Below are 72,089 nucleotides of genomic sequence, written 5' to 3' on the forward strand. Positions count from 1 at the left end.
CACTGCCCTCAACAACAAGTATACCTCTTTGGATACTGCTTGGGGTGGGGGAAATGACCCATCAGGGCACAGCAACAACCAGTCCAGCTACTGGCTCTGAGTCTCAACACGGAAGAGTAAAGTCAAGCAGTGTAGTAGTGACAGGGGACTCGATAGTTAGAGGAGACTCTGTGGCTACAGAAGAGACACCAGGATGGTGTGTGCCTCCTGGGTGCAAGGGTCCAGGATGTAGCGAAGTGGCTGCAGGGCTGCAGGATTTTCTCAAGGGGGAGGGTGAGCAGCCAGAGGTCGTGGTGCATATTGGTGTCAATGCCAGAGGTATAAAAGGGGAAGAAGGCCTAAATGGTGAGTATATAGATTTAGAAGGAGGCTGAAGAGAAGGACCTCCGAGGTTGCAATCTCCAGATTACTCCTGGTGCCACAGGTTAGAGCAGGTAGGAATGGGATGATAGCACAGATGAATGAATAGCTGAGGAGATGGTGCAGGGGGCTGGGTTTTATGTTATTGGATCACTGGAACTTTCTCTGGGAGGGACAACCTGTACAAGTGGGACAGGTTGTACCTGAACTGCAGGGGAACCTACACCCTGGCTGGGAAATTTGCTAATGCTACTCGGAAGGGTTGAAACTAGTTTTGCATGGGACTGGAAGCCATAGCACCAGGTCAGTAAGTGAAGGATTGGACAGGAAGGTAGATGTCAGGGAAAGTATTGAAAGGCAAAATCAAAATAACAGGTATGATGGGTTGGATAGTTTGAAGTGTGCGTATTTTACTGCTAGGAGATCTCTGGGCAAAGGTGATGAGCTTAGAGCATGGATCAGTACATGGAACTATGATGCTGTGGTCATTACTGAGACTTGGTTGAAAGAGGTGCAGGAATGGGAGATTAATTGACCAGGTTTTCAAAGTTTTCGCAAAGATAGAGGAGGAGGAAAAAGGTGGAGGGAGTTGCACTACGGATCAGGGACAATATCACAGCGGCACTCAGGGGAGACATAATGGAGGGTTCAGGCACTGAGTCTGAATAGGAAGGCTATGATCACACTGATGGGATTGTACTATAGATCTCCTAAAAGCCACTGAGACATTAAGGAACAGATGTAATAGATTTAGGAAATGGCAGCTTTCAACTTCCCTAATATAAACTGAGACCTTCTTAGTGCAAGGGGTTTAGATGGGGCAGAATTTGTTGTGTATCCAGGAGGGTTTCTTAAATCAATATGTGAATGGTCGGGTGAGAGGAGGGGCATACTGACCTGGTGTTGCATAATGAGCCGAGCCTGGCCAGGAGACTGACCTTCAGTGGATGAACAGTTAGAGGCCAGAGACTACAACTCCTTAACTTTCAGCATAGCTGTAGATAAGGATAGGTATGGTCCTTGTGTGAGAATCTTATATTGGAGTAAGGCAAATTATGAAGGCACTAGGTAGGAACTAAAGAGGTAATTGGGAACTCCTTTTTTTCTGGCAAGTTCACAGCAGACATGTGGAGGTTGTTTAAAGATCACTTGCACTGAGAACAGGCAAGGTATGTTCCTGTAGAAGAAAGGACAAGGAAGGAAAGATTAGGGAACCTTGAATGTCCAGAGAGGTGATGAAAAGAAGAAAAAGGAAAAGGCAAAGCTTCAGAAGTTAGGATCAAACAAAGCACATGAGGATTATTAAGAAGCCAGAAAAGAACTCAAGAAGGGAATTAGGTAAACTAGAATGGGCCATGAGAAGTCCTTGGCAAGTTGAATTAAGGTGAATACCAAGGCATTCCATACATACATTAAGAGCAAGAAGATATCTAGAGAAAGGATAGGACCACTCAGGAATAAAGAGGGTAACATTTGCTTGGATGTGGAGAATGTGAGTGAGTTACTTAATGATCACTTTACTTCAGTATTTACCAAGGAAAATGACAGGGAGGACCAGGAGATCAGTGCTGTGTGAATAAATACGTCAGGGCATTTAGAGGTCAAAGAGAAGGAAGTATTGGACCTCATTCTGTGTATTAAGGTGGATGTCCCCAGGACCTGATGGGATTTACCTTAGGTTATTGAGGGAGGCAAGAGACAAGAATCTTTGTGTCCTCTGGAGGCACAGGTGAGGTCCAGGAGGACAGGCAAGTGGCTAATATTGTTCCTCTATTTAAGAAGGGAACAAGGGAAAATCTTGGGGTCTATAGACTAGTGAGTCTCATGACAGTTTAGGGAAACTTTTAGGGATATTAGGATATATGAGCATTTGGAAACACATGGCCCAATTAGGGAGGGATAGCATGGATTTGTGTGTCTTACCAACTTGATTGAGTTTTTTTGACTATGTGATGAGAGAGATTAATGAAGATGAGGATGTTGTCTTCATGGATTTTTGTAAGCTGCTGACCAAGTCCCTCATGGGAGGCTAATCCAGCAGGTTAAGACTTGCTCTGCTGTTAATTGGCTATTTGGATTCAGAACTGGCTCACACTGGAAGATGGAGAGTAGTGGTAGAAGGGACTTGGGCCTCTAATTAGTGCAGCCCCATGGAGACCTGTTCTGGAACCTCTGCTGTTTGTGAAATACATAAATGACCTAGGTGAAAATGTAGATGTAACATACACAAAATACTGGACACACTCAGCAGGCCAGGAAGTCGACATTTCAGGCTGAGACCCTTCATCAAGACAGGAAAAAGAGATGAGAAGTCAGAGTTAGAGAGATCATGCAATGGGACCTGTCAGACCACGGCTGCCTTTACTAAGATTGGAGAAGCAAAATCTTATATTCCATCTGGGTAGCCTCCAACCTGATGGCATGAGCATTGACTCCTCAAACTTCTGTTAATGGCTCCTCCCCCTCCTTCACCATTCCCCATTCCTGTTTCCCTCTCACACCTTATCTCTTTACCTGCCCCTCATCTCCCTCTGGTGCTCCTCTCCCTTCCCTTTCTTCCATAGCATTCTATCCTCTCCGATCAGATTACCCCTCCTCCAGCCAATTATCTCTTTCACCAATCAACTTCCCAGCTCTTTACTTCACTCTCCCCTCTCCTGGTTTCACCTACCACCTACTACCTTGTACTTCTTCCTCCCCTCCCTCCCTCTGGCTTCTCATCTCTCTTTTTCCAGTCCTGATGAAGGGTCTCGACCCAAAATGTTGACCGTTTACTCTTTTCCATAGATGTTGCCTAACTGCTGAGTTCCTCCAGCATTTTGTGTGTTACTTTGATTTCGAGCACCTGCAGATTTTCTTTTGTTTGTGAAAATGTAGATGGGTGGATCAGTAAGTTTGTAGATGATACCAAAGTTGGTGGAGTTGTGGATAGTGTAGAAGACTGGCAAAGAATGCTGTGAGATACAGATCAGTTGCAGATATGGACAGAAAAATGGCAGATGGCGTTTAATCCAGATAAATGTGAGGGGTTGCACCTTGGTAGGCCAAATGAAAGGAGAGAGTACACTGTTAAAGGCAAGACCCTTAGGAGTGTTACTGAGCATGGAGATCTTGGGGTCCAAGTTCATAGCTCCTTGAAAGTGGCTACACAGGTCGATAAGGTGGTTATGAAGGCCTTGCTTTTATTAGTCGAGACATTGATTTCAAAAGTCAAGAGGTTATGTTGCAACTTTTAAAACCTCTGGTTAGGCCACATGTAGAGTATTGCATACAGTTCTCATTGCCCCACCGCAGAAAGAAAGTTGAGGCTTTGGAAAGAGGGTAGAAAAGGTTTACCAGGATGCTATCTGGGTTAGAGGACATATGCTATCATGCCAGGCTGGATAAACTTGGGTTGTTTTCTCTGGAGCAGTGGAGGCTGAGGGGAGATCTGATAGAAGTTTATAAGATTATGCAAAGCATAGATAGATTTGACAGGAAGTATCTTTTCTTCCCCCAAGGTAGAAATGTCCATTATCAGAGGGCATATATTGAAGGTGAGGTGGGAAGGGGGTAGGTTCAAAGGGGATGTGAGGGGTAAGTTTTTAACTCAGAGTGGTGGGTGTCTGGAATGCGCTGTGTGGTATGGTGGTAGAGGCAAATACATTAGAGGCTTTTAAGAGATGCTTTGACAGGCATATGGATGTGAAGATGGAGGGATATGGACATTGGGTACATAAGAGAGATTAATTTTTAGGTGTTTTTGATTTACTTTTTAGCTGCTTTGGCACAACATTGCGGGCTGAAGGGCCAGTTCCTGTGCTGTACTCTTCTATGCTCTAATCTGGTTTTCAAGTATTTACTCACGGTTAAGTAACAGAAGCTTCTAACTTTCAATATACAGTATGAATGAGGAGTAAAACATATGTATCACATTTTCAAATGATTATGTTAAGATTGTATGTAGCAGGTAGGAGTGATGTGAATGTTTTCTATTTTCAACTTGTCTCCTATACAAATCTGTTGACAGCAATAGTGTCTGGAATCTCACACAGGAATGCTTAGAATAGAAACTGATGCAGGTGATGTAGAGTTCAGTCACACATATTCATTGAATGTTCTCAAAGGCATAGTTTGAAAGATACATATCTTTCAGAACATTTTTTCTGGATGCCGGCTTACTCAGAGAGCCTTCTAGCTCAGATCGTGAAGGCTGAAGAGGTGTTGTGGTCTTTGGGTGAGATGGACTGTCATTGGAATCCTGTGTTACTTAACCTAAGCTTGATAACTTTCTGGTGCTGCTTTCTTTAATCTAATTTTATTCCATTATCATTAACCTGAACCAATTTGCACACACTCTGTTCTCGACAAGTAAAGAGTAGCAGTCCAGATGGTAACTTTTATTTCCTGCCTTGTTTTTATTACATTATTCACAGAGAGAGGGGATAAATTTTAAAACCTGGGAATGTGTGGGCTTTGGAAAAAGTGGAGGGGTTAAAACTGCAGAAAATTAAAAATTTGTCAGAAAGAAACTCCAACCCCACTCCTAGACCTAACTGGAAAGCAACAGGCAGCATAGAAGCGACACCCTTGAGAGAGCAGGTTGTCAGGTCCATAAGGTAATTACTCAATTACAGTGATATTAACATGGTTTCGCAAATTAGGTAGAACCACTGAAAGCAAGAAGAGAGCACAGCAGCAATTATGAGAGTAAAGGACTAACATGAAAACGAGATAATAAACCTGAACTTCATTGTAGCATTTTTGCCTGCATGTTAGAAAAGATCTTGCTCACTGTGCTTCTGTAAAAAGTGATGCCAATCACTCAATCATCAACCAATCATCAGAGACTTAAAGGTACACTATGATCTATAAATAAGTTTAATTGCCACGACTGATGTGTTACTTTGGATCTTCAATCATCTCCAGGATAACCAACGCCAGCTGCAGGAACAGTCCTGGAGAGTGGTACTGATATTGAGTTATTCATTTCCCGTGTGCCAAAATACAGTGAAAAGCTTTTTTTGCGTGCCATTCAGACAGATCAGAATGCATAATTAAACGGAGGTAACAGAAAGAAAACGGAATGCAGAATGTAGTGTTGCAATTACAGTGAAATTAAAGGCCATGCTGTAGACAAATGAATTGCAGGGGTCATGACAAGGAAGATCGGGAGATCAGGAGTTCATCTTGCAGTGAGCATCTGAGAAATCCATTGAAAATCTTGGTGATAATGGGATCGAAGCTGTCTCTGAGTCTGGTGGTTGGTGCCGTCAGGTTTCTCAATCTTCTTGCCAATGGGAGAGGGGAGAAGAGAGAATGACTCGGGTGGGAGGGGGTCTTTGCTTATCTTATGATTATGCCTACAATTCCCAAAGCTGACCCATAGGCCCACTTAAACATTAATTAAGACCAAAAGACTTAGGACCTGAATAAGCCATCGGTTCATCGAGTCCGCTCTGCCATTCCCTCCCAATCCCATTTTCCTGACTTCTTCCTGTAACCTTTGATGATTTGACTAATCAAGAACCTATCAACCTCTGCTTTAAGAATACCCAATGACTTGGCCTCTACAACCACGTGTAGCTCCACATATTCACCACTCTCTGGATAAAGAAAGATAAAGAAATTCCTCCTTTTCTTTGCTCAAAATGGACATCCTTCTGGTCCCCCACTATAGGAGACATCCTCTACACATCCACTCAATCTAGGCTTCTCAATATCCAATAGGTTTCAATGGGATTCCCCACCTCATTCTTCAAAACTCCAGCGAGTACAGGTCCAGACTCATCAAACATCATTAACCCTTTTATTCCCAGTATCATTCTCATGAATCTCCTCAGGACTCTCTCCAATGCCAACACGTCTTTTCTTAGATAAGGGGCCCAAATTGTTTATAATACTCCAAGTGTTGACTGACTAATGCCTTGTAAAGCCTCAGCATCACATCTTTGCTCTTAATTTCAGTCCTCTTGAAAAGAATGCATTTGTCTCCCTTACTGCCAACTCAATCTAGAATTTAACTTTAAGGAATCCTGCACAAGGACTCCCAAGTGTCTTTGCCCCTCTGATTTTCTGATTTTTCTCCTTGTTTAGAAAATACTCTTTCTACCAAAGTGCATGACCGTACACTTCCCTTGCTATATTCCATCTGCCACTTCTTTACCCATTCTCCCAATCAGCCAAAGTCCTTCTGCAGACCCCCTACTTCCTCAACACTACCTGCCCCTCCACTTAACTTTGTATTGTCCACATACTCAGCCAGAAAGCTATCAATTCCATCATCCAAATCATTGAGAGATAACATGAAAAAAGCAGTCCCAACACCAAACCCTGTGTAACAGCATTATTCACCAACAGCCAATCAGAAGAGGCCCCCTTTATTCCCAGCCTTTGTCTCCTGCCAGTCAGCCAATCTCCTAGCCATGCTAGTAGCTTTCCTGTAATACCATGATTTCTTATCTTGTTAAGCAGCTTCATGTGCAGTACCTTGTCAAAGGCTTTCCAAAAACCCAAGTAAACAATATCCATCTCCTTGTCTATCTGGCTTGTTATTTCCTCAAAGAATTCCAGCAGATTGGTCTGGCAAGATTTCCCCTTAAGGAAACCATGCTGACTTCGACCTACTTTATCATGTGCTTCCAAGTATCCTGAAACCTCATCTTTAATAATGAACCCCAATATCTTCCCAACCACTGCAGTCAGACTAACTAGCCTATAATTTGCATTTTTATACCTCCTCCCTTCTTAAAGAGTGGAGTGACATTTGCAATGTTCTCATCCTTTCAGAATCTAGTGATTACTTGAAAAGTCTTTACTATGCCCTCAACAATCTCTTCAGCTACCTCTTTCAGAACCCTAGGGTGTAATCCAGATGATTTATCTACCTTCAGGTTTTTCAGCTCGGAAGCACCTTTTCTTTAGTAATAGCAACTACACTCACATCTGCCCTCTGACACTTTTGAATTTCTGACGTACTTTCACAGTGAAGATGTCACAAAATATTTATTAAGTTTGTCTGCCATTTCTTTGTCCCCCATTGCCACCTCTTCTGTGTCATTTGCCAGCGGTCTAATATCTACTCTTTTACTCTTTATACAACTGAAAAGAAACTTCTAGTATCCTCTTTTATATTATTGACCAGTTTACCTTCATATTTCAACTTTTCACTCTTTATGGCATTTTAGTGGCCTTCTGCTGATTTCTAAAAGCTTCCCAATACTCTAAATTCCCACTAAATTTTGTTAAATACCCTCTTTATCTTTTATGCCGTTTTGACTTCCCTTGTCAGCCATGGTAGTCTCATCCTCCCTATCAAGTACTTCTTAATCTTTGGAATTTATCTATTCTGTGCCTTCCAAATTGATCTCAGAAACTCCAGCCATTGCTATTCTGCAGTCATCCCTGCTAGTATCCGCTTCCAATCAGCTTTGGGCAGTTCCTCTCTCATGCCTCTGTAACTCTTTTTATTCCATTGAAGTACTGATACATCTGATTTTAGATTCTCCTTCTCAAATTGCAGGGTGAATTCCATCATATTATGATCACTGTCTCCTAAGGGTTCCTTCACTTTAAGCCAGGGGTGTCAAACTCATTTTAGGTCACGGGCCGGATTGAGCAAAATGCAGCTTCATGCGGGCCGGATCAGTCGGACGCGTGCGAACGCAGCTTTCGTTGCCTCCATTTTTTCAGCCTGCTCTCATGTGTCTCAGTCTCTGCTATAACTACAAAGTGTTTCACTTTACAAATTCCGTTTCTTATGAAGAAGACTGCCGAGCAAGACTGCCAAATAAACACAAAAAACCCTGAAAACCTGGTACCTGAATAAACTCAGCATTAGCCATATCATACGCCATAGGCGCTTCGATTACTGGGGCCAGCTTTAATAGTAATTAGATATTATCTCGCGGGCCAAAGATAATTCCACCGTGGGCCGGATTTGGCCCGCGGGCCTTGAGTTTGACATATATGCTTTAAGCTCTCTACATTCATCACACAACACCCAATCCAGAGTTACGTTTCCCCTAGTGGGCTGAGCCAAAAGCTGCTCTAAAAAGCCATAGCAAAGGCAATCCAAAAATTCCCTCTCTCAGGATCCAGCGTTAATCTGATTTTCCCAATCTACCAGCAATTTCACTAATGTCCTTCAGGGGAGGAATGCTACTGTCCTTACCTGGTCTGGCCTACACGTGACTCCAGACACACAGCAATGTGGTTGACTCTTAAATGCCCTCTGAAATAGCCGAGCAAGCCATTCAGTTGTATCCACCCGCTGTGGATACAAGATAGTAATAAGGAATGTACCCGAACGGACAACCCAGCATCGACCCAGGCTGTGGAAACAACAAAGGCAAAACCAGCCCTGTTGACCCTGCAAAGTCCTCCTGACTAACATCTGGGGACTTGATCCAAAGTTGGGAGAGCTGTCTCACAGACTAGTCAAACAACAGCCTGACAGAGTTGTACTGACAGAATCAGACCTTAGTTATTATTCCGGACTCCGCCATCACCATTCCTGGGTACGTACTGTCTCACCGGCAGGATAGACCTAGCAGAGGTGGTGACACAGTGGTATACAGTAGAGAGGGAGATGCCCTGGCAACCCTCAACATCGACTCTGGACCCCATGAAGTCTCATGGCACCAGGTTAAACATGGGCAAGGAAAGCTCCTGCTGATTACCATGTCCCGTCCTCTCTCAGCTGATGAATCAGTACTTCTCCACGTTGAGCAGCACTTGGAGGAGGCATTGAGGGTGGCAAGGGCACAGGATGTACTCTGGGTGAGGATTTCAATGTCCATCACCAAGACTGGGTCTGTAGTACCACCACAGACCGAGCTGGTCGGGTCCGACTGGACAGAGCTACTAGACTGGGACTACAGCAGGCGGTCAGGGAACCAACAAGGGGGAAAAACACACTTGACCTCCTTCTCACCAACCTGCCGGCCGCAGAAGCATCTGTCCATGACGGCATTGGTAGAAGTGACCACTGAACAGGATTTGTGGAGACTAAATCCCGTCTCCACATTGAAGAAACCCTCCACCGCACTGTGTGGCACTACCACCGTGCTAAATGGGATCGACTTCGAACAGATCCAGCAGCCCAAGTCTGGGCATCTATGAGGTGCTGTGGGTCATCAGAGGCAGCAGAATTGTACTCACCTACAATCTGTAACCCCATGGCCCAGCATATCCCCCACTCAACATCACCAGCAGGCCGGGGATCAACCCTGGTTCAATGAAGAGTGCAGGAGGGCATATTGCGGTATGCCTGGTGTTGCAGTGTCTCCCTGGTGAGGCCTCAATACAGGACTACTCGCATGCCAAGCAGCAAGAAACAGACAGAGCTGAGTGGTCCCACAACCCACGGATCAGATCCAAGCTCAGTAGTCCTGCCACATCCAATCAAACAACTCACTGGCCAAGCACCATAAGCAGCAAGAAACAGACAGAGCTGAGTGGTCCCACAACCCACGGATCAGATCCAAGCTCAGTAGTCCTGCCACATCCAGCTGTGAATGGTGGTGAAAGCACTGGATACTGCGAAGGCTATGGGCCCAGGCAAAATCCTGTCAATTGTCCTGAAGACTTGTGCTTGAGAATTTTCCATGCCAATAGCCAAGCTGTTCCAGCACAGCTACGACACCGGCATCTACCCTGCAATGTGGAAAATTGCCCAGTAATGTCCCATCCACAAGAAACAGAGCAAGTCCAACCCAGCCCATTACCACCCTATCAGCCTACTCTCAATCATCAGCAAAGTAATGGAAAGGGTCATCAACAGAGCTGTCATGCAGCACCTACTCAGCAATAACCTGCTTACGGAGGCTCCATTTGGGTTCCGTCAAGGCCACTCTGTTCCTGACCTCATCACTCCTTAGTCCAAACATGGTCCAAAGAGCTAAATACCAGAGGTGAGGTGAGAGTGATAGCCCTCGACATCAAGACAGCATTTGACTGAGTATGGCGTCAAGGTGCCCTAGATAAAATGGAGTCAATGGGAATTAGGGGGAAAACCCTCCACTGGTTGGAATCATACCTGATACAAAGGAAGATGATTGTGGTGGTTGGAGGTCAATCATCTCATCTTCAGGACGTCGCTGCAGGAGTTCCTCAGGGAAGTGTCCTAGGACCAATCATCTTCAGCTGCTTCATCAATGACCTTCCTTCGGTCATAAGCTCAGAAGTGGGGATGTTCACAGATGACTGCACAATGTTCTGCAGCATTCATGAGTACTCATATAGCGAATCAGTTCAGACACAAATGCAGCAGGACCTGGACAATATCCAGACTTGGGCTGACAAGTGACAAGTAACATTCGAGCCACACAAGTGCCAGGCAATGACCATCTCCAACAAGAGAGGCTCTAACCATCGTCCCTCGACATTCAGTGGCATCACCATCACTGAATCCCCCACTATCAACATCCTGGGGGTTACCATTGACAGGAAACTGAACTGCTCTAGCCATATAAACACCATGACTACCAGAGCAGGTCAAAGGACTAGGAATCCTGCAGTGTGTAACTCACCTCCTGACTCCCCAGAGCCCATTGACCATCTGCAAGGGTCAGGTCAGGAGTGTAATGGAATACTCGCCACTCGCCTGGATGAGTGCAGCTCCATCAACACTCCAGAAGCTCGACACCATCCAGTACAAGGCAGCCCACTTGATTGGTACCCCTTCCACAAGCATCCAACCCCTCCACCATCGACGGACAGTTGCAGCAGTGTGTACTATCTACAAGATGCACTGCAACAACACACCAAAACAGCACCTTCCAGACCCACGACCACCACGAGAACAGCAGATACCTGGGAACACCACTACTTGGAAATCCCCCTCCAAGTCCCTCACCATCCTGACTTGGAAACATATCACCGTTCCTTCACTGTCGCTGGGTCAAAATCATGGAATTCCCTCCCTAACAGCACTGTGGGTGTACCTACACCTCAGGGACAGCCGTGGTTCAAGAAGACTTATCACCACCTTCTCAAGGGCAACTTGGGATAGGCAATAAATGCTGGCTTAGCTGGCGACACCCACATCCTGTAAACAAATAAAGAAAAATTGAAATCCCCCATGACTATCATAACATTGCCTTTTTCGCATGCCATTTCGGTCTCCTGGTATAATTTGTATCCCAATAGACAATAGACAATAGGTGCAGGAGTAGGCCATTTGGCCCTTCGAGCCAGCACCGCCATTCACTGTGATCATGGCTGATCATACACAATCAGTACCCCGTTCCTGCCTTCTCCCCATATCCCTTGACTCCGCAATCTTTAAGAGCCCTATCTAACTCTTTCTTGAAAGCATCCAGAGAATTGGCCACCACTACCTTCTGAGGCAGATCATTCCATAGATCCACAACTCTCTGTGTGAAAAAGTTTTTCCTGAACTCTGTTCTAGATGGCCTACCCTTTATTCTTAAACTGTGGCCTCTGGTTCTGGACTCCCCCAACATTAGGACATGTTTCCTGCCTCTAGCATGTCCAATCCCTTAATAGTCTTATATGTTTCAATCAGATCCCCTCTCATCCTTCTAAATTCCAGTGTATACAAGCCCAGTCGCTCCAATCTTTCAACGTATGACAGTCCCGCCATCCCGGGAATTAACCTCGTGAACCTATGCTGCACTCCTTCAATAGCAAGAATGTCCTTCCTGAAATTTGGAGACCAAAACTGAACACAATACTCCAGGTGTGGTCTCACCAGGGCCCTGTACAACTGCAGAAGGACCTCTTTGCTCCTATACTCAACTCCTCTTATTATGAAGACCAACATGCCATCAGCTTTCTTCACTGCCTGCTGTACCTGCATGCTTACTTTCAGTGACTGATGTACAAGAACACCTAGATCTCATTGTATTTCCCCTTTTCCTAACTTGACACCATTCAGATAGTAATCTGCCTTCCTGTTCTTGCCACGAAAGTGGATAACCTCACATTTATCCACTTTAAACTGCATCTGCCATGCATCTGCCCACTCACCCAACCTATCTAAGTCACCCTGCATTCTCCACACATCCTCCTCATATTTCACACTGCCACCCAGCTTTGCGTCATCTGCAAATTTGCTAATGTTACTTTTAATCCTTTCATCTAAATCATTAATGTATATTGTAAATAGCTGTGGTCCCAGCACCGAGCCTTGCGGTACCCCACTAGTCACTGCCTGCCATTCTGAAAAGGATCCGTTAATCCCTACTCTTTGTTTCCTGCCTGCCAACCAATTTTCTATCCATGTTAGTACCCTACCCCTAATACCATGTGCTCTAATTTTGCCCACTAATCTCCTATGTGGGACCTTATCAAAGGCTTTCTGAAAGTCCAGGTACACTACATCCACTGGCTCTCCCTTGTCCATTTTCATAGTTACATCCTCAAAAAATTCCAGAAGATTAGTCAAGCATGATTTCCCCTTCGTAAATCCATGCTGACTCAGACCGATCCTGTTACTGCTATCCAAATGTGCCGTTATTTCATCTTTTATAATTGACTCCAGCATCTTCCCCACCACTGATGTCAGGCTAACTGGTCTATAATTCCCTGTTTTCTCTCTCCCTCCTTTCTTAAAAAGTGGGATAACATTAGCTACCCTCCAATCCTCAGGAACTGATCCTCAATCTATAGAACATTGGAAAATGATTACCAATGCGTCCACGATTTCTAGAGCCACCTCCTTAAGTACTCTGGGATGCAGACCATCAGGCTCTGGGGATTTATCAGCCTTCAGTCCCATCAGTCTACCCAACACCATTTTCTGCCTAATGTGAATTTCCCTCAGTTCCTCCGTTACCCTAGGTCCTCTAGCCACTATTACATCTGGGAGATTGTCTGTGTCTTCCCTAGTGAAGACAGATCCAAAGTACCTGTTAACTCGTCTGCCATTTCCTGGTTCCCCATAATATATTTACCCATTTCTGCCTTCAAGGGCCCAACTTCGGTTTTAACTAATTTTTTCCTCTTCGCATACCAAAAGAAGCTTTTACTATCCTCCTTTATATTCTTGGCTAGCTTACCTTCGTGCCTTATCTTTTCTCCCTGTATTGCCTTTTTAGTTATCTTCTGTTGCTCTTTAAAAGTTTCCCAATCCTCTGGCTTCCTGCTCATCTTTGCTATGTTATACTTCTCTTTTATTTTTAAACTGTCCTTGACTTCCCCTGTTAGCCACAGTCGCCCCCTACTGCCCTTAGAATCTTTCTTCCTCTTTGGAATGAAATGATCCTGCACCTTCTGTATTATTCTCAGAAATAACCTGCCATTGTTGTTCCACTATCATCCCTGCTAGGGTATCCTTCCTGTCATCTTTGGCCAGTTCCTCCCTCATGACTCCATAGTTGCCTTTGTTCAACTGTAATACTGACACTTACAATTTTCCCTTCTCCCTCTCAAATTGTAGATTAAAACTTAGCATATTATGGTCACTATCTCCTAATGGCTCCTTTACCTCGAGTTCCCTTATCAAATCCAGTTCATTACACAACACTAGATTCAGAATTGCCTTCTCCCTGGTAGGCTCCAGTACAAGCTGCTCTAAGAATCCATCTCGGAGGCACTCCACAAACTCCTTTTCTTGGGTCAAGTACCAACCTGATTCTCCCAGTCTACCTGCATGTTGAAATCCCCCATTACAACCGTAGCATTACCTTTGCCACATGCTACTTTTAGTTCTTGATTCAACTTGCACCCTATATCCAGGCTACTATTTGGGGGCCTGTAGCTAACTCCCATTAGGGTCTTTTTGCCCTGACAATTTCTCAATTCTATCCATACTGACTCTACATCTCCTGATTCTATGTCACTCCTCGCAAGGGACTGAATTTCATTCCTCACCAGCAGAGCCACCCCACCCCCTCTGCCCACCTGTCTGTCCTTTCAATAGGATGTATACCCTTGAATATTCATTTCCCAGCCCTGGCCTCTGTTTGGAGGCCTGTAGCCTGGATATAGGGTGCAAGTTGAATCAAGAGCTAAAATTAGCATGTCGCAAAGGTAATGCTATGGTTGTAATGGGCCATCAGGGTCTTTTTGCCCTTGTAGGTTCTTAATTCTACTCACAAGGATTCTACATCTTCCAATCTTTTGTCAACTCTTTCTAAGATTTAATTTTTTATCAACAGAGCCATTTCACCCCCTGTGCCTACCTGCTTGTCCTTTCGATACAATGTGAGTCCTTGGTTGTTAGGCTCCCAGCTGTAATCTTCTTTCAGTCAGAACTCAGTGACAACAACAACATCATACCTGCCAATCTCTAACTACACTACAAGATCATCTATCTTATTCCGTACTGTGTGCATTCAAATATAACACTTCAGTCCTGTACACATCACCCTTTCAAATTTGCCCCCGTGGTACTCTTCAACTCATCCCACTGACTGCAATTTTGTCCTGTCATTTGCCTGACCCCAGTAACAGTCTCACTACACACTGCATCTACATGTATCCCAACTGCTTCGCCTACTGCCAAATTAGCTTATACCTCTCCTAACAGCTCTAGTAAACCTGCCTGCAAGGATATTGGTCCCACTCGGGTACAGGTGTCCCTTTTGTACAGGTCATACCTTCCCCAGAAGAGATCCCAATGACCCAGAAATCTGAAACCCTGACCCCAGGTCCAATTCCTCAGCCATGCATTCATCTGCCAAATCACCCTATTTTTACACTGACTGGCACGTGGCACAGGCAGTGATCCAGAGATCACCACCCTGGAGGTCCTGCTTCTCAGCTTTCTACCTAGCTCCCAATGTTCTCTCTCCAGGACCTCATCCCTTTTCCTATCTATGTTGTTGGTACCAATATGTACCAAGACTTCTGGCTGCTCACCCGCTCCCCATTTAGAGTCTGTAGACCCGATCTGAGACATCCCCGACCCTGCCATCTGGGAAGTTACATACTATCTGGAAGCAACATACCATCTACTGCAGGAACTCAGTTGGTGAAACAGCATCAGTAGGGAGGGTATGAAATGTTTGCATTTCATGTTGAAACCTGCATCAGGACCATGGAACTTTCCTTCCATCGGTCACTCCCAGTAATGCAATACAAACAGCTGGTCTCTAAATTTAATGCAGCATATATATAGTGAATGCAAATGTACATGGAACATAGAAACATAGAAATCACATAGAAGGGTACATTACAGGGCCTTCGGCCCACAATGTTGTGCTAACCATGTAACCTACTCTAGAAACTACCTAGAATTTCCCTACCACAAAGCCCTCTATTTTTCTAAGCTCCATGTACCTATCTCAGAGTCTCTAAAAAGACCCTATCGTACCCACCTCCACCACTGTCATCGGCAGTGCATTCCACACACCCACCACTCTCTGTGTGAGAAACTTACCCCTGACATCCCCCTTGTACCTACTTCTAAGCACCTTAAAACTGTGCCCTCTCATGTTAGCCATTTCAGCTCTGGGAAAAAAGCCTCTGACTATCCACACGATCAATGCCTCTCATCATCTTGTACACCTCTATCAGGTCACCTCTCATTCTCCATCGCTCCAAGGAGAAAAGGCCGAGTTCACTCAACCTATTCTCATAAGGCATGCTCCCCAATCCAGGCAACATCCTTGTAAATCTCCTCTGCGCTCTCTCTACAGTATCCACATCCTTCCTGTAGTGAGGTAACCAGAGCTGAGCACAGTACTCCAAGTGGGGTCTGACCAGGGTCCTATATAGCTGTAACATTACCTCACGGCTCTTGAACTCAGTCCCATGGTTGATGAAGGCCATCACACCATACACCTATGGACATTGACCCCAAGATCTCGCTGATCCTCCACAGTGCCAAGAGTTTTATCATTAATATTATATTCTGACTTCAAATTTGATGTACTGAAATGAATCACTTCACACGTATCTGGGTTGAACTCCATTTGCCACTTCTCAGCCCAGTTCTGCATCCTATCAATGTCTCATCTAACCTTTGACAACCCTCCAAACTATCCACAACAACTCCAACTTTTGTGTCATCAGCAGTCTTACTGTGTCATCAGCATCCACCCCTCTACTTCCTCATCCAGGTCACTTATAAAAATCACAAAGAAGAGGGGTCCCAGAACAAATCCCTGCAGAACACCACTTGTCACTGTCCTCCATGCAGAATACGAGCCATCCACAGCCATCCTTTGCCTTCTGTGGGCAAGACATTTCTGGATCCACAAAGCAATGTCTCCTTAGATCCCATGCTTCAACATTTTCTGAATAAGCCTTGCATGGGGAATCTTATCAAATGCCTTACTGAAATCCATATATGTTACATCCAGTGCTCTACCTTCATCAATGTGTTTTGTTACATCATCAAAGAATTCAATCAGGTTCATAAGACACGACCTGCCCTTGACAAAGCCATGCTGACTATCCTTAATCAGATTATGTCCCTCCAAATGCTTATAAATCCTACCTCTCAGAATCTTCTCCAACAACTTGTCCATAGCTGAAGTAAAACTCACTGGTCTATAATCTTCTGGGTTATCTCTACTCCCTTTCTTGAACAAGAGAACAACATTTACAACCTTCCAATCCTCTGGTACTTCTCCTGTCCCTATTGACGATGCAAAGATCATCACCAGAGGCTCAGCAATCTCCTCCCTCACTTCCCACAGTAGCCTAGGGTATATCTCATCCGATCCTGGTGACTTAACAAATTTAATACCTTTCAAATCCTCCAGCACATCCTCTTTCTTAATGTCTATAGGCTCAGGTGTTTCAGTCCATTGTAAGTCATCCCCACAATTGCTAAGGTCCTTTTCATTGTAAAGTATTCACTAAGCACCTCTGCTACCTCCTCCAACTCCATGCACATGTATCTACTATCACACCCGATTGGTCCTATCCTCACACAGCTCATCCTCTTGCTCTTCACAAGCTTATAGAATGCCTTAATCTCGGGTTTTCCTTAATCCTGCTCACCAAGACCTTCTCATGGCTCCTTCTAGCTCTCCTAATTTAATTCTTGAGCTCCTTCCTGTCACCGTTGTAATTTTATAACAGGCTCGAACAGTGCCTTGAACCTTTTGTAAACTTTTCTTTTCTTCTTAACTAGATTTTATACATTCATTGTCTTTTACCTGCCTCAATGGAACATACCTATGCAGAATGCCATACAAATATTCTCTAAAAAATTGCCACATTTCTGCTGTGCATTTCCCTGAGAACATCTGCTTCTAATTTATGCTCCCAAATTCCTGCTTAATAGCCTCATATTCCCCCTACGCCATATACCTTTAAAATCTGCATGCATCATCTGATGTGACTCTTGATTCATTGTTGTATTGGTTTCTCAGTTAACTGAGTGTTTCTGCCTTCAATAAAATTATACATGAGCATAAGTGCTTAAAAATTAAGAGCAAAATCAGTAGTTGGCTATTTTGGTCTTCAAGCGTACTCTGCCATTTAATAAGATCATAGCTGGTGTCACTATAACAGCTTTATATTCCTCCCTATTCGTGGTTACCTTTCACACCTTCCTTTTCAATTGTCTTCCTATCTCAAATATAATAATCTACAAAACAAATTGTTTCCATTACCCTTTGAGGAACAAAGGCTCAAACACATAAGACTACAACATACAATCTCACCGTGTCTCCGCTCAGCCTTGGACAACCTAGACAACAGCAATTCTTACATTAAGCTGCCATTTAATTATTACAGCTCAACACTATCATTCCATCAGTACTAATCAACATTTTCAAAACCAGAGCCTCTGTGCCTCCCTCTGCAACTGGGTTCTTAGCATCCTCGTCAAGAGACCACAATCAGGACAAATTGATAATAAAATCTCCTCCTCGCTGACAATCAACACAGCTGCACCTCAAGGATGTGTGCTCGGCTCACTGCTCTACTCTCTCTACACTCATGGGGATGTTACTAACCACAGCTCAAACACCATCTAAAAGTTTGCCAATGACACCACTGTTACTGGCAGAATTTCAGATGCCGACAAGGTGGTGTACAAGAGTGAGATCGATCAGCTGGTTAAGGAAAGTCACAACAACCTTGTACTCAACAGCAGCAAAGTGAAGAATTGATTGTGGACTTTGAGAAGGGGAAGTCAGGAGACCAGTCCTCATCAAGGAGTCAGTAGTTGAAGTTCCAGAGCATCAACATATCATAGGATCTACCCTGGGCCCAACATATTGATGCAATCATGAAGAAGACACGCCAGCCGCTATACTTCATTAGGAGTTTGAAGGCAGCTGTTATGTCACTAGAGACTGTAGAATGAATGTCTATACATAGATGTACAATGGAGAGCATTCTGACAGGTTGCACCGCTGCCTGGTACGAGGGCTGCAATGCACAAGATTGCAAGAGGCTATGCAGGGTTATACTCAATCACATGCCCAAGCCTCCCCACTATCTAGGATATCTCCAAAAGGCAGTGCTTGTTCGAGACGATGGCATCCACCATTAAAGACCCTCACTATCCAGGACATTAGACATAGGAGCAGAATTAGACTCATCAAGTCTACTCCGCTAATTTCATCATGGTTGATCCTTTTCCCTGTCAGCCCCAATCTCCTGCCTTTTCCCTATATCCCTTCATGCCCTGACCAATCAAGAATCTATCAGCCTCTGTCTTAAATATATCCAATGACTTCACCTTCACAGCCTCCTGTGGCAATGAATTCCACAGATTCACCACTTTCTGGCTAAATCATTTCAGTTCTAAATGGATGTCCCTATTTTCTGAGACTGTGTCCTCTGGTCTTAGACCCTCCCGCCATAGAAAACATCCTCCCCACATCCACTCTATCAAGGCTTTTCACTATTCGATAGGTTTCAATGAGGTCACCCCTCATTCTTCTGAATCCAGTGAGCACAGGCCCAGAGCCATCAAATGCTCCTTATATGGCAAGCCATTTAAATCTGGAATCATTTCAGTAACCTCATTTGAAACTTCTCCAATATCAGCACATACTTTCTTAGATAAGGGAGCCAAAACTGCTCACAATACACCATGTGAGGCCTCACCAGTGCTTTATAAAGCCTCAATATTACATCCTTGCTTTGATATTCCAGAGCTCTCAAAATGAATTGTAATATTGTATTTGCTTTCCTCACCACTGACTCAACTGGCAAATTAACCTTTTGGGAATCCTGCACAAGGAGCTGTTCTTTCTCTCCAGTTAGAAAATAGTCTAAGCTATTATTTCGTCTACCAAAGTGCATGACCGTACATTTTCTGACATTGTATTCCATCTGCCTAATCTGTCTAAGTCCTTCTCTAGCCTCTCTACTTCCTCATCACTACCTGCCCCTCTACTTCCTCATCACTACCTGCCCCTCTACTCATCTTCATATCGTCCACAAACTTGGCCATAAAGCCATCAATTCTATCATCCAAGTCATTGATATATAACGTAAAAAGAAGTCATCCCAACACAGACCCCTATGGAACACCAATTAGTCACTGTTAGCCAATCAGAAAAGGCTCCCTTTATTCCCATTCCTTGCCTCCTGCCAATCAGGTAATGCTCTATCCATGCTAGAATCTTTCCTGTAATACCATCAAGGAGGAAATACAGGAGCCTGAAGATGCACACTCAACCTTTTAGGAACAATTTCTTTCCCTCCTCCATCAGATTTGTGAATGGTTCAGAAACCCATGAGCACTATCTCACTATTCCCCTTTTACACTCTTTATTTATTTTAATATAACTCAGTGATTTTTTTATGTCTTGCACTGTACTGATGTCACAAAACAGCAGTTTTCATGACAAAATTTCAGCAGATACAAGTTTGCCCTGTCCAATCTTTCCTCTTAGGACATTCCAGGTATTCATCTCATAAATCTTTACTCAACTGCTTTAACATTGTTTCTTAAATAAAGAGACCATGACTGTACACAGCAATGCATATGTGGTTCCATTAATGCCCGATGCTGTACAACTGAAGCATTATCTCTCCACTTCTCTATTCAATTCCCTATCACTAAATGAGAAAATTCTGTTTACCCTCCGACCAGGCTGCCACACCTTTACCCATGAATCATGCACTTGGACACCGAGATCCCTCTGTATCTTAGAGTTCCGTATTCACTCAGCACTCACCTAAGATGGTTCTTTATCTTTTTCTTCTAGGATGGAGAAGTTTACATGTTCTCACATAATACTCTATCTGTTAGACATCTGCCGGAGGCTGAGGGGAGATCTGATAGAGGTTAATCAGATTACGAGAGGCACAGATAGAGTGGACAGAGAGTACCTGTTTCCGAGGGGTGAAGTGTCTAATACCAGAGGGCATGCATTGAAGGTGAGAGGGGATGTGAAGGGTAATTTTATTTTTACTCAGTGAGTGGTGGATGTCTGGAATGCACCGCCTGGTACAGTGGTAGAGGCAAATACATGAGAGGCCTTTCAGAGACATTTAGATAGGCACATGAATGTTAAGAAGATGGAGACATATGGACTTGGCGTAGGTAGGAGGGATTATTAGTGATTGCATTTTTTTGATTTGCTTTTTAGCTGGTTTGGCACAACATTGAGGGCCGAATGGCCTGTTCCTGTGCTGTACTCTTCCATGCTCTATGTTCTATTGCCTTAACCTATCTATCTCTCAACATAGCATCTTGATTCCTTCACAACTTGCTGTTCTATCTATCTCTGTGTCATCAGCTGGTTTAACAAGCACACCTTCAGTTTCTTCATTCAACTCACTAATCTAACTTGTAAAAAGCTGAATTCCCACAACTCATTAAATTTAGCTAACCATAAAATGACCTGTTTATGCCAACTCTCTGTCTACTGTTGGACAGCCAAACTTCCATCCACATCAACATACTACCTCTGACACCATGAGCTTCTATTTTCTGCAAACAATAAATTGGTCACACATGAGTATCCTTTCACAAAACCACAACAACTTTACCTGATGACTATGGGTTTGTCGAAATACCCTGCAAGGACATAAATAGTTTCTAACATTTTCCCCAGTGACTGATGTTAAGCCAACAGGCCTGTAGCTTTCTACATCAGGACCAAGGAACATATCAGCCCACGGCTCCAAGTCTACGCCCAGTATCGATGCGGTTTTGACATCAACAATTCCTTTCTTTCCACAGATGCTGTCTGACTCACTGAGTTCATCAGGCAGATTGTTTGTTATTCAGCTCCAGTTCCCTTATAATTATTGCCTGAATTCTCTCATTCAACAGTCTGCACACTAAAAAATGGGCTAAAATTAGTTTTAAGCCACAAACTGCCCTTTGAACAGATTAAGGGGAAGAGATGTTTCTGAGTTATATTCAGGAAACTCGCTAAACTGAAGAAGGGAAATAGCATTTACTCATTTAATTTTTATTTTATTCAGAAATACAGTGTGGAACAGGTCCTACCGGTCCTTCGAGCTGTATCACCCAGCAACCCATCGATTTACTCCTAGCCTATTCACAGGACAATTTACAATCTCTCTAACCGGTATGTCTTTGGACTGTGGAGAAAACCGAAGTACCCAGAGGAAACCCACGTGCACGTGCAAAGGAGTGTACAAGCTTAGAGAGGGTGCAGGAATTGATAATAGTGTCATATAACCACCATGATACCATTACGCTTTGTTGGATTCAGTTGTGAGAAATTATCCAGGCTAAGCGGGTAAGTATAACTGGAGAAAAATCTGGCAAACAGAGATCATGTTATCAGAAAGTTTATATAGCTTAGCAAAAGGACATAGATGACTGCATGATGAAAACAGCCAATTGAAAATAAAACAATTTCAATTGAATGAGAACAGATCTGGTCAAGAGAAAATGGAATCAAAATTAGTAGTCAAAACTGTAAATTAACAAGCCTGAAGTGATGTTTCTGTTCAGTCTAGGCACATTACCAGGGGGAGAAGGGCTTACTCATGTCAGCTCAATGAATGTATTCAAAACCAGCAAGAGAAGTTGAAAAGCACCAGAACTGAATTATGAGCACTGGAAACAGTCAAGACAAGGATGGTCAGAGATGACAACTTTCTAATTTCAACAGCAAAGAGAAAAGCCTGGGTGTGCTGTGCATGATGAGGCTAGGGGAAAGCAAAGGCACGAGGATGGAATCAGTGTAGGTTACCTGTTTAAGTTTATATTAACAAGTAAAGTACAGAAACCAGTGTATAATGTAGCAGCCATAGGAATTAACAGATGTTATTACCTGTTCAATAGTGACCCTTTAAAGGACTGGTTTGTAAGCACAAAATATCTGGAAAATTGCAAAGTGCTAATTACAGTTCAATTTGCCCTGAATCATGAGGTTCTGTAAGTTTTCCAGCTGTGCTCAATTAAATGAAGAAAATACGTTTGTGATGATTGTGCCCAATGTAAACTAATCCCAAAGTAACCTATCTACTTTATCATCAATACTGACAGTACCCCTTCAGTCGCTGCGGAGTAATCCTCATGATTTTACTTATCCCACATATAAACTCGCTGTTGAGGAACTTGTAGAGCTTGTGCTACAAAAAAACGAGTGATTGCTTCCAAATTTCCACCCTTACATAGCTGGCAGGATAACAGCCTCAATGTAAGTTGTGTTTTCTTTGATATCTGGTTGAGCAACTAAATCTTGTTTTGTTCAAAACTGGGGAACTCTGGGCTGACCTTGATAAAAGGCCAGAACTGAACTGCTCTAGGGAGAAATCAGAGCTAACCCAAGAAAGTGAGCTGCCATCAAACTGCTCATGAGATGGAATATGAGATTTATGCCCAATTCTCACCTCATCGGAGCAGATTTGTGGAAGACTACAATGACCAATTATCTTCCCCACACTCCTCCTGCCAGCTGTCCCACCCCGCTTTGCTACCTTTAAAAGTAAGTTACCACTGTTTTGGTCAATTGAGTGGAGCTAGGTCATCAAATTTAACCTTAATTAATCTTCAAAATTAAAATGCAGTGATTAAACAGATCTGTCGTATATAATGAAAGTGTAACAATGCATTGTTTAATAATGGTTAGGCCAACAAAGGGCTGGTTCCTATACTGTACTGTTCCATTAAATACAATAAAGAGGTTATTTTGCTGTGTAAATAAGAACATCTATCATTTTCTTTGAAAAATGTAGGGGCGCACTATTATTGTGATTATTGAAATCTTCTCCCCTACCAATGTCTCTGAAAGAACTGGCAATTCACAATCTCAGCATCCTATTCAACACCACTGTTGTGCATTTCCACCACTAATCCAACGGCTTTTTCTTAACACCTTCCACTCTGTAAAATTAAACCCTGCTCTGCATATCTCCTTTGATCCTTCCTCCTCTCACCTTAAATGTATCTCCTATAGTATTTGACATTTCTACCTTAAGAAAAAGTCTCTGACTATCTACTTTATCTATGCCTCTCATCATTTTATAAAATTCAGCTTCTGGCACTCCAGAGAAAACAACTTATATTGTCCAAACTCTCCTTATAACTCATACCTTTCAATCTAGGTAAACCTCTTCTGTGCCCTTTCTAAGGTCTCCAGAACCTTTCTGTAAGGGGGCAATCAGAATCATACATAATAGTCCAATTGTAGCCTAACCCAAGTTTTATATAGCTGTAACATTGCTTCTTTACTCTTATACTCAATGCAAGGACCCCATGTGCCTCCTTTACCACCCATTCTATCTGTGTGGTCACTTGCAAGGAGCCTTGGACTTGAGCTCCAAGGTCCCTCTGCACATCAACGCTTTTAAGGATCCTTCCATTAACTTTATACATTCACTTTAATCTTGTCCTACCTTTCCTTAAACTCAGACCTTCTAATCCAGGAAGCATCCTGGTAAACATTCTCTGTATCTTTTTGAAGGCCTTCATGTACTTCCTGTAAGGGACTGACCAGACTTACAGACAAGTGTGCTCAAACCAAAGTTTTACATTCTGCTCACTAGTGAGTCTGTAATATTAAAGGCAAATAACAGCCGGAATTTCCAGTGTCTCTGCATATCCACGTGGAAGTGACCTTGGGTGAGCAGCCAAAGGTACTGATGGACGCCAAGCACAAGATAGTGTCCATTGCATTCTACCCTAAAAATTGCATGGACACAAGGTAGAACGCAATGCGGAATATGAATGGCTAGAGATTGGTTCTGCGTTTGCACGGGTAAAGACAGCGAAATAAGAGCTGGAGCCTGGGAACAAATGAACCTGAGAAATCGTAACAAAGTTTTTGCATGAATCGGGGAATGATTGACTCATCATATGAATCACAGATTCGGTGTGAATCCAGATATGATAGTGACAGATTGTGACTGAGCACACATGATGAGTAAAGCGGCAAAAGACCGACAGCCTGAAAAGAGTGTGTGACGAAGCCGCGGGGCTCAGAGAATGGCTGTTCCCGATGGGAATGACAGTGCGTGTGAGCGGTGAGAATGGCTGTTCACGATGGGAATGAGAGTGCGTGTGAGCGGTGAGAATGGCTGTTCACGATGGGAACGAGAGTGCGTGTGAGCGGTGAGAATGGCTGTTCCCGATGGGAACGAGAGTGCGTGTGAGCGGTGAGAATGGCTGTTCCCGATGGGAATGAGAGTGCGTGTGAGCGGTGAGAATGGCTGTTCACGATGGGAATGAGAGTGCGTGTGAGCGGTGAGAATGGCTGTTCACGATGGGAACGAGAGTGCGTGTGAGCGGTGAGAATGGCTGTTCACGATGGGAACGAGAGTGCGTGTGAGCGGTGAGAATGGCTGTTCACGATGGGAACGAGAGTGCGTGTGAGCGGTGAGAATGGCTGTTCACGATGGGAACGAGAGTGCGTGTGAGCGGTGAGAATGGCTGTTCACGATGGGAATGAGAGTGCGTGTGAGCGGTGAGAATGGCTGTTCACGATGGGAACGAGAGTGCGTGTGAGCGGTGAGAATGGCTGTTCACGATGGGAACGAGAGTGCGTGTGAGCGGTGAGAATGGCTGTTCCCGATGGGAATGAGAGTGCGTGTGAGCGGTGAGAATGGCTGTTCACGATGGGAACGAGAGTGCGTGTGAGCGGTGAGAATGGCTGTTCACGATGGGAACGAGAGTGCGTGTGAGCGGTGAGAATGGCTGTTCACGATGGGAACGAGAGTGCGTGTGAGCGGTGAGAATGGCTGTTCACGATGGGAATGAGAGTGCGTGTGAGCGGTGAGAATGGCTGTTCCCGATGGGAATGAGAGTGCGTGTGAGCGGTGAGAATGGCTGTTCACGATGGGAATGAGAGTGCGTGTGAGCGGTGAGAATGGCTGTTCACGATGGGAATGAGAGTGCGTGTGAGCGGTGAGAATGGCTGTTCACGATGGGAATGAGAGTGCGTGTGAACAGTGAGAGGTGGGTGACCGGACCGTGACTGAACGTGAGTGTGTCTGGAACTGAGAGAGGATGAGCGTGGTCGGGAAGATGGGGTTTGAGAGTGATTGCGTACCAGTGAAGCAGGAGCAGTGAGCGAGAGGGGATTAATCAGAGACAGTACAGTAACTGAATAACGAAATCACCGCCCCACCCTCACAATCTAACCTTCCCCTTCCCCATTCATTCTCACGCCATCTTCCACGTGCGAGATCTCCGCAGTGAAGTGAGGGGTTCGTTTTTGTGCATCACGCTCAAACGCCGCAATCAAATCCAAAACTTTGCATATTCCTTAGCCGGTCAATTAACTTTCAGTGACGGGTGGCGATCTCCAGTGAGTACGTCAAATTTAACACTAACAAGATGCAGATGCTGGAAAGTTTTGGAGGATCTCAGCAGGCCAGACAGCATCTATGGAAATGAATGCAGTCGACGTTTCGGCCCAAGAATCTTCATCAAGACGGATGAAGGGGCTCGGCTCGAAACATCGACTGTACTCTTTTCCATTAATGCTGCCTGGCCTGCTGAGATCCTCCAACATTTTGTGCATATTTAACACTGATCTCTATCAAACAGAACAGTGATCATCTTTCCCAGGTACTATCTAAAATATATACAAATTTATGCTAATCATGTTTGGATAAGCCCTTATAGTAAAATATGTAGCGGGATTATTGGCTTCGATTATTGGCAAGCAAGGTCACAATTTATCCCAATTTATTGCTAAGCGCATTCTTAATGTTTATCTCAGAGTTTTACTCAATTTTTCTCATCAAACAGATTTGCGTGGGTCGCAAATAATTGAACAAGCTCCAAACTTCAGAAAGTTACGAAAAACATTTCAACCTTCTAATATGATCCGGATCATAAATGACTTAGATTATACTTCTCGGATAGTTTGAATTGAGATCCATGATCCGACGGTATTGTGTTCCACGCTGATGCAAATTTTGCAGGGATTATTCAGGTCGGGGCGATAGTTGGAACAAGGGTGACCACAGTAGCTTCTGTGTTCTATATATTGTCCCTATATAATGTTCTATACATTTTATCCTGACGCACCCAGGTCAACAATTACCCTGTGTTTTGGGGCTACTCTACGAATGTTCATTGACAGCAAATTATAAATTTAATAATATAGTTTCAAAGTCTCACAAAACGGATTCTGTTGTTGAAAAGCATCCTGGTTTTGAGAATGAGTTGTAGGGGTGAGGATAGAGCCGTAACCCCGCCGTCGGGGCGTTGTGCCTCTCGGAAGTCAAGGGGAACCGGCGGCAGGGCTGAGTGCAGGGACGGGCAGTCCTTGAATGAGACATATCCCGTCCGCTCTGTGCGACCTGCAGAGGTCGAGTGGACGGCCTCCCCTCTCTGATTAATTCCATCCTCCCCTCTGTTCGTGGAGAGAATCCGATTGACGTCAGGTCGGAGAGAGACTCCACTTTGAGCACACAACACATACTGGCGTCATCCATTCTCCAGCAATACCACCGAGAAATGAATAATTCAGCAAGGCTTCAAATCAGTAGACCTCAGCGCACATTCACCGAGCATCTATCGAGAGTTCCGTTTGCTTTTGGCAGGGGCCCAGCCTGTGACTGTGCTAACTAACACAGTCCTATCGCGATCCAGCACAGGGTGACAGCGCCAAGGATTGGGGCGGATGGGTTGGTTTCCGTTTAATCCACCAGAACAGAACTATCCCGCCCGCGCGCACACAGTGAAAGTACAGTCTACAAGCCATTTTCCACCTTTTTGTATGTGAATTAATTCCAGATCCTCCTGGATTTATGGCGCCCAAAAGAAGCCAAGCGCAGTGGACTCTCCTTGTTGCTTAGATTGAGGGGCGTCCGGTTTCTGGAGAAATTCAAAAACCCCACACCCTACCCCGTGTGTTAGGAAAGCAGAGCGGCAAAGCGCGGACGTAGTCTCGAATTTCCCCCACCCCCCCTCTCTCTCTCTCTCTCTCACACACACACACAAGGGCGAGTCTTTGAGCAGACCAGAGTTCAAGTTGTGCGTCATGGGGAGATGGGGGTTGTAAATGTACTTTAGTGACCGGTTTAGGAAGAAAAATGGCAAATCTTCACTCAGGAACACACCATAGACAGTCGCTCGCCCATTAACTACTGACTCGCTCTCCCAGCCGTGGCAGGGAATGAAGCCAATGCCACAAGCACGCACCCCTCTCTTTCACCAAGTGCCTGCAATGATCTTCAGCCCATTGAGTAGCAGGTTCAACTGCACGGGGTGAAGATCCCTACTGGCCCCTCTGCTGAGAGCGCGAGGGCGGGCGCTGACAGTTTGCATTCTGTTCATTAGCGCGGAAATCTGAATCTCGCACTGGCTCTGATGCCTATAAATGGCGCGTCTTTTCTCTACCCTGCTAGGATTCAGTAATTGTAACCATACGTCAGGACTGTGCGTGGCCTGCGAGGCTGTTCGAACATCCCTCCCCCTCCTCAGACGCCACGTTCAGCCTCTTCACTCCAGCTCTGTGCTGCCATTACTGCGGGCACCAACTTGTTGGCACTCTGCAATGTCCGGCTTTTGCTCACATATTCACAGATAACCATTTGAAAGCTTCCAGTCTCCAATGGTTTTACTAAACGTAGGATGGGACTTACGTTAAACGGAGTGTACCTTGTGCTTATTCTTGGCGTACAGCTCGGTGAGTGTTTCATTCATATCCCTGCACCAGTCGCCCTTCAGTCTGTTGCCGCTGTGAGATGACCAGGTATACTTCCACGGCCGGCCCGGCGCGGAGATACAACGGGCGGGTAGATGTTTCTAGCTTCGAATGAAACTATGTCGTTCGAAATCTGGGGAAATGTTTTAATGTTTAACCCCACTCCTCTTCCCCAGCTCGGTAACGAATCTGATCCGGCGCCCTGCTTTTATCCGTTATACTTTGCTATTTCCAAAAGGCGATTAAAATGTTGTCGATAACGCGATCTTATTTCCGATTCTGAGAAGCCGACATTGAACTCTGGCTGGGCCGTACTTCTGGGTCTGGTAAACCTTGCATGATAGGCTGGTGTAGATTTGGCGATAAGAATGAGTCGAAAAAAATGGAAATTGCTAAAAAAAAACCGAGAATCTCTGCGGTTCCGAAACCCTGGAGGGTTTGCTGTACGAAATTTCGACTGTTGGCTTCTAACTTCCGCCGAACCTCGCCTCTCAGAATAAGGAGGCACAATCCCCGTCTCCGAACCTTAGGTATACCCACCTCTGAGTGATATCCGTTATTAGAGACACACAAATCCTTTGTCCGTATAGTTCAAAATAGCAAGGATTTAATAAATCATCGACTTGGACTTCCAATAACCAAATATTAAAATGCAATCAAATTAACTACCGGTTCAGCATAATGATTCAGATAACAGAGAGAGGGATACTGCAGGCATGTGTACATGAAAAATTCATTAATGAGACAACGATTGGCTTTTTCACATAATTCCGGAATGGTCTCAGGAACTATATTCACGTTTTTTAAAATGAGCTTTGGCATTGGGTTAATAGAATAATTCGAGTAAAGCACAAGAATAACCAGAGTTGAACATGTGCTGAAAATTAGGGGAGGATGTTTTTGAGAGGAGATTGAGATTACATTTAATGGCGGAGAACCGGAAATTTAAATTAACGAATTAAGTGCCGTGAGTTTAGAAGAATATCTTCCATTTGTAAATATTACAGTGATAAAAACGTTTTGTTTCACTTCGTTAGAGCACTCGGGTTCCAGAAGCAGGCTGCAGGCGCTCAGGTGTGTTTCCTTCGCGCTTCTGAGGAAGGGGGTGATAATTATCGCCCCGTGATAAGCTCTGTGTTCATACATTATTCATTCAAATATAATCTTAATTATTTTTAATGTATGAAAGCATATAACCAGCCTAAGGCTTTCAGTAAATTATGTATGAGAGCCGGTTACTGATAAATTTATTACCAAAAAGGTTAATTTTCGTTAATATTGCCTATTGCTTTAGTCATTGTTTGTGTTTTATTATTTACCCACACTTGAACATGATTTTATTGGTGTTAAAATCGTTTAAATACAATCAAAGGTCCAGGTAGGGATTAGTGATACCTGTCAAAAGTCTGAGATCGAGAGTGCCCTTGCTGTTTGGGGAAAAGATTACGGGCAGGTGAAAAGATCCATCCTTGTCGTGTATCTCCGGCCGCCGTCAGCTCCTGCGACATTCAGGATCTCAGTTCAACTAAGCTGGATGTTAGCCGCACCATATGGCCCTGGTTTACTGTGTTCGGCTCCCTTCTGTCAGTATGGCGCACTTGCTCAGTGGAACCATGGAGTGATCAATTAGCCCAAACTATTCTAATTCCGACCATTTAGGACGAGATTGATAGGGATCTAAAATAACATGCCCACGGTTCCGCAGGCAAATCCCGGCGTCCTCCCGTAAAACTAAACTGTACCTTAAAATAAAAATCAGTTGAGCATGGTCTGCAGTGCAAGAAAGGACTAATAACCTGAAGCGAGCAATTTGAAAAAACAAGTCAGCGTGAATTAGCTAAAATAAGCTCTCCCACAGAACGTCGGCTAGTTCAAGGACCCCAACAACTTCCACAGCTTGTAAGAAATTTGGCTAGGAAACACCCTTTCAGATGTATGCATGTGTTTAGGTGGTGGGGCCGATGACTGGTGCTACCAAGGAGATGCGGAGCCATGTTCACCCAGTGGAATTGCCCATGTTGGAAATACGCATTTAATAAATCCAGGAGAGAAAAAGGAGTATTCCTAAAGCCGCAGCCCTCGCTTTTTAAAACTACCGCAGGTGGTCACACGAGGGATAATTTAAAAAATAAATCCCAGGGGGTGAGCTTTCCTCAAGAGATTAGAGGCGCTCTTGGCAATGACCATCAGCCCTTTCAATGGAGGAAAGAGGACACCGAAGGTTTTCAAAGTCTGTTGTATAAAGTATGTGACATTTCGGCATGAAGATGGAGGCAGCAATTGTTCATTTGGTCGATGTGTGTGTGGAAGAACGCAGGCTTGACTTACTCTCACTAACATCATCGCCGTTTTCCTCGCAGCCTATCTGTTCCGTAGTGTGCGAGCAGCGGGGAAGTGCGATGCAGTTTTTAAAGGGTTTTCCGACTGTCTGTTGAAACTCGGAGACAACGTGGCCAGTTACCAGCAGGGCTCGGATGACAAGCAGAACGTTAAAACCATCTGCTCGTAAGTATAGAACCGCGGCACACTCGCACTCACACCCAAACGCGTGTGTGCTCACTCTTGTTCATTGTTAACCTCGCCCACGTGTCTCTAACACCCACCCACACATTCTCAAGCACCCACTCTCAACATCTGTACAGGTTGGTGCCTGCAACGAATATTTTTGACACCCCAACGTGCACACTAGATCAGCACAGCGCGGTATTTATAAACGGCTCTGTTCCAATACTTCCATCACCATTCCACAGAAAGCTTAGAATTTAATCTTTCGAGTCCCGTTCGGGACGGCCTCTGCGCTTCACATCCAAAGAAGGAGTTTGAAGTTAGTCAGTGGTGCACTGTGGTAAAGGTGGCCGCCGGTTTGTCCACGGCAAGTTGTGTGATAATAGTCAACTACTATGTTTCATGTGAATCTGAATGAGGACGTTGCGGGGGTACTGTTGTAACTCCCAGTGTTGTTCCTGGAAATAGTGCTGTCGATATTTTTGACCCACGTGAGAGTCTACGCAGGGCTCATTTTAATACCTCATCCCAAAAGTGTTGCTTCCCACAATGTGGCATTCACTCCGTAATGTACTGAGGTGTTAGTATCAATTGCATGTATAAGTATTTGAAGTAGAACTTGAACCCATAACCCTAGATCTGTGCAACACACACAAAATGCTGGTGGATCTATAATGGACAATATACAATTCTCCTCAGCCAACCACGTCGCTTTAAATGTAGCTCCAATACGGCTAGACCGTCAGAAATTCCGGTTTAGTTCATTTCTGATGCCTCCCACATTACACAGAAATATTCCATCGTTTCTTTTAATCGATATTATTATCCATTCTGTGTTTGTGTTGATTCTTGTATGCAAGTCACATGCATGCAAATACGCCTCTGTACCTGGTGTGTAGTATAGGCTTTAACATATCACATATAGCCTCTGTGTAGGCGTTAACATACCACATATAGCCTCTGTGTAGGCGTTAACATACCACATATAGCCTCTGTGTAGGCGTTAACATACCACATATAGCCTCTGTGTAGGCTTTAACATACCACATATAGCCTCTGTGTAGGCTTTAACATATCACATATAGCCTCTGTGTAGGCTTTAACATACCACATATAGCCTCTGTGTAGGCGTTAACATACCACATATAGCCTCTGTGTAGGCTTTAACATATCACATATAGCCTCTGTGTAGGCTTTAACATACCACATATAGCCTCTGTGTAGGCGTTAACATACCACATATAGCCTCTGTGTAGGCTTTAACATACCACATATAGCCTCTGTGTAGGCTTTAACATATCACATATAGCCTCTGTGTAGGCTTTAACATACCACATATAGCCTCTGTGTAGGCGTTAACATACCACATATAGCCTCTGTGTAGGCTTTAACATATCACATATAGCCTCTGTGTAGGCTTTAACATACCACATATAGCCTCGGTGTAGGCTTTAACATATCACATATAGCCTCTGTGTAGGCGTTAACATACCACATATAGCCTCTGTGTAGGCTTTAACATACCACATATAGCCTCTGTGTAGGCTTTAACATACCACATATAGCCTCTGTGTAGGCTTTAACATATCACATATAGCCTCTGTGTAGGCTTTAACATACCACATATAGCCTCTGTGTAGGCGTTAACATACCACATATAGCCTCTGTGTAGGCTTTAACATATCACATATAGCCTCTGTGTAGGCTTTAACATACCACATATAGCCTCGGTGTAGGCTTTAACATATCACATATAGCCTCTGTGTAGGCGTTAACATACCACATATAGCCTCTGTGTAGGCTTTAACATACCACATATAGCCTTTGTGTAGGCGTTAACATACCACATTTAGCCTCTGTGTAGGCTTTAACATACCACATATAGCCTCTGTGTAGGCGTTAACATACCACATATAGCCTCTGTGTAGGCTTTAACATATCACATATAGCCTTTGTGTAGGCGTTAACATACCACATATAGCCTCTGTGTAGGCGTTAACATACCACATATAGCCTCTGTGTAGGCGTTAACATACCACATATAGCCTCTGTGTAGGCGTTAACATACCACATATAGCCTTTGTGTAGGCGTTAACATACCACATATAGCCTCTGTGTAGGCGTTAACATACCACATATAGCCTCTGTGTAGGCTTTAACATATCACATATAGCCTCTGTGTAGGCTTGAACATACCACATATAGCCTCTGTGTAGGCTTTAACATACCACATATAGCCTTTGTGTAGGCGTTAACATACCACATATAGCCTCTGTGTAGGCGTTAACATATCACATGACACGTAAATATTAAGTGAAACGAAAGGCTGCGTAAGGCTTATTTGAAAACGCCGCCTTCTCTGTTTAATCTCTTACAAAATTGCAGACGTAGTCTCTCTTACTGATTGATTCGTTCCTATCGTGTTCCATGATAAATTAACTGCCACCAGCAACCTGTTATGGTTAAAATGCAAACTCTTTTGCTCATTTCGAATGCTTATAGATTACTGTAATTAATATACGGACTAGGCGTACGAGAAGATATTGTTATAATGCATTGTAGTTGGATTAATTATAAGCCTTCCGATAGGAGCGAAGCGACACAAGACTGCTACAAAAAGGCTAAAATAAAACTGCGCTCGGCTTCGCCCCTGTTCGTCCCTGCGTAAGAACGGCCTGGGGAAAGGTATAGATCAGGCGCGTACATCACCCTGCCCACTGCAGTCCCTGCCACAAAATCCCAATAACTCTGCAACACTCTTCAAATGGATTTTTAAATTCGATATCCTGATCCTCATTTGCTTTCCTGATTTATAATTCTCTGAGAGGGAGGGGATAAGAGAGAGTGGGAGAGAGGGAGGGAGAGAGGGAGGGAGGGAGGGAGAGAGAGAGAGAGAGAGAGAGAGAGAGAGAGAGAGAGAGAGAGAGAGAGTGAGAGAGAGAGAGAGAGAGAGAGAGGAGAGAGAGAGAGAGAGGAGAGAAGAGAGAGAGAGAGAGAGAGAGAGAGGAGATCAGAAATAATTCGGTTATCCTCAGGGACAATTACCAGAAATGTGAGAGAAACATTACCGGCGCTGGCGCTTCAACGTCTCATTATTTATTCGAAATGCACAGACCAGTGCGGCGTGTAACTGAGTGCAATCGTCCTAGCCGATGCCACATGGGTGTTCCTACTATTGTGTATTTTAAAATATCTCGTTTATTTTAAATGTATAAAGAAATAATTGCAGTAAGAAATCGAATCTGTTAATGATAGATGCATGTAACACTTGATGAATTTGTGTGTGTGTGTGAGCGCGCGTTTGTGTTAGATTTTTTCCCAAAGATAGATCATTTTATATATTAAACAGCTCCAAAGCACCAGACAGCCGCACTCTGTTAGAGAGAAAGCGGCATCGTGGGACGCAAGCAGCCACTGCGCTGTATCGCTTTAAGACAATACACAATCGAGAATATTTATCCGATTCAATAGCCCCTCCTAGGACAAGTAACATATGTAAGCTAACTCACACTAATGTTTCACTGGTAACGAAAGCAATTTGGAATTGAAACTGGAAGAACTAAGGAACAAATTATTGGGGTGCTTGATCTCGTTCTGCGAGCTATAGAATTGTTTCTTTTATTGTTTTGGTTCCCGAGATGTTTCCGTTGTCTGTGTGTTTTATTTGTGAATTCATTCCACCACTCTAGATACTGGAACGATTTCCATGCGTGTGCGACAACCGCCCTCGCAGACTGTCAAGATGGAGCGACGGATGTTTGGGAGAAACTCAAAGAAGATTCCAAAAACTTGGATTTCGAAGGCAGTTTGTTTGATCTATGTGAAAGGAATAAGTCCGCAAACACAATAATTCCCCAGTGTTTTACCTTGGTCATTTTAACATTGTCCGCCTTACTGACCTGGATTACACTCTAGGAAGACAGACAGGCGTTAAAACATACACACACACTCACGCATAGTGTGGATTTGCAATCATTTCAGAACCACTGGACTTTCAAAAGATAATTGCAAGGACTGGAAATATCTCCTTTTTTGATTTACACAAAGGCGGCTTCGTGTTATTTGCCAAAACGTTACCGAGAAGCGATCGGCGGGAAAACTCGCAGTTATCATCTGAATAGTAAAAGATGCAGACCAGAACCCAAAAGTTCGGATCAAACTCAGGAACGGCCTCGGGCCATCGCTATAGATCGTGGGTCATTCGCAGGAGGAGAGAGCGAGGACGAGAGAAGGAAAGAGTAAAGCAAAAACCAGTTCACTCTTTTATGCGATTAATCTACCAATTCGTTCTGTTTTAGTGTGCCACCGCCCCGCGCGAATTCAAGTCTACAGCTTCAACCAGTGCACAGTTCTTATATTATTCGCAACACAGCTATGGTGATCACGTCCAGGGAATCTCCGAATGATGGGCACGGTTCAAATGGCATTCCCTCTTCGGAGATTTGTTTCGTATTGTAAAGATATATTGCCATCTTCATCAGCTTTTTTTTAATTTCTTTATTTTAAATAGATATCTATAAATAATAAATATATATGCTGACTTATTTTTGGATGTCGCGTAGCAGAATAGATCTCAAAAGGTCTTCAATGTATGTCAAACGAAACGATATGAGAATCGATCATTATTTTAGAGTTCAACAAAAAATATTCGTAATATTCATAAACGGGCAAAAAATAACTAGAGCTACATATCCATAACTAAATAAAATGTATGAGTTTGTGTGTTTGAAATGGCAGTGTCGCTTGTTGTTGAGCGAGTATTAGAGGGAACAATATTAATCAGTTTAATATATTAATATCCTAAAAGAATATGGTTATACTGTTGTCGTAAGATTTGTATTAAAATTATGACTCAAAATATCCATTTCCCAGCCTCTGTTGCTCATGCTTTTAGTAGCAGATGGATTGTTCAATAATTAATAAGACAGGATATTCAGGCAGCAGTGAGTTTGTAATCGATAGGAGTCGGCGTAATGTCTCCCGTTATCTGGTGATTTTAGTTTAATGGAAGGGAGAGTGAGACAGAGGTAGGAGTGGAGAGAAGAGGGAGACAGTAGGGACCGAATAGACAGTGAGTATCTGATAACGAGTTTAGATTTTGATATGGAAGGAGAAAGGGCAGCGGCTGATCCATTGAAGATATTCTCGATAACGGAGGCACGACGCGTGAATGTATCCCGCGTGCTTTGAATACAATACCAAATAGGGAAGATTTCTCCGCTGCAACTGCATCTCCACCAGTTCCCTGAGCATTAGTCGGGGCGGTAACCTGGCGTGCTTTCTTTCCCTCCAGCCCTCTACAGTCTCTCATCAGCCCGCCTTCAGATAGACTCCAATTCTTTCTCCAGAACTGGTTTAGAAAGGATATGATATTTTGGGTCTATGTTCAATTTTCAGAATTATTCGTCGTCTTGCTAAGGATTAATCCGGGAGTGTATCGAAGTGATTCTCGAGCCAAAACGCGAACAAGGCTTCCAACGGTCAGGTTCCAAAACCCGGTGAAGATTGGTTGGTGCAGATGGGGAAAAGCCCGTCCAAATTATTCTGCAAAAAGGATTTTACAATATTCGGATAAATATATTAACCCAAATCAATAATTTGAATTAACATATTTATCAGAGTATTTTAAATCCACTAAAACCAGGAACTAAGCAGGATTTATAACATTCTATGTTTCGAATGCACTGAGACATGATTTAAAAATTAGATTAACCAAGTCCAATGTGATGTGAATTACTTATTGCCGTTTCCATAAGATTTCCCCCAAACGTTTCAGGAAATTCCCCTGTCTGAAGAAACGACATTAGCAGTCCGGGCAAAACACGAAATTATTTAGATATAGGTCTGAATTGATCTCCTTGGAAACAATTTGTTTTTGTAATTAAATCCTACCATAGCAAAGGAAAATGTGCTTAAATAGAGATGAAATATCAAATCATGGTTTTTATGATGCAGAGGTATAAATTCTGCTAAACGACCCTGTAACCCATTGCACAGAGATGCTGCCTTGGCGCTTATGGTCTAAGACGATCTCATGCAAGATCAACAATCTTAACAGGTGTATTTATCAGCTGAGCAGATCCCGCGCATAACATATATTTGACGGTGGGATCTGATGGGGCTGTTAACTCATCGATCAGCTGCTTTTAAGATTACGAGTCTATCAAAGTAAGTTGGAATGAGCGGGGAGCTGTTTTGAATTATGGAACTGGAAATTCGGGTTCAAGTGCAGGATTTTGACTTTGCAAATTGTCTTTTGCATCTTGCGGTCCCGGTGAGTGCCAGACGTCCGACACGTTTTTTTAATCCGTCAACAGTCTCCAGAGGGTCTGATCTGAATGAACGCTGCCCCGGGGGGAGTGCATGCGGCCAGGCAGTGAGTGCGAACCCCTCCCATGCACAGATCACATTCACACAGTCCCGCCGCAAAAAGAGGAAGGGCGAGAACCCGCCCCCAAGCGCAAAAAGCTATTTTAGTGAGCTTCATTGCAGGGAGGGGGCGGTGGGAGGGGAATTTTCCAATGTAGACTTGTAATCGTGAAACCAGCTGATCAATGGCTGCATGTCTCCAGCTAAAGTAGGAAGAGTAAAGCACACACTTAAACAACCTTACTTTTTATGCAGTACACGTTACATCGGATCAAAGCTCTAGTCGAAGCAGAATCAGTTAACGAGTGCCAATTTTTAGAAAATATTAATGAAGAGAGAGCATAGTGGAAAGCGAGGAGGAGTGAGTTTCTGTTGCTAGCAATGCAACTAAGGCGCGGGTATTCATGGGGATCAGAAAATGATTTAATAATGAATGTTTCATGCTTAGTTCTGCAGGAGACTGCGTTACCTAGGCGACGGCGGCGGGGCGAAGGTTGATAGACAACTTCAGGTGCGTGCAGTTGAGAAGAAACAGAAATGGGAGGGATTCAGAAAAAGAGATACAAATTAAAACTGATCCCCGCAAGAGATAAATTCATAAATCATCGCTGTTAAACGTGAATTAGTCTGAGTTTTAATCCAACAAAAGGATTTTTTTTTTTGTTTTCTGTAATCGTATCCGCAAAAAAAAAACGACGTGCAGAGAGGCCTCTCTTGTGATTTTATCTGCGGCGGATCTGTGCAATATGAGATGAACTATTTATGGAATTGTCCTGCAGGGAGGTGGAGAAGCCGCCAAGCCCTGAATGTGACTGCTTGTGCCTTGAGTTCTGGAGCTGGATGGGAGGGAGCAACTCTGTGAGATCACAACTAAAACAGCCACAGTGTGAAAGTGTGGTCTTTCCTCAGTCACGCCGAGTCAGCTGGTACTTAATTAACACCCCGCCTGCCGTATGGTTTCAGGCCGAGTACGTCTCGGCTGTAGCAGAGTCGGAGTGCCAAATTTCACGTCAAAAAACGTAGTTTCAGAAATGAAAATAAAATTCTCGTGAAGTGAGAACTCGATTTACAACAAATACAGTATTTCAGAAGTTTAGGAAAATGTAATAAGGGTGTTTTGCCAAAAGGTCAACAGTATAACCACATTCTTGGCAACGGTCTGAGACTCTAAAACAAAACAGTATAGTACTATTGAAACTTAAATTAGACCATCAACTATGGTCTAAATAGAAATATGCTATAAATAGAAGAAAACGTTTGTACGAATGGTTTGGAAAAAAAAACTTGAACATAACACAAGTTACCGATGGAAAAGTGTGAGAAATTATCTGAGAATCTGACAGCAGTTCTGCCTTTCCTGCAGAGCACAAATAGACCAACAGTCCTTCCCCAAATGGTATGCACTCTCTGCTATTTCATCCAAACATTAACGAGGTTAACCCCAACTTGCGCTTTAAACTACTTAGAATTATTTTCATCCTAGTTTTGCACATTCAGACCGAGCTCAGTGGCTGGACGGACTCAAACGCCTCAGCGACGTGGTGGGCCGCGATGCCGAAGGTTTATACCCACTCCTGTTGTTAAACATTCGATACCCCTGCAAAGGAAGCGGCTTACCGCCTGAACGGTATTGGTATAATTCTACACATTCGTTTAGTGTTTAGATTGTTTTTAGCAACCTCATACACCCGCGCGTGTATACCTATAAATGTTACATTGAATAAACATATCAAATATTAGGTCTGCATAAAAAGCCCAGCTTTAACAAAGAGCCGCAAAACGAGAGCACTGTTTACACCCAAAAACGGCACAAATAACGAGTAGGTTGGTTATCGAAATAGATTGCAGATTCCATTGCTATATCCAATAAAACCGTCTTCAAAAATAGTTACCTCAAGTAAAAGCAAAATATACGTCGCAACAGATGTAGTTTTGAGATTAACGATTTACCTGCTTCTCCGCGCTTTTCTGTTTGGGGGTTTTATATAGAATTCTTTTTTTTTGTAATATTAGTTCTTGTGCGAACAAATCCAAGTGTGCTACGTGTTTAAAGATTGGGATAGTTGCTTGCAACCATTTAAGTGGAGTTGATGCCTTTATACCCGTCCTAATGTAATCCTTGTGCCCATAATCATAAGAATGTGCAAAAGTGTCGTGATGTAATAATGCCTGATGTCTTTAAAATAACCTCGATTTGTTTCGTTGGATATGTTCATTTCAACGTTGTAATGAAATCTGACAACGTTTACCTTGACTTTTATTAAGCTCTGTATGCGATGAACCGGGGTGGGTGGGGGGTTCTTGTGAGGGCAGTGGTGGATCTTTGGCGAAGCTCGTTAGTTCATCGTTTTCTACAGATGATTCTCAAAGGATCCAACGAAGGAAGATTGCAAGGAAGCGAACGCTCAGTGGTTTCGCCTCACGAAAACGGCGACGTTGAGGGGACAATGGGCAAATTCTGTACCCGGATTCCTTGCAACACCTTCCAACGACACTCCCTCGCTAGCCATGAATCCGACGAAGAACTCACATGCATGCTCCTCCTCGTTTGCAGATTCATCCAGTGTTGTTATGTAGGCATGCATTATTCATTCAGACCCGGGCGATATGCTATTGACTGTTAAATGGGACGATTATGTTTCTGTACCTTTATATTTTCTGTTCATTTCAGGGGCGAGTTGGGGAAAAATCATATCTCTTAGAAATATTATATTTATGTGGTAAAGGCTGGTGTTTTGTTTTAGGTTTTAACTGTGTTATATTCTTTCTTCCGTCTAGAGATATAAATAAATTTCATTTAGTTTTTATACATGTTAGCTGTTGTCTTTTATTTATAGGCTATGAAATGCACCTACAGCGTTCTTCTCAGTTGTTTCATAAAACTGATCTTTGTGGTATCACTGATATAAAACAGGCCTTTATAACGAGGGGCGATTTATGTAGAAAACAGACACATTCCTCCCTCTCCTTCATTCTTGTGATGCCGTGGAGTGGTGTGTTCAGATGTCATGTAAAGCACAGACACTTGTATCCACGGCGCACCGCTGTCTGCCTGACAACCGTCCTAATTGTCTCCATGGATGCTGAAGCAGGGAGAATTCACCCTGCATTCCTTTCCACCGCCGCATTCTCGCTCTCTCCACCATCGCTGTCTCCAGTCCACTTAGGCACTGAGGGTCTTGTCCACAGTGGTTAGATTTCGGCGCTGACGGGAGTGCCACTCCCTTGGACATTTTACGTTCCAGTCCAAACAGCATCGGAAGGTAGACGTGAGATTGGAGTTCACCCCTCCGGACAGCTCCAACACTTTTCAAATTTTGGGTGGGACGCACATATAATACAGATTTCATAGTGAAGCAGAGACCCTTACTGCAGGAACACAAAAATGTCTCACTACTAACGGTTTAAATTAGTTTTTAGCCTATTTCACTAAACAGTAGCCTAGTTTAAATTGAACAGCGTTGCTGCAGCCTGTGAATAATCTGTCAGGTGACGGGGCTCCTAAACCCAATGTAAGAACGGGGTGCAATGCTGAAAACCCCAGCTCTATTATTTCCCAACGCCGATGACAAGATAAGGCACGATCTTTACCAGTGCACACGGGAGGAGATAATGCGCCTTTCTCCTCATTAAACCACGGACGTCCAATCCCACCCCCCCCCCCCACCCCCCCAACATGACCGCACATAAATCGGCGAAATGATATTGATTTATCCCATCTGGTCAACGCAGGCCTTAATCCCAGAACAGTGTGAATCTGTATTCTGATCATTTGGCACGCCCGAAACGCAACGATCATTAACATCTCAATTAAAATATCTATTATGTTTTTTTTTAAACTGCCATAATATTAGAGTAAAGTCTCGGGCATGGTTTGAGATATTAGAGCGCGGTTAAATATTTTCCTTAATTCAAAATATTTCTGCATTTCTGCTGTAACTGGCAGCCGGAGTGCACTATTCAGTTTCTGCGGGAAATGTTCGGCTTCATTTCGAAATGCACAACCATTGTCAGTCTGAAGATGTTTCAGTACTGTACGTTTGGTCAGAAGAGCGAAGCAGTTTCCAAGAGTCAGTCTATACACCCAAAGAGATGGACCTGCCGCAGAACGCTCGGTGTTGGTAGAGCCAGCTGCAAGATGGGGGGTGTAATATCAGGACCAGTTGTTGGCCTTTGGAACATTGCGTGAAGCTGGTCTTTTTTGACAAATGGAAACGCATTTGACACTAGGTGGTGGAGGCCAGATTATTAGACATATTTAATCAGAACATTACAACATTATAAAGTTTTTGACGAGAACAGGCCATTCAGCCCAATAAAGCTTGCCAAATCCTATTCACATTGTGTAATGAAATAACTGTCAAGAACATAGAAACATAAAAAACCTACAGCACAATACAGGCCCTTCAGCCCACAAAGCTGTGCCTAACGTGTCCTTACCTTGGAACTACCTAGGCTTACCCATAGCCCTCTATATTTCTAAGCTCCATGTATCCATCCAGGAGTCTCTTAAAAGACCCTATCGTATCCGCCTCCACCACCGTTGCGGCAGCCCATTACACGTACACAATACTCTCTGCGTAAAAAACATACCCCTGACATCTCCTCTGTGCCTATTTCCAAGCACCTTAAAACTGTGCCCTCTCGTGCTAGTCATTTCAGCCCTGGGAAAAAGCCTCTGACTATCCACACAATCAGTACCTCTCATCATCTTATACACCTCTACCAGGTCACCTCTCCTCCTCTGTCACTCCAAGGAGAAAAGACGGAGTTCACTCAACCTATTCTCATAAGGTATGCTCCCCAATCCAGTCAACATCCTTGTAAATCTCCTCTGCACCCTTTCTATAGTTTACACATCCTTCCTGTAGTGAGGCGACCAGAACTGAGCACAGTACTCCAAGTGGGGTCTGACCAGGGTCCTATATAGCTGCAACATTACCTCTCAGCTCTTAAACTCAATCCCACAGTTGATGAAGGCCAATGCACCGTATGCCTTCTTAACCACAGAGTCAACCTGCGCAGCAGCTTTGAGTATCCTATGGACTCAGACCCCAAGATCCCTCTGATCCGCCACACTGCCAAGAGTCTTACCATTAATACTATATTCTGCCATCATATTTGACCTACCAAAATGAACAACCTCACACTTATCTGGGTTGAACTCCATCTGCCACTTCTCAGCCCAGTTTTGCATCCTATCAATGTCCCACTGTAACCTCTGACAGCCCTCCACACTATCCACAACACCCCCAACCTTTGTGTCATCAGCAAATTTACTAGCCCATCCCTCCAATTTCTCATCCAGGTCATTTATAAAAATCACAAAGAGTCCATGAGGCACGCCATTGGCCGCTGGCCTCCATGCAGAACATGACCCATCTACAACCACTCTTTGCCTTCTGTGGGCAAGCCAGTTCTGGATCCACAAAGCAATGTCCCCTTGGATCCCATGCCTCCTTACTTTCTCAATAAGCCTTGCAAGGGGTACCTTATCAAATGCCTTGTTAAAATCCATATACACTGCATCTACTGCTCTTCCTTCATCAATGTGTTTAGTCACATCCTCAAAAAAATTCAATCAGGCTTGTCAGGCATGACCTGCCCTTGACAAAGCCATGCTGACTATTCTTAATCATATTATGCCTTTCCAACTGTTCATAAATCCTGCCTCTCAGGATCTTCTCCATCAGATTACCAACCACTGAAGTAAGACTCACTGGTCTATAATTTCCTTGGCTATCCCTACTCCCTTTCTTGAATAAGGGAACAGCATCCACAACCCTTCAATCCTCTGGAACCTCTCCTGTCCCCATTGATGATGCAAAGATTGTCGCCAGAGGCTCAGCAATCTCCTCCCTCGCTTCCCACAGTAGCCTGAGGTACATCCCGTCCGGTCCCTGTGACTTATCCAACTTGATGCTTTCCAAAAGCTCCAACACATCCTCTTTCTTAATCTCTACATGCTCAAACTTTTCAGTCTGCTGCAAGTCATCCCTACAATCACCAAGATCCTTTTCCGTAGTGAATACTGAAGCAAAGTAAAGTACTACTCTCAACTACACAACCAGGTAGTTTGTTCCATGTGCTTGCAACTCACTGCGTAAAGAAATGCTTCCTGATGTTAGTCTGAAATCTCCCTTTAGCCAGTCTCCACCTCTGGCCCCGTGTCCTTGATGACGGGTTAATTTCAAAGCAGCAGCTGGCATCACCTTACTTATACCCGTAATGATCCTGAACACTTCTATCATGTCTCCTCTCATTCTATGTCTATCTAGACTAAAAAGATTTAATTCTTTAAAATTTTCTTCATAGCTCATACCCTGCAGACCTGGAATAAGACTAGTTGCCCTTCCCTGAACTCTTCCCAATGCCTTCACATCCCTCTCACAATACAGAGACCAAAATTGTTCACAGTACTCAAGGTGTGGCCTCACAAGTGCATCCTTACAGCTTAAGGAGAACGTCTCTAGACTTGAACGGAGCGCTTTATAGAGTCCAACATTCTGTTAGCCTTCCAAATCGTTTCTGTGCACTGTCTAGATGTTGATAGTGATGAGTCTGACAGGATGCCCAAATCCTTCGCATGCAGTGCACTGTCTAACTCAAGACCCATCATTGTTTATTTATATCTAATATTTCTACTTCCTATATATATTTTCCATTTACTTACATTAAGTTTCATCTGCCATTTATCTGCTCACATCTAGAATTTGTTTACATCTAATTGTATCGATTCCGTTGCCTGAATGTTATCAGACCATCCCTCTAATTTTGTGTCATCTGCAAACTTTACCAATTTATTTGTTATGTGCTTATCAAAAATCATTAGTGTAAATTAAAAACAGCAACGGCCCCAAAGCTGATCCCTGCAGAACCCCACTTTCAACATCTTCCAGGTGTGAAAATGATCCTCTCACCATAACTCGTTGTTTTCTGTCTTTGAGCCAGTCCTGCACGCTGAATCCCTACCTCGTGTAACTTGATTATCACTCTTGCAGGGCACCTTGTTAAAACCCTTCTGAAAGTCCAGGTAAATGATATCATCACTGCATTGTTATCATAAATTTTAGTTTCCTCTTCATAGAACTCCAGCATATTAATAAAACCTGATTTCCTCTTTCTGAACCCATGCTGGCTTTCTGCTTACACACCTGTTCTTATCAGTTGCTCTCCCATCTCATTCTTTATTAATGTTTCCATTATCTTACCATGGATATACGTTAAGCTTACTGGTTATCAGGACCAGTGTGGTCACCCTTCCTGTATACTGGGACAATGTTAGCCGATTTCCAGTACTTCGGGATTTCATCAGTCTTCACTGACTTTTGAGAAATAATGACCGTACCCTTGGATATACAGGATGTTGTGTGGCCCTGGAGATTTATTAACTTTCAGCCTTTTCAGCTGAAACAGGACTTCACTTTCTAAGCTTTCCACGTCACTTAAACCAACCTTATATTTCTCTGCACTTACTGGTATATTGCACATGTTCTTTTCTACAAAATGTAACACCCCACTATTATTCCTAACAAACTTCCTCCTGGAATTTTCTTTTACTAAAGTATTGAAAAAATCTCTTGGTGTCAATCTTGGCATGATCAGCAATATCCTTCTCAATCTGCTTTGGGCGATCTGAACTTCCCTCTTGACTGTAGCTCTCATATTTTCATATGCCCTACAGTTAACATCATTACTACTTTTTTCCATTATATAATTGTATCCATTAGATAATTGTCTTTTCTTCAATAATTTTATAATATGTATATCTTTATTCATCGACATAGTTAATCTGTAGTCTTTCCAGACAGTTTCCTGCACTGCGTGTATTTCCTCTTTAATTGGAACAACAGGCTGCTGGTCCTCCCCCTAACAGATGTTACTCGACCTGATGAGCTCATCCATCAGTTTGTTTGCTGCTCGAGATTCCAGCATCTTCACTCTCTTGCTTTTCCGTATTTGAGGAGGAGATAGATAACAATTTGAACATCAGAGAATTAAAGGGTTGTGTGAAACTGGCACATAGGAGATTAGTCATGGCCATATTGAATGGTGGGACAGGCTGAGGGGCAAAATGGTCTGCAGCTGCTTCTGTGTTCAAGTTTCCTCATGTTTATTTGACTTCCAATGATCACAATCACCATTTATGTTGTTATACTGCTGAGAATACAGGAAATACATACCCACAGCACTGTCTGAGAGGGTCACCAAATAAATTAATCAGAATCCAGCATATGTTGTGAAATTTGTTACCTTTGCAGCAGTACATTGCAATACATAATAATAGAAATAACTGTAAATAACTGTAAATATATATATCTATATATAAAATATTTAAATTAAGTAAGTAGTGCAAAAATAGAAATTAAAAAGTAGTGAGGTGTTCATGGGTTAATTGTCCATTCAGTAATCCAACGGCAGAGGGGATGAAGCTGTTTGTGAATCATTGAGAGTGTGCTTTAGGCTTCTGTACCTCCTTCCTGGTGGTAGCAATGAGAACAAGGCATGACCTGGGTGATAGGAGTCCCTAATGATGGCAGCTGCCTTTTTGAGACATTGCTCCTTGAAGGTGTCCTGGATACTATGAAGGCTAATACCCATGATAGAGCTGACTAAGTTTACAGCTCTCTGCAGCTTACTTTGATCCCACCCCACCATCAGATGGTGATGCAGGCAGTTAGAATGCTCCCACAGTACACCTGTATAATTTGCGAGTGTTCTTGGTGACATACTAAATCTCCCCAGACTCCTAATGAAATAAGCAACTGTCCTGCCTTCTTTGTAGCTGCATCGATATGTTGGGTCCAGGTTTGATCCTCCGAGACACTGACATCCAGGAACTTGAAGTTGCTCACACTTTCCACTTCTGACCCTTGTGTGAGGATTCCCATGTCTTACCCTTTCTGAAGTCACAATCAGCTCTTTGGTATTACTTACATTATGTGCAAGGTTGTTGCTGCAACACCACTCAACTAGCTGGTATATCTCGCTCTTGTAGGGCCTTTCATCAACATTTGAGGTGCTGCCAGCAAGGGTTGTATCAACAGCAAATTTATAGATGGCATTTGATCCAGACTCATGCAGAGATCCGATCATAAAGAAGAGAAAATCTGCAGATGCTGGAAATCCAAGCAAAACACACAAAATCCTGGAAGAACTCAGCAGGTCAGGCAGCATGTCCTGCCGAAGGGTTTTGGCCAGAAACGTCAACCATACTCTTTTTCATAGATGCTACCTGGCCTGCTGATTTCCTCCAGCATTTTGTGTGTGTTGCTCATGCAGAGGTTCTGAGATAGAATGCCAACTACTTTGTTAGAGGGATGGATTTGAGGAGTAATTTAGAGGCAGAAGGGGATGTAAGAGGTGGAAAGGCTTGGGAATTGTGGAAATCATAATCATGACAGCTGAAGCCAGTACTAGAATACCAGGTGGGCAGAGCAGATGTCTCAGAGGATTGCAGGAGGTTATAGAGGCAGAAAGGTGCAAATCCAGGGATTTTGAAAAATGGATGAAAATGTTAAAAATTGAGTTGTTGCTTAACCAGGACCATCAATAATCAATCATGAATGAATATGACTCCGGCAGGTTGTGACAGTACCACCAGGATTTCAGATCATCTCATGGTCAATGAAGGTTGGATGAGGAGAGCTGATCAACAATATATCGAAGCAGAGGAGAAACAGAAAGATCTGCAGGACTGAGAAACTGAGATAAAAACAAAAAATATTGGAAACAGTCAACAGGTCAGGCAATATTGGTGGAGGGGGTAACCATGTGTGTTTGAGGTCCTGAATCCTTCCCAGTCTTTTGATTTCAAGAGGGAAAACCAGTTAGTTTTAAATTGTAGAGAAGGTGGCTGAATGTGTTGAAGTAAATGAAAGGGACCTATCTGAAGGTGATAGAGACATTTTAGCATCAGATTAAGAGTCAGGATGAACTGGTAAATTGGTTTATTATTGTCACATGTAGCATGTGGATACTTCACTTCATGCGTCATCCGTTCAGTTCATCACATCAGTACGTTGAGTTTGGAGGTAGACAAGGGAAAAGTAATAACAGAATGCAGAATAAAGTGTTACTGCTCAGAGAAAGTGCAGTGCAGGTGACAATAAAGTGTTAGACTATAACAAGGTAAACAGTGAAGTCAACAGTCCATACTAGGGAAACACTGAACAATCTCCTAATAGGAGGAGAGAAGCTGTTGAGTACTGACATGCTGATATAGTTTGTACTTTTCCATTCCATCCACCCCTCCTGTTCACCCAAAGGGCACAGGTATCAAGGAACTGGAGTTTCTTCCCAGTCTCTCAGGTAGGGGGCTGTGTGTCAGAGACAGGCTGATAACTCACAGTGCTGCCCTGAGGCGTATAAACAGTGGTAGGTGGCAGTAGCTAGGGAAGAGCTGGGAGTTAAGTTTGGGGTAGGAAGGTGGAGATAGGTAGAGTCCAAAATAAATGTTGAGTGAGAAGAATAAAGGAGGATGCTGAGAGAGAGAGAGAGAGAGGGAGAGAGAGAGAGAGAGAGAGAGAGAGAGAGAGAGAGAGAGAGAGAGAGAGAGAGAGAGAGAGGGAGAGAGGAGAGAGAGAGAGAGAGAGAGAGGAGAGAGAGAGAGAGAGAGAGAGAGAGAGAGAGAGAGGGAGAGAGAGAGAGAGGGGGAGAGAGAGGGGGAGAGAGAGATGGAGGGAGAGAGAGATAGAGAGAGAGGGAGAGAGAGAGGGAGAGGGAGAGGGAGAGGGAGAAAGAGAGCAGGAGAGAGAGAGACTGACCCACACTCAGTGATTCAGAAGCAGTTTCTTCCCCCACATCATCAGATTTCTGAATGGCCCACGAACGCTACTTCATTATTGTTTTTAGTATTAGTTACTTTGTATTTTATAGTAATTTCATTTCTTAGCACTCTGCTGTTGCTGCAAAACAACATTTCACATAATCTAAGTCAGTGATAATAAATCTGATTCTGATTCTATTCTTCTGATTTTCATTTCAGGTCATCAACCTGAAACACTAACTCTGTTTCTCTCCACAGATGCTGCCTGTCTCAGTATCTTCAGTGTCTTAATCAGTCTCTCCCGTGTTCTCTTTCCATCCTTTCAGTATTAAGTGAGAGTCAGCAGCAATTTCTCTTTCCACTCCTGCACTTAACCCTGGTATTCTTCTTCTGTTCCTCATCCACTCACTGCCCATGAACTGAATCATAAAGGAACACAGAATCAGGTTCCACTCATTTTTGAAAAAAAAATTATTCCTTGTTTGGGATAAGACCACTGCTGGTAAAGGCTACAGTGATTGCCCAGTTCCTAACTCTTCTGAACATGTTGTCTTGCTGTGTTATTTCTATCGACCAAGGCATATAAAGGAATGGGGATTTCCTTTCCTGAAAGACAATAGTAAACCAGATGTGATTTTAACCATTATCTAGCAGTTTCATGAATACTATTATTAAGATTGTTATTTTAAAAGATTATTAAAGATGAAAGATTTTTGATCAAATTTAAATTCTACAATTAACATACTGCACCTCGGTTTTTCCACTGTTCACTGAACTCTCAGGATTACTAAACCAATAGTTTAGACACTTTGCCACCACTTGTTATCCTTCACATGCACACTGACACCACCAGTGCCTCCACTCACAGCCCTCTCGTCTCTCCAATACTGAGTGAGGTGATATTCCCTCTAAGTCTTAGTAAAGGCAAAACCTTATCTCCAGTCACCACAAAAAGCTTACACCTCTAGCTGCTGAGTTTTCAAATCTGAGGGGTTGATTTTTCTGCTTTTTGACTCCAGACTTTTTCCACTTATTTCTTCATGATTGTGCAAGACTGAATTATTTTTACAATCCGATCTTATTCAACATTCACTCAGGAGTATCAACACCCCGTTTGAATCTTGTCTAACACTCCACAGACCAAAACAAACATCTGTGACATTGTTAATTGAATTTGGTTGCTGTTCAGGGCCACAACAGTCAGTTTGTCAAAATTCCAAGTCTTAGAGTTTAAAATTTATTTTTGACCAACATGGACTAATCGCAGAAATCATATGGCACAAGAAAATCTGCAGTTGTTGGAAATCCAAAGTAATGCACACAAAATGCTGGAGGAACTCAGCAGCCCAGGCCTCATCTATGGAAAAGAGTAAACCGTTGACACATTGGGCCGATACCCTTCACCAGGCCAGTTCTGATGAAGGTTCTCGGCCTGAAATACCGGCTGTTTACTCGTTTCTGTAGACGCTGCCTGAGCTGCTGAGTTCCTCCGGCATCTTGTGAGTGTTGTTCAGAAACCATATGCTCACAATTGAAGGTGAGCAACCTCACAGCCCAGCTCACACATTGAGTTTCCAAAGCTTTCCTCCATCTACAACATTCAAGTTAAGACTGTAATGAAATACTCTCCACTTGCCTGGATGCGTGCAGCTCCAACTACTCTCAGGAAGTATCTAAGGAAAAGTGGGCAACTTGATTAACACTTCAGTCTAAACACATACTCACTTCTCCCACTGATCTCCAAATCTATCTTGCACTTTATTTGTCTACCTGCACTGCACTTTCCTCTGTATTTGCAACACTTTATTCTGCATCCTGGTTTCCTTTTTACTACCTCAATGTACTTATGTGCAGTTTGATTTGTTCAGATGTCTCACAAAAAGGTCTTTCACTGAAACTCGGTGCGTGTGACAATAAACCAATACTGTCAAGGTTCAAAAGAAATGAAAGATGCACAGCAAATTGCAGTCTTGTGAGGGACATCACATTCAATAAGTGAATGAAAAGCAATGGAATCTGCCTTGAGGAGAGTCAATCGTGTTCAATTTCCTGTCTTCCTCTAACTTGGATAGACAACGATCAGTGTGGTTAGCTCTGGCTACAGAGCTGTCAAATGATAATGGTCTACCACTGTGAATTTTACACAGGCCCTTGCATATGATGCACCAGCAGCCAATTCTACATTTTTCAACATGTCTGACACAGGACAAATTCTGTCATTGGCATTATTCTAGTCTTTCAGCTCCAAAGAAGTCGAACTTTGTGCACCAAATATTTCTTAAAGTTTTCAGAAGTTTGATAAACTATTTTCACAGTATGATTGTCCGATCCTGCATTTCTGATTCTATTATCGTTTTATTACCCAATATATACATAAAATCTTAGCCCCTAATATCAGTCATATTCACTGGAGCCCTTGTCATAGGACATATAATGGCAAGTGCTGTCAAAGCTAATGCTGAAATATTGTCCCAGCTTTTAAAAACCTGCTTACTGCTCTTATCACTGCCTTCTTTATCATTATATTTTATTCACTGCTTCATATCTTGGTTACAGGGCCAACGGCAATTCCTGCACTTATGGCAAGCTTGTTGTGTGATGTCCATCAGGCAGCTAGAACGGAAACTGCTTTACTTCAAACAATTGTGCTTATGCATTAAAGATTCTATCTCCAGGGAGTGGGAATGTATACATCCTGACTGTTGGGAACTTCATAGAGATCACAGAGAGTCACAAAGCTGAATTTTTAAGTTCCATTTGTGTACATGAAGCCAAATGCACAAAAGTAGTGTTAATTACAGTTGACAAAATGCAGTTATGATCCGTTTCATTAACCTTTAATCACAACATAGATCTGGTGGTGGCTCTGGACCCTGTGCTACTTACCCTGAAACAACAGTGTGTTGAACCACAAGATTTACTGACTTCTGAGTTAATTCCTTATGAAGCAGTCCATCAATTCTTTGTACTAGCTCCCTGCCAGTCCCCTAGATCTGGACACGCCCAGATGCTCTCAGAAAGTCACAGAGAGTTGCAGCACGGAACTAGGCCCTCCAGACCATCGACACTACCCTTACAATTAATCACCCATTTTTTACACAAATACTTCCATTTATTCCCCCTCATTCCAATCAACTCCACACAGATCTTTGCATCATCAATGGGGACAAGAGAGGTTCCAGAGGATTGGAGGGTTGAAGATGTTGTTCCCTTATTCAAGAAAGGGAGTAGAGGTAGCCCAGGAAATTATAGATCAGTGAGTATGACCTCAGAGGTTGGTAAGTTGATGGAGAAGATCCTGAGAGGCAGGATTTATGAACATTTGGAGAGGTATAATGTGATTAGGAATAGCCAGCATGGCTTTGTCAAAGGCAGGTTGTATCTTACAAGCCTGATTGAATTTTTTGAGGACATGACTAAACACATTGATGAAAGAAGAGCAGTAGATGTAGTGTATATGGATTTCAGCAAGGCATTTGATAAGGTACCCCATGCAAGGCTTATTGAGAAAGTAAGGAGGCATGGGATCCAAGGGGACATTGCTTTGTGGATCCAGAACTGGCTTGCCCACAGAGGGCAAAGAGGGATTGTAGAGTGGTGATATTCTGCATGGAGATCGGTGACCAGTGGAGTGTCTCTGTGATCTGTTCTGGGAACCCTGCTCTTCGTGATTTTTTTATAAATGACCTGGTTGAGGAAGTGGAGGGATGGGTTAGTAAAATTGCTGATGACACAAAGGTTGGGAGTGTTGTGGATAGTGTGGAGGGTTGTCAGAGGTTACAGCGGGACATTGATAGGATGCAAAACTGGGCTGAGAAGTGGCAGATGGAGTTCAACCCAGTTAAGTGTAAGGTGGTTCATTTTGGTAGGTCAAATACGATGGCTGAATATAGTATTAATGGTAAGACTCTTGGCAGTGTGGAGGATCAGAGGGATCTTGGGGTCTGAGTCCATAGGACACTCAAAGCTGCTACACAGGTTGACTGTGTGGTTAAGAAGGCATATGGTATATTGGCCTTCATCAACCGTGGGATTGAGTTCAAGAGCCAAGAAGTAATGTTACAGCTATATAGTACCCTGATCAGACCCCACTTGGAGTACTGTGCTCAGCTCTGGTCACCTCACTACAGAAAGGATGTGGAAACTATAGAAACTGTGCAGAGTGGATTTACAAGAATGTTGCCTGGATTGGGGAGCATGCCTTATGAGAATAGATTGAGTGAACTTGGCCTTTTCTCCTTGGAGCGACGGAGGATGAGAGGTGCAGTTGGGAGACTGTAGGTCTGACACGGTGGTCAGCAGCACAGGGGCGCCGCAGGGAACCATACTCTCTCCGGTCCTGTTCACCCTGTACACATCAGACTTCCAATATAACTCGGAGTCCTGCCATGTGCAGAAGTTCGCTGATGACACGGCCATAGTGGGGTGTGTCAGGAATGGACAGGAGGAGGAGTATAGGAAACTGATACAGGACTTTGTGATATGGTGCAACTCAAACTACCTGCGTCTCAATATCACCAAGACCAAGGAGATGGTGGTGGACTTTAGGAGATCTAGGCCTCATATGGAGCCAGTGATCATTAATGGAGAATGTGTGGAGCAGGTTAAGACCTACAAGTATCTGGGAGTACAGTTAGACGAGAAGCTAGACTGGACTGCCAACACAGATGCCTTGTGCAGGAAGGCACAGAGTCGACTGTACTTCCTAAGAAGGTTGGCGTCATTCAATGTCTGTAGTGAGATGCTGAAGATGTTCTATAGGTCAGTTGTGGAGAGCGCCCTCTTCTTTGTGGTGGCGTGTTGGGGAGGAAGCATTAAGAAGAGGGACGCCTCACGTCTTAATAAGCTGGTAAGGAAGGCGGGCTCTGTCGTGGGCAAAGTACTGGAGAGTTTAACATCGGTAGCTGAGCGAAGGGCGCTGAGTAGGCTACGGTCAATTATGGATAACTCTGAACATCCTCTACATAGCACCATCCAGAGACAGAGAAGCAGTTTCAGCAACAGGTTACTATCGATGCAATGCTCCTCAGACAGGATGAAGAGGTCAATACTCCCCAATGCCATTAGGCTTTACAATTCTACCGCCAGGACTTAAGAACTTTTTAAAAGCTATTATTAATGCTTTATGAGATAGTGATTTAGATGCATATCATATTTTTTACTGAGTTAAGTATTGTATGTAATTAGTTTTGCTACAACAAGTGTATGGGACATTGGAAAAAAAGTTGAATTTCCCCATGGGGATGAATAAAGTATCTATCTATCTATCTATCTATCTATCTATCTATCTACCTGATAGAGGTGTATAAGATGATGAGAGGCATTGATCGTGTAGATAGTCAGAGGCTTTTTCCCAGGGCTGAAATGGCTAGCAGCAGGAGAGGGCATAGTTTTAAGGTGTTTGGAAGTCGGTACAGAGGAAATGTCAGGGGTAAGATTTTTACATAGAGAGTGGTGAATGCGTGGAATGGGCTGCCGGCGACGGTGGTGGAGGCGGATACAATAGGGTCTTTTAAGAGACTCCTGGATAAGTACATGCATGGAGCTTATGAAAATAGAGGACTATGGGTAACCTCAGGTAATTTCTAAAGTAAGTACATGTTCGGAACAGCATTGTGGGTTGAAGGCCTGTATTGTGCTGTAGGTTTTCTATGTTCTATGTTCTACCACTCTTTATATTGGCAGATTCAGAGAATTATGTTCTGGAACCCTAAGATATTCCTGTTCACCCAAACTCAGCAGCATCTTTGCACAGGATGCCTTTTTTATTCCCCTTAAACTATATTATATCACACTCCCTGCATTATCATACCACCCATATCCATTTACCATTCCATCAAGGTTTCAGGTTTACAGCTTTTACAGTCCTCTGACTGCCTGTCACCAACCATTTCTTTCCTGTTTCTTGAAACTGATGTCCCTCCTATCAAAAGTCTAATATCCAACAGAAGAGGCTTCAGTGGTGTCATTGAGCGCATCTGCTGGCTCAGAAGAAAGACATCCATTATCTGTTGTGCAAATCTACAGGGAGGGGTGTCACAGGAAAGCAATATCCATTATCAGGGGCCCCCACCACCCAGGCCATGCTCTCTTCCTGCTGCTGCCATCAGGAAGGAGGTACAGGAGCCTCAGGACCCACACCACCCAGGCCATGCTCTCTTCCTGCTGCTGCCATCAGGAAGGAGGTACAGGAGCCTCAGGACCCACACCATCCAGGCCATGCTCTCTTCTTGCTGCTGCCATCAGGAAGGAGGTACAGGAGCCTCAGGACTCACACCACCAGGTTTAGGTACAGTTATTACCCCTAACTATCAGGCGCTTGAGCCAGAGGGGATAATTTCACTCACCTCAAATGAACTGCTCCCACAACCTAAGCACTCATTTTCAAGGAGTGGTCATCTCACGTTCTCGGTATTTATTGTTTCTTTTTCTTTTCGTATTTGCAGTTTGTTGTCTTTTGCACCCTGGTTGTTTGTCCATCTTGTATGTGGTCTTTCATTGATATTGTTTAGCTTCTTTGTACTTACTATGAATGCTCACAAGAAAATATATCTCATGGTAGAATATGCAGACATATATATGGGTTTGATAACACATTTACTTTGAACTTTCAACTTTCAACTTGTGGCAGGCCCCTTTAAAATCTCCTCCATCCTGAGCACTAGCAACTTATATCAGATATTTGAAGCTTTATAAGAAGTTTTGCAAACAACACCTTTTCAAATGCCTTCTGAAACTTCAAAAATATTACATCCAAAGCATTACCTTCATCCTGCCAATGTACAATTCCTGCAGGAAACCCTGCCAATGAGGAAATGTATTTCCACATTTGTTGCCTTTGTATAACTTACACCTTTGTTAATGCTCATAAATATTCCCCTGAATAATAACCTGTTAATGTGCTGTTTTTAATACATCACTCCCCCTTTACTGTAAAACAACATTGACTTAATTATCACACACAAAAAGCTGGTAGAATGCAGCGGGCCAGGCAGCATCTATAGGGAGAAGTACAGTCAACTTTTCGGGCCAAGACCCTTCATCAGGACTAACTGAAAGGAAAGATAGTAAGAGATTTGGAAGTAGGAGGGGGAGGCGGAAATGCGAAATTATAGGAGAAGATCAGAGGGGGTGGGATGAAGCTAAGAGCTGGAAAGGTGATTGGCAAAAGGGATACAAGGCTGGATTGGGGGGGTATCATAGGACGGAAGGCCTTGGAAGAAAGAAAGGGGGAGGGGAGCAGCAGAGGGAGATGGAGAACAGGCGGTGAGATGGTGAGAGGGACAGAGAGAGAAAAAAGGGGGGGGAATAAATAAATAAATAGATAGATAGATAGATAGATAGATAGATAGATAGATAAAGGATGGGCTAAGAAGTGGAGGAGGGGCATTAACAGAAGTTAGAGAAATCAATGTTCATGCCATCAGGTTGGAGGCTACCCAGATGGAATATAAGGTGTTGTTCCTCCAACCTGAATTTGGATTCGTTTTGACAATAGAGGAGGCCATGGATAGACATATCAGAATGGGAATGGGTCATGGAATTAAAATGTGTGGCCACTGGGAGATCCTGCTTTTTCTGGCGGACCGAGCATAGGTGTTCAGTGAAATGGTCTCCCAGTCTGCGTCGGGTCTCACCAATATATAGAGGGCCACACCGGGAGCACCGGACACAGTATACCACACCAGCCGACTCACAGGTGAAGTGTCGCCTCACCTGGAAGGACTGTCTGGGGCCCTGAATGGTGGTGAGGGAGGAAGTGTAAGGCCAGGCATAGCACCGGACGCAGTATATCCATTTCCCACCCCCGATCCTCATCACATTCTACAGGGGTTGTATTGAGAGCATCCTGAGCAGCTGCATCACTGCCTGGTTCGGAAATTGCACCATCTCAGATCGCAAGACCCTGCAGCGGATAGTGAGGTCAGCTGAGAAGATCATCGGGGTCTCTCTTCCCGCCATCACGGACATTTACACTACACGCTGCATCCGCAAAGGAAACAGCATTATGAAGGACCCCATGCACCCCTCATACAATCTCTTCTCCCTCCTGCCATCTGGGAAAAGGCTCCAAAGCATTCCGGCTCTCACGACCAGACTTTGTAACAGTTTCTTCCCCCAAGCTATCAGACTCCTCAATGCCCAGAGCCTGGACTGACACCATCTTACTGCCCTCTACTGTGCCTATTGTCCTGTTTATTATTTATTGTACTGCCCTGCACTGTTTTTGTGCACTTTATGCAGTCCTGTGTAGGTCTGTAGTCTAGTGTAGCTTAATCTGGGTTTTTTTTTTTACGTAGTTTAGTCTAGTTTTTGTACTGTGTCAAAAATGTTGTCTCATTTTTACTGTGTACTGTACAAGCAGTTATGGTTGAAATGACAATAAAAGTGACTTGACCTGACTTGAGTATACCACACCAGCCGACTCACAGGCGAAGTGTCACCTCACCTGGAAGGACTGTCTGGGGCCCTGAATGGTGGTGAGGGAGGAAGTGTAAGGGCCTGCAGCCTTTTATATATTGGTGAGACCCGATGCAGACTAGACCATTTCACTGAACACCTACGTTCTGTCCGCCGGAGAAAGCAGGATCTCCCAGTGGCCACACATTTTAATTCCACGTCCCATTCCCATTCTGATATGTCTATCCATGGCCTCCTCTATTGTCAAGGCGAAGCCACATTCAGGTTGGAGGAACAACACCTTATATTCCATCTGGGTAGCATCTAACTTGATGGCATGAATATTGATTTCTCTAACTTCTGTTAATGCCCCTCCTCCCCTTCTTAGCCCATCCCTTATTTATTTATTTATTTATTTATTTATGAGTTTGTTTATTTATTCTCCTTTTTTTCTCTCTCTGTCCCTCTCACCATCACTCTTTACCTATTCTCCATCTCCCTCTGGTGCTCCCCTCCCCCTTTCTTTCTCCCGAGGCCTCCCGTCCCATGATCCTTTCCCTTCCCCAGCTCTGTATCACTTTCGCCAATCACCTTTCCAGCTCTTAGCTTCATCCCACCCCCTCCGGTCTTCTCCTATTATTTCGCATTTCCCCCTCCCCTCACTACTTTCAAATCTCTTACTATCTTTCCTTTCAGTTAGTCCTGACGAACAGTCTCAGCCCAAAATGTCAACAGTGCTTCCTCCTATAGATGCTGCCTGGCCTGCTGTGTTCCACCAGCATTTTGTGTGTGTTGTCTGAATTTCCAGCATCTGCAGATTTCCTCGTGTTTGATTTAATTATGATCGTTTTCTCTCTCTACATGCTACCTCATTCCCTTCTTCTTCCCTTTTAGGAAGAGGATGATTTAAAAAATTATAGCTATTAGTCTATTGTTAAATTCTAGGTATCTTAAAAGTTGTAGCTCTTTACTTGTGACTTGTTAAAAGTGAGGTATTAGATGAACGTGTTGCCAACTGGCTGGTTAGCAAGGACTGAAACTAATGTTTCTTAGCTGTCTGAAGATGAACCAACCAAGGCACACCATCTTGGTTGTGATGATTGTAAATCGGACCGGACAGGAATTTGTTGTGGACAGGTCAGTTGTGGAGAGCGCCCTCTTCTTTGTGGTGGCGTGTTGGGGAGGAAGCATTAAGAAGAGGGACGCCTCACGTCTTAATAAGCTGGTAAGGAAGGCGGGCTCTGTCGTGGGCAAAGAACTGGAGAGTTTAACATCGGTAGCTGAGCGAAGGGCGCTGAGTAGGCTACGGTCAATTATGGAAAACTCTGAACATCCTCTACATAGCACCATCCAGAGACAGAGAAGCAGTTTCAGCGACAGGTTACTATCGATGCAATGCTCCTCAGACAGGATGAAGAGGTCAATACTCCCCAATGCCATTAGGCTGTACAATTCAACCGCCAGGACTTAAGAACTTTTTAAAAGCTATTATTAATGCTTTTTGAGATAGTGATTTAGATGCATATCATATTTTTTTACTGAGTTAAGTATTGTATGTTATTAGTTTTGCTACAACAAGTGTATGGGACATTGGAAAAAAAGTTGAATTTCCCCATGGGGATGAATAAAGTATCTATCTATCTATCTATCTATCTATCTATCTATCTATCTATCTCTCTATCTATTCTGCTTCACAAAGGTGTGCCCTGTCTGATAAATTTACTAATCCAGTGGGGCACGGAAGACTAAGACTCACCCACAAACTGTCTGTTGGATCAGAGAGACTTACCGCACAGTTGTGCTAGTGAAAGCCTTCATGGGCAGTTTGGATGGTGCTGAGGACACACTGGACACCTCGTTGGCACGTCATCCAGTTAGTGCTATATAAGTCCTAAGGTTCTTGGACTGAATCACAAGGAACCTTGCTGGGTGTCAGAGGCATCCTGCTGAAATCCTCAATCTGCAAGTTGTCTCTAAGGGCCAAAAGTGAGCTGGCTCTTTAAAGAGCGTAGGGTTATACTGTGGTCAATACCAAACCTCCTCACACTTCTAGCCTGGACAGGGAAGGGGCTTGTTGTTGACCAGTAGCTTCTGTCCTCCTCAGAGTCAGATGCTGAACATTTCCATAGGGGTTTAACAAAGAGGAAAATCTTACAATTCCAGAGTGACCTCTTGTCTCCTCTCTGTGCTTAACGCCATTCCGAAGCTTTTGAAGTTAAACACAGCAGCCAATTTGTAGCCAGCATATTCCCACAAGTAGCAGTGTAATGGTGACTGGATTATCTTTGATGACTGTGGGTCTGCTGCCAACCTTGGGACATTGGGAATAACCTCTCTGCCTTTCTTCTAAATCAAAGTGGATGTAAAAATGCAAAATGGCTTAACATAACAGTTGATTCCAAACTTTTCTCCCAATCTCTTCAGACTTCCTGAATGATACAATTCTGTTCCTGACGTACTTTGCAATGTTCTGACCTCAGAAGAGAAAGAAGATCTGTAATTACAGAGGCACTAACTCACCCCTTTAGTGGACCTATCATCTGCAGTCTCCGTAGACTGTCTGTGAGTTTGAAGCATTGATCAATTTACAAGCCAGCACGTTAATCATTAAAATAATGGACATGTTTCCAGCTTCACATTATACCTTCATATGAATTTCACCAAAATGAGGCCAATTCTTTAGATGGAAAAGAAGGAAATTGCAGTAAACAGAAAGCAAAGACAACTCTTCCATTCAGGCTAAAAATAAAATTACATTGCTTAGTTTATAGGTCAAATTTCTTCCAAAATTAATTTGCAAAATGTCAAAAACACAAATCCTCCATGAACAGCAGAGTTGGGCAGCACAGCAGAAAAAATACATCTTCTTCCATTGTAGAGAATCCAGATGTATCTCAGAACATAGGGAACTTAGAAAAAGACAGCTGAATATGGGTTATTACCAAAATAACCATTTTTCATAAGTGTTCCACCTCAGAATAACCTGATATAAAATCACTGAAAACTACATTAGGAAGAAACTATACTGAATCATTTATTAGCTCTATTGATGTAACTGCTCAGTTTCACAGCAAACTAATGATTTTTGAAGTGAAAGTTTAAAACCTCCCTCTTGAATCTTGTAGATGCAAAAGAACGGGAACAGTGTGATGGGGCTTCCGGACCAGTTGCATTTGACTAAGTTAATAGGCCAAACAAGTGAGCAGCTTTGACCCCCATGGGTAATGCACGGACTGAAGTCGTCAACATCAAGGAACATGGAAATTAGATAGATAATGGATTTGAGACTTTGTTTACTGATGATTAAAATCCAGCACAGATTGAATACAAAAGGCAAACACGAGGAAATCTGCAGATTCTGGAAATTCAAACAACACACACAAAATGCTGGTGGAACACAGCAGGCCAGGCAGCATCTACAGGGAGAAGCGCTGTCGACGTTTCGGGCCGAGACCCTTCGTCAGGACACTTACGTCAGGACAGATTGAATACATTGAATTCATCGTTCACAATATATAACTATTGCTTACACTAAGTGTACAGGCTGTGTTCATGCAAATACAGTCTGCGCAGAAACTTCAGAATAGGTATTACTCAGAAAAATATTTCCTCTTTGATTCATTAACCTTTGATGTTAAATGTCAGTGTTGCTGCTGCAAGTTAAGTTTCCCATGGCATCCTGTGCAAATGATGATAAACTTGACTTTAACTTTGACAAATAAAAAACACAAAATGCTGGCAGAACAAAAATGCTATCCCTTTCTCTCAATTCCTCCGCCTCCGCCGCATCTGCTCTCAGGATGAGGCCTTTCATTCCAGGACAAAGGAGATGTCTTCCTTTTTTAAAGAAAGGGGCTTCCCTTCGTCCACTATCAACTCTGCCCTCCATCGCGTCTCCCATATTTCACGCACCTCTGCCCTCACCCCATCCCCCCGCCAGCCCACCAGGGATAGAGTCCCCCTGGTCCTCACCTATCACCCTACCAGCCTACAGATCCAACGCATAATCCTCTGTAACTTCTGCCACCTCCTATGTGATCCCACCACCAACCACATCTTCCCCTCCCCCCGCCCCCCCCCACTCTCGGCTTTCTGCAGGGATCGCTCCCTACGCGACTCCCTTGTCCATTCATTCCCCCCCATCCCTCCCCACGGACCTCCCTCCGGGCACTCATCCCTGCAAACGGAAGAAGTGCTACACCTGCCCCCACACTTCTTCCCTCACCACCATCCCAGGCCCCAGACAGTCCTTTCAGGTGAGGCACCACTTCACCTGCGAGTCAGCTGGGGTGATATACTGTATCCGGTGCTCCCGATGTGGCCATTTATACATTGGGGAGACCTGCCGCAGACTGGGAGACCGTTTCGCCAAACACCGGCGCTCAGTCCTCCAGCAGTGGCGGGATCTCCCTGTGGCCACACACTTCAATTCCACAGACTACTCCTACTCCGACATGTCTGTCCATAGCCTCCTCTACCATCAAGATGAGGCCACATGTACGTCGATGGAGCAATACCTTATCTCCCGCCTAGGTAGCCTCCTACCTGCCGGCATGAACATCCAACTCACAGACCTCCGTTGATACCCCTGCCCCCCACCCTTACCCCCATCCCCATCTATTATTTTAGTCTGGTTCTCTTTTTCTTTTATCCCCCCTCACTATAATCACCCCCCCCAGCCCTACCTTTCTTTCTCTTTTGTTTCCCATAATTCTCCACCTTCCTCCTAGCCCATTTCCCTCCAGCCTATCACTTCCCAGCTCTCTACTTCACCCCTCCTCCCACTTCTTATCCCCCCTCGACCATCCCATGTTACTTCACTCCTAATGAAGGGTTTCGGCCCGAAACGTCCTCACTACCTCCTCCCATAGATGCTGTCTGGCCTGCTGAGTTCTGCCAGCATTTTGTGTTTTTTATTTATTTCCAGCATCTGCAGATTTACTCGTGTTGCCTTTAACTTTGATAAGCAGTTTTCACTTCTGTAGTTCATTCCTTTTGCCAGTGAAAGAGAATCACCAAATAATTCTGTTGAGAAAGAGGCCATTTTGCCCATAAACTCCATTCATGCCCTTTCTAAATGCAATTTTGTCTGCCCCCCTTATCTTGCTCTTTTACCAAACCTGCACAACATTTTTCCCTTTAAGTATTTATATTATTATTTTAAGCCAGCATTGAACGTGTACCTATGGTTCCATAGGAAAATTGAAAATCCTTATCCCCTTACTGCTTCTGTGACTGAGAGTCATGGAGCTCTACAGAACAGAAACATGCCCTTCAGCAGATCTACCCCATGCTGAACTGTTACTCTGCCGAGCCTCATCAACCATTGCCCTCTATACCCTTCCCAGCATGTACTTATCCAAACTTCTGATATCACTTCCAATCGCTCTCCGGTCATCAGTCCTTCAGAGCATTTACAATTAATCTTTATTCCTTTTGCCTAACTATGATCATAAACAATTCTGCCAAAGCTCCTGTTTAGCACTCTTTGCTCTTCAGAGAAAGCGTCTACACACTAAAGCGGAAAACTCTGCTGTTACTGAGCATTTAGTGAAGCATACGTGGAGAGAGAAACAGAGTTAACGTTTCAGACTGTTAACATTTATTTTGAGGAACTGAACATGTTTGAAGTTGCAGAGAAGAATGAGTGGAGAGGGCAGAGGGAACGTATCTGACAGAGAGAGACTGATTGAGACAAATGGGGTACTGCTGGCTGGGAGAGGGTAGTCAGGATTAGTCAGTTACAGCTGATCTGTCTGTAGGAGGGGTAAATAGGGAGATGAAGAAGATGAGATGAGATGAGAAGAGAAAAAAGGAGGGGAAACTGTTAAATACAAAATACAGCAGGTGAAATCTGAAATTAAACAGGATACTTGAAATGCTTAGCAGGTCAGGCAACATTTGTGGAGTGAAAACTTCAGACTGAGATTGAAGACCATAAAATCAGATCAGGTTTATTATCACTGACGTATGTAATGAACTTGCTGTTTCGCAGCAGCAGTACAGTGCAAGGCGTTGTATTCATGGGTTCATAGAACAATCAGAAATCTGATGGTGGAGGGGAAGAAGCTGTTCTAAAAATATTGAGTGTGGATCTTCTGTTCCTACATGTCCTCTCTGATGGTAGTAAGCTAAATACCAGGAGCTGGTAGAGCAGTGCCAGAGACAGGGATGGAGGGCACGATGCCAGCCTACTGAGGTGGGGTGTAGAAGTTTTGCTAGCTGCTCACTGCAGAATCTACTCTCACCTTGACATTATAGCAGGCTGCAAAGAACAAAGCCAACAGGACCGTCACAGAGGCTGTTAAGTGAGCCCCAGATGGCTATAGATCAAGAGGTGTGACCCGTGGACCAATGCTACTGGACACAACCCAAGCCCGGTCAGCTCTGGCTGGGTCGCCTGGGTGAGAAGACCCACAACACCCGATGATGTGTCCCAGTGCATCCTAGGATGTACATCAGCATCAGGCACGTCCTGAATAGCGAGAAACCTGACAGCAGTCTACCAGGATCAGCCAATTCTGACACAAATTGCAAAGGCACCAGTTATCTGAAATAGCTGAATATCTGAATCTTTCATGATTTAAGAATTCAGGTATATATAGTATATAGCACAGTTTAGCACAAGAACAGACCCTTTCGCCCACAATGTCTGTGCTAAATAAACTAATTAAACTAATACCTTCTACTTGTACATGCTGTATATATCCCCATTTCTTGATATTCATGTGTCTATCTAAAAGCCTCTTACCCATTCCAAGCACTTAGTATTTTTGTAGATAAACCATGCTCTGCTCATCTCCTTTAAACACTCACTCTCAATTTAATTGCATGCTGAATGACTTGAGCACTTGATGAATGACACAGGACAAATGGCACATTACGTAGAACAAACACAGGCCTACATAAGGCAAAACTATAGTTCTGTGCAAAAGTCTTGAGCCCTTTGTATAAGAAATAATATTAAATCATTAGAAAGGGATGACATAAGATCGGAAGGTGTAGAGTCTCTATAGGCTGAATTAAGAAATGGCAAGGGTAAAAGGACCCTAATGGCAGCTGTGTACAGGCCTCCAAACAGCAGCTGGGATGTGGATTACAAACTACAGCAGGAGATAGAAAAGGCCTGTCAGAAAGGCAATGTCATGACAATCGTTGGGGATTTTAACATGAAAGTGGATTGGGAAAACCAGGTCAGTACTGGACCTCAAGACAGAGAATTTGTAGAATGCCTAAGAGATGGCTTTTTAGAACAGCTTGTTGTTGAGCCCACTAGGGAATCATTTGTGCTGGCTTGGATGTTGTGCAATGACCCGGAGGTGATAAGAGAGCTTAAGGCTAAGGAACCCTTAGGGAACAGTGATCACAATAAGATTGAGTTCACTTTGAAATTTGAGAAGGAGAAACTACATTCCAATGTGTCGGTATTTCAGTGGAATAAATTAAATTACAGTGGCATGAGAGGAGAACTGGCCAAAATTGACTGGAGAGGGACATTTGCAGGAAGGACAGCAGAGCAGCAATGGCTGGAGTTGCTGCGAAAACTGAGGGAAGTGCAAGACAGATATATTCCAAATAAGAAGAGATTTTTCAATGGAAGAAGGACACTACCATTGATGACAATTGAAGTTAGAGCCAAAGTAAAATCAAAAGAGAGGGTATACAAGGAAGCCAAAGCTAGTGAGAAGGTAGAGGATTGGGAAGCTTTTTAAAACTTGCAGAAGGAAACTAAGAAGGTCATTAGGAAGGAAAAGATGAATTTTGAAAGGAAGCTGGCAAATAGTATCAAAGAAGATACTACAAGCTTTTTTAAATATATAAAGGGTAAAAGATAGTTGAGGGAAGATACAGGACACTGGAGATATTGCAATGAGAGATGCAGAGGTGGCAGAGGAACTGAATGTGTATTTTGCATCAGTCTTCACAGTGGAAGACATCTACAGTATACCAGACATTCAAGAGTGTCAGGGAAGTGAAGTTTGTGCAGTGAAAATTACGACTGAGAAGGTGCTCAGGAAGCTTAATGGTCTGAGGGTGGATAAATCTCCTGGACCTGATGGAATGTACCCTCAGATTCTGAAGGAAGTGGCTAGAGAGATTGTAGAGACATTAACAACGACCTTTCAAGAATTGATAGATCTGGCATTGTACCGGCTGACCGGAAAATTGCAAATGTTACTCCGCTGTTTAAGAAGGGTGGGAGGCAGCAGAAAGGAAAACTGTGACCTGTTAGCCTGACATCAGTGGTTGGGAAGTTGTTGGGATCGATCGTTAGGGATGAGATTAGAGCACCTGGAGGCACATGACAAGATAGGCCACACGCACAACACACTGGAAGAACTCAGCAGGTCGGGCAGCATCCATGGAAATGAACAGTCAATGTTTCGGGCCAAGACCCTTCCTCAGGACTGAAAAGGCAGAAAAGGTGAAGAAGGAATCCCCCATCCCAGTTCCACTCTGCTTCCTCTTCCAGCTGCCTATCACCTCTCTCATGATTCCGCCTCCTTCTACTACCCATAGTGCTTTCCCCTTACATTCCTTCTTCACCTTTTCTGCCTATCCATTCCTTGTTTCCTCTCCCTTGATCTTTCCTCTTATTGGTTTTTCACCTGGCACGTACCAGCCTTCTTCCCACCCTTCCCCCACCTTCTTTATAGGGCCCCTTCCCCCTCCCTCTTCAGTCCTGACGAAGGGTCTCGGCCCAAAATGTTGACTGTTCGTTTCCACAGATGCTGCCTGACCTGCTGAGTTCCTCCAGCGTGTTGCTTTGACCCCAGCATCTGCAGAGTATTTTGTGTTTACGATTCGCTATTCCGCTGCGATGTTACTTCAAGGTATGCCTACCCTGAAGAAGTTTAAATCTTCCCTTCGATGGGAGTTCAGTGAGACCCTCTCTCACTGCTCCCCCTCTGTGATCTCCGCCTCCCTCCGACTCTTCGATCACATCCTGACCCAGACACGCTACCACAACCACGTCTCATTTTTGGGAACATGTCTCTGCTGCCATCTCGTACCGCAGGGATTCCAGCTCCGGTTCCAGGCCTCCCAGTTCAGGCCCAGCAAGGATCTCAGGTACCTCCGTTTTATTGAACGTTGCTCCCTCCGCTGCTCCCGCCGGATTCTCCGAGCCACGCTCACCGCCATGCGGAGATACCAACAGACCCTGTCTCTCTCTCTGCCACGACTGCGGGCCTCGCTCTCCACCGTCTGCCATGGACCTCTCCTACACTTCATTCTCCGCCGGATTCACGCCCCCAAACGCCATTTCCACTCCTTCCTCGCATCCAAGAATGATCACAAGCTTGCTCACCTGCAGCCCACGACGACGACCACCTCCAGCCCGGACCGACCCCTCAGACTTCAACTTCTCAGGCCTGCGGCAGGCCGAAGACCCATCCGCCTCTGACTCTGACCCCAACTGCAACCACGGCCTCCTGGACATGGGCACCAGCCCCCGGCGCGCCCTGGACTCACTCACTTCTGACTCGGACCTCAGTTCTGGCGCCCTGCAGGCCACAGGCTCCGACAACCCCAGCTCCAGATCCAGCTCGGACTGAGATCCTGACCCTCTCCAGACCAGGACCGTTATTACTGTTGCTGGTCCCACCACTCTTCTTATTCCTCTACTACCCCCTATCCTCCCTGCAACTCCCAACCTTCCCTCTACCCTTCATCTCCCCTCTGTTCCTCTGATCCCTCATCCTCCCCTCACCCCGCCCTCCCTGAACATCCCAAACCTCCCACTCTTTACCCTCCTCTGACCCCAGCCTCAACCCTTGCCGTGTCTTCACCATCCCCTCTGACCTTCCCCTCTCTGAGGCAGAACGTTCTGTCCTTAGCAAGGGCCTCACTTTTGCCCCCCTCCATCCACACCTCAGTGAGCTCCGTGCCCACCACTCTTCTTCCGTCGCCTACATCTCCGAGCCTACTACTTTAACAAGGATTCCCCTCCCCCTATTGATGACCCCTTCTCCTGTCCAACCGTCCTCCTCCTCTTCCTCCTGGACATCCCCGCCAGGCCTTCTACTTGCACTCGATCTGTCGCCGAAACATCAACCGTCTCAACTTCACCTCTCCTCTCTCCTGTTCCAGCCTCACTCCCTCTGAACGCACTGCCCTCCACTCTCTCCGCACTAACCCCAACCTCACCGTCAAACCCGCAGACTAAGGTGGTGCCGTAGTAGTCTGGCGGATGGACCTCTACCTCACTGAGGCCAAATGGCAGCTCTCCGACACCTCCTCGTACTTACCCCTGGAACAGGATAGTGTGCTGAGATTGCCATGGAGGAGGAATGTGACCAAGAGCAGATATTTTACGACGGTATGTACAGCATGTATGAGTGCAGCTGGGTTACATGTGCTAGGATTGCATGTAGGTTCTGCATTGGCATTTGTGTGCATGCAATATGACCTCCATGTTTTTTTAATTAAAGTTGAGAGTTGAGTAAATGTATGTTAGTAGCTGAAATAATCCTTTCAAAAAGTAAGAAAATAATAATTCTTACTATTTTAAAAGCCTTTGCATTTTGAAGTATTTATGCATGATTGTTACAAATTACATGCATAAAATTAGATTTCATTGGGACAAAAGTACTTACTAAGGAGTAATTATAGATTATGAGGCCATTAAACATCAAGGTGAATCCAAGACAGCAAATGAAGATATTCTCAAGGGGTTTACTGCTAGAATGGTTTGCAAGTATCTGAAGCTGATTTTACGCCTGATTTCTTGGATGGCAGTGGAGGAGACTGAAGCAGGACAACTGGGACTTAATACGTGTGCATGGGAATGCCAAACAGATGTCCTAGGGTTGTCCTATCATAAGCAGCTGAAGAAATTAGATCAATATATTTTGGACAGGCTGGTTGTCGAGACATTTAGATTGTGAGAGAGTCTCACACTGAATGAGAGTTGATTCCATATTAGCTTAGAGGTGATCGCTTATAACTGAATTGCATAGGAACCTCTCCTGAAGGCGGTGAATTTCAGGAATTCCCATCCCCAGGGAAATGTGGAAGTTGGATTACTGGGGGTATTTAAAGAGGAGATAGATAAATTTTTGTAAGACCAGAAAACTGAGGACAATAGGAAAATGACATTTTGATGAGCTATAGTCAACATGGCTTTCTGTGTGGTAGGTCACATCTAATCAATCTTATAGAGATTTTAGAAAAAGCTACCAGGAAAGTTGATGAAGGAAAGGAAATGAGAGCTGGTCAGGAAGATTCATTCAGGTTGAAGTAGTAAATTGGATTCAACATTGGCTTAGTGGGAGAAGCCAGAGAGTGGTAGTAGATGGTTGCCTCTCTGACTGGAGCTCTGTGACTAGTGGTGCTGGGTCCATTGTTGTTCGTCATCTACATCGATGATTCAGATGATAATGTAGGAAACTGCATCTGCAGATTTGCATTTGACAACAAGATTTCAGGTGTAATAGACAGCAAAGAAGTCCATCAAAGCTTGCAGCAGGATCTGGACCGGCTGGAAAAATGGGCTGAAAAATGGCGGATTGAATTTAATGCAGATATGTGCAAGTGTTACACTTCGGGATGACAAACCAGTGTAGGACTTACGCAGCAGGTTACTGTGGTAGAAAAGAGGGATTTGGGAATACAGATCCATAATTCCTTTAAAGTGGTGTCACACATAAAGAAAGCTCTTGGCACACTGGCTTTCTTAAATCAAAGTACCGAGTACAGGAGTTGGGATGTTCTGCTGAAATTATATAAGATGTTGGTGAGGCCTAATTTGGAGTATTGTGTGTAGTATCAATAAGATTCAAAGAGCACAGAGAAAAATTACACAAATGCTGCCAGAAATTGAGGACCCCAGTTAAAGGGAAAGATTGAATAGGTTAGGACTTTATTCCTTGGCGTGTATGAGAATGAGGGGAGATTTGATAGTGGTTTACAGAACTATGAGGGGTATAGATAGGGTAAATGCAAGCAAGCATTTTTCCACTGAGACTGGTTGAGAATAGAACTAGTGATCGTAAGTTAAGTGTGAAAGGTAAAGTATTTTAGGGGACAAGGAAGAATATGGTGAGAATGTGGAACGAGATGCCAGCAGAAGTGGTGGATGGGGGTTCGATTTCAACATTGAGAAGTACATGGATGGAAGGGGTATGGAGGGCTATGGTCCAGGTGGATGCTGATAGGGCCAGGCAGAATAACAGTTCGGCACAGACTACATGGGCCAAAGGATCTGTTTCCATGCTCTGGTTATCTATGACTCAATGAGAAGGGTAGTTGAGGCCTGGATTAGTTTGGACATGATCATATTGAATGGCAGAGTAGACATGAGGGGCCAAATAATCCAGTTCTGCTCCAATTTTCTTGTGTTAGTTTAATGGTGTAAGAATTACAAATATCAAAAGCAGTCTTTTTGTTAAAACTTCAAAATTCAGCCCCACGTATTTATTAATCTGTCACAGCATCAACAACCTCCAAATTTGGTCCCATTCAGGGCAACACACACAAATTGCTGGAGAAACTCAACAGGTTAGGCAGCATCTATGGAAATGAATAGATAGTCGATGTTTCAGGCCGAGACCCCTCTTCAGGACGGCATTTTGTGTGTGTCGCTTTGGATTTCCAATATCTGCAGGCTTTCTCATGTTTATAGTGCTATTCAGGCATGTAAGTTGTTTTCTTTTGACTCCAAAGTTTTACATTGCCTTTATAAATTCTGAAGAACAATGCTAGCACCTATCTGCATAGGACCACATTTTGTGCTTTCAGTTGCTCTGAATAGCCTTCTTTAACACCTGTTCTTTCTCTCCAGTCCTGTCACCAACCAGTTCTTGCATGAATCATCATTTCAACCACAAGCACAAACCAGCAGGAAGAAAGGATTATCCTGTTCTTATGAGCAGTTGTAACAGAAGGATTACAGTAAACAGTTCTGATTACAGTTGGAAATTGAGATAATGGCACTGGGACTATGTTGTAGTAACTACAGTCAACATTTAGCCTCAGAAATGGGTTTGTGTTACTTTATTAAATTAAAGCAGTTCTTCACTCCCAAGGAAACTCATAATTACAGCCATTGAAACCAGCAGCCGCATACAGTTTTATTTCACTAGAAGGGATGTCATTTTGGAATAACAGTGTTGATTCATGAACTGGGGTTTCAAGGCATCAGGCAAGGTCAAGTTCAAATGCAAGTTCAAGCAAGTTGTCAGGCAAGGCATTATTAATATGGTAGCCAATGAGAGGGAAAAGAGTTTTGTAACAAATAATGCAGACTTCTGTCATAAATGATGTAGATTCCCTCAGCAGGTAAAACACCAGAGTCCAATAAAAGAAAAAGGTTAAGTAAAGACATAATAACATTTTAAAAATCCCTAACTCATGAAAAATAAAGCATTTTAATGATTTTATCTGGTGTACATGGATAAGTCCAGTCTGACCATAGGACACTGATTTACAGAGAATGTAGATAGAATTATGGTTTTATTACACAAGAACAGGGAACAGAGTTCTTTAAAAATCAATATTCTGCTCATCTGCCCAATTATATTTTGGGAGTTGGGCTATTTAGATGGAATTACAGTAATAGGATTCTTCAGTTATGCATGTTTTTATGGTTCAAACTCTTCAGGATAGCAACCAGCACAGGAAGGGATGAAGAGTCATTGATCCATTCCATCTCAGAATTTCCCTGTTTCCTCAACCCTCTTTCTGCCCACAAGATCCCAATTTGATATCACCCAATAATTCCACTGTGCATCTTCAAATCTCTCCTTCTCTTCCTCATTTTGCATTATGTCAGGCTGTGAATAGCAAGCACCTAACCTTTGGTTTCTCTATTTAAAAATGAAGCAAATAAAAGGTAATAATTGTAAGAACCCTTAGAAGCATTGATGTACAGAGGCATGTTCTCTGACAGTGGCAACACAAGTGGATAGGGCATTATAGAAGGCAAGTATATGGCATGTTCGTCTTCATTGGTTGGGGCTTTGAGGATAGAAGTTGGGAAGTCATAGTACAGCTATAAAGCTTAGGTTAGGCCACATTTGAAGTGTTCTGTTCTGTTTGCCAAATACAGGAAGGATGGGGTGGCTTTAGAAAGGATACAGAAGAGGCCCACCAGAATGTCATCTGGATTGGAGAGTATAAGCAATTAACAATAAGGGAAGAATGGCATACCTGGATTGTTGGAGACTGATAAGTAAATGGATATAGTCATACTGTATAAAATCTAGAGAGGTATAAGTATGGGAGATAATGACTCCTGATTCTGAAACATCCCTAGTTTTAATTACCTTGACTAGGAAAAATATCCTCTCAGTACTCACCTTGTCAATCCCACTTGAAATCTTAAATGTTTCAATGAAATTACCTTCTATTCCTTTAAACTCCAGTGAGTATTGGTTCAGCCTGTTCATTCTCTCTCCATAAGCCAGTTCCTTCATTCTAGGAATCTACCAGTGAACCTTCTCTGCACTACTCCAATGTAAACACATCCTTCCTTAGAAATGAAGGCCAAAGAAGTTTGCAGTACTTGGGGTGCAGTTACACCAATCCTCAGTAAAGTTGCATCAACATTTTCCTACACTTGTGTAAAGGCTAGCTTTCATTAGCCTCCCTGTTTACTTGTTGAACCTGTATTTCATTGCCCTACAACCATCTTATTCCATTTAAAATAATAATTTGCTTTTCAGACAGATACATGGACAGGTTTAGAGGGATATGGGCACAATCAAGCTAACTCTGATAGTCGCTGTAGTCTGTATGGATAAGTTGAGCCAAAGGTCTACAACTCATTTCTTCCTTCTTAAGTGGATAACTTCACATTTTCTTAAACTATAGGGCATCTACTAACTTCTTGCCCACTTACATAACCCATCTTTATCTATTTACAATTCTCTGTTCCTCCTCACATTGTGCTAGCCCATCTACCTTTGTACCATCAACAAATCTGACAACCATGTGGTAGTTTCCTACATCCAATTTATTAATTGAGATTATAAATAGTTAAATAGATCTATGTGGCAACCGCTTGTGACTGATAGCCAAGCCAAAATAATTCACAAATGCTGATTCTCTGTTTTACAGTTTGCTAATCCTTTAATCATGCCAATATGTTACTTTTAATCATAGACACTCTTGATTTGTGAGGTAAACTTCCAAATATACTACATCAATTGGCTTCCCCTTCTCCACCTTCTAAAAACCAAAAGTTTGCTAGAGTTCTGAAGAACTTTCTTTGGTTGTCACATGATTTTAAAAAAATGTTCCACTCCCCAACTAGCCTAGCATTTTCACCTTTCTGTCTCTTCCTGTTTTGAATTGTGGCATTGTATTCATGGTTTTCCAGTGCTTTGGGAGCTCTCTGGATTCAATGGAATTTGAATAGATTACAACCAGTGAACTCACTGCCTCTGTCAATTCTGCTTTTAAGATCTGAGATTGCAGGCCACTATGTTGATCTTTGACTCCATATGTTTCCTTTAAGTGCTATCCTGCCTCTGGTTTATAATCCAAATATTTTTTTGCATCTTCTATCATAAAGACAAATCTAAAACAATTATTTAGAATTTTTGTAATTCCCATATTTCATATTATTAATCCCTCAGTCTCTTCCTCAAGAAGACCCACATTTAATTTTGCTATTCTCCAGTTGATGGGGACATTCTCACATTGATCTACACAAATTGATAAAAAGTATACCTGAAATGATGCTGGTTGGGGTAACAGGTCATAACTTGGCTAAATTATATTTGCATAATCTC

At 43.5% G+C, this 72,089-nt stretch overlaps 1 protein-coding gene across 1 annotated transcript; it reads left to right on the forward strand.

Annotated features, from left to right (window-relative positions):
• The first annotated feature begins 27,849 nt into the window (after positions 1-27,849).
• Positions 27,850-39,993, forward strand: nrn1a (neuritin 1a). Its single transcript, XM_073073027.1, has 3 exons — positions 27,850-28,292; positions 30,671-30,815; positions 34,505-39,993. The coding sequence occupies exons 1-3, from the start codon at positions 28,238-28,240 to the stop codon at positions 34,728-34,730; spliced, it is 426 nt and encodes a 141-aa protein (XP_072929128.1). The 5' UTR covers positions 27,850-28,237; the 3' UTR covers positions 34,731-39,993.
• The last annotated feature ends 32,096 nt before the right edge of the window (positions 39,994-72,089 follow it).

This window comes from Hemitrygon akajei, chromosome 20 (assembly GCF_048418815.1).
Source record: "Hemitrygon akajei chromosome 20, sHemAka1.3, whole genome shotgun sequence".
In the NCBI taxonomy this organism is placed as follows: Eukaryota; Metazoa; Chordata; class Chondrichthyes; order Myliobatiformes; family Dasyatidae; genus Hemitrygon; species Hemitrygon akajei.

Coding starts and splice junctions, on each gene's coding strand:
- nrn1a (XM_073073027.1), top strand. CDS start 28,238: ATGGGACTTACGTTAAACGGAGTGTACCTTGTGCTTATTCTTGGCGTA. Junction 28,293..30,670: donor TATTCTTGGCGTACAGCTCG/GTGAGTGTTTCA, acceptor TTTTCCTCGCAG/CCTATCTGTTCCGTAGTGTG. Junction 30,816..34,504: donor AACGTTAAAACCATCTGCTC/GTAAGTATAGAA, acceptor CCACCACTCTAG/ATACTGGAACGATTTCCATG.